Source organism: Alexandromys fortis, unplaced genomic scaffold, assembly GCF_014885135.2.
Source record: "Alexandromys fortis isolate MF-2015 unplaced genomic scaffold, M_Fortis_MF-2015_v1.1 scaffold_106, whole genome shotgun sequence".
Lineage (NCBI taxonomy): Eukaryota > Metazoa > Chordata > Mammalia > Rodentia > Cricetidae > Alexandromys > Alexandromys fortis.
The window spans coordinates 107,453-177,200 of record NW_026067980.1 but is presented as its reverse complement, the minus strand read 5'-3'; the positions used below and the strand labels follow the sequence as shown (position 1 = coordinate 177,200).

The 69,748-nt window shown below is 45.6% G+C and overlaps 3 protein-coding genes and 2 pseudogenes across 9 annotated transcripts; 1 reads left to right on the top strand and 4 right to left on the bottom strand.

Annotated features, from left to right (window-relative positions):
- Positions 1 to 11,611: 11,611 nt before the first annotated feature.
- Positions 11,612 to 17,158, bottom strand: Fcrlb (Fc receptor like B). Of its 5 annotated transcripts, none has more exons than XM_050158074.1 (7): positions 16,991 to 17,158; positions 16,313 to 16,479; positions 15,901 to 16,031; positions 15,423 to 15,645; positions 13,431 to 13,697; positions 12,661 to 12,939; positions 11,612 to 12,495 (listed from the first exon to the last, which is right to left on the bottom strand). In XM_050158074.1, exons 2-7 carry the CDS (start codon positions 16,341 to 16,343, stop codon positions 12,068 to 12,070), a joined length of 1,359 nt encoding a protein of 452 aa, XP_050014031.1. In that variant the 5' UTR covers positions 16,344 to 16,479; positions 16,991 to 17,158; the 3' UTR covers positions 11,612 to 12,067. The 5 variants fall into 5 exon arrangements, with proteins under 5 accessions (XP_050014031.1, XP_050014032.1, XP_050014034.1 ...); XM_050158075.1 differs by having other exon boundaries at positions 16,313 to 16,384; XM_050158077.1 differs by having other exon boundaries at positions 15,423 to 15,677; positions 16,011 to 16,031; positions 16,313 to 16,384; positions 16,991 to 17,156.
- A 5,243-nt stretch (positions 17,159 to 22,401) lies between these two features.
- On the bottom strand, positions 22,402 to 30,669 carry Fcrla (Fc receptor like A). Of its 2 annotated transcripts, none has more exons than XM_050158220.1 (5): positions 30,364 to 30,669; positions 25,893 to 26,054; positions 25,151 to 25,417; positions 24,488 to 24,772; positions 22,402 to 22,782 (listed from the first exon to the last, which is right to left on the bottom strand). In XM_050158220.1, the coding sequence occupies exons 1-5, from the start codon at positions 30,440 to 30,442 to the stop codon at positions 22,538 to 22,540; spliced, it is 1,038 nt and encodes a 345-aa protein (XP_050014177.1). In that variant the 5' UTR covers positions 30,443 to 30,669; the 3' UTR covers positions 22,402 to 22,537. The 2 variants fall into 2 exon arrangements, with proteins under 2 accessions (XP_050014177.1, XP_050014176.1); XM_050158219.1 differs by lacking the exon at positions 30,364 to 30,669 and adding an exon at positions 26,318 to 27,780.
- A 1,145-nt stretch (positions 30,670 to 31,814) lies between these two features.
- On the top strand, positions 31,815 to 36,158 carry LOC126511183 (40S ribosomal protein S24-like; annotated as a pseudogene).
- Positions 36,159 to 38,012: 1,854 nt separating this feature from the next.
- LOC126511182 (serine hydroxymethyltransferase, mitochondrial-like) lies at positions 38,013 to 40,184 on the bottom strand (annotated as a pseudogene).
- Positions 40,185 to 45,915: 5,731 nt separating this feature from the next.
- On the bottom strand, positions 45,916 to 62,493 carry Fcgr2b (Fc gamma receptor IIb). Of its 2 annotated transcripts, XM_050158090.1 has the most exons (8): positions 62,302 to 62,493; positions 57,010 to 57,030; positions 54,975 to 55,232; positions 53,463 to 53,717; positions 52,696 to 52,821; positions 50,429 to 50,569; positions 48,310 to 48,347; positions 45,916 to 48,212 (listed from the first exon to the last, which is right to left on the bottom strand). In XM_050158090.1, the coding sequence occupies exons 1-8, from the start codon at positions 62,402 to 62,404 to the stop codon at positions 48,126 to 48,128; spliced, it is 1,029 nt and encodes a 342-aa protein (XP_050014047.1). In that variant the 5' UTR covers positions 62,405 to 62,493; the 3' UTR covers positions 45,916 to 48,125. The 2 variants fall into 2 exon arrangements, with proteins under 2 accessions (XP_050014047.1, XP_050014046.1); XM_050158089.1 differs by lacking the exon at positions 50,429 to 50,569 and having other exon boundaries at positions 62,302 to 62,490.
- Between the last annotated feature and the right edge of the window lie 7,255 nt (positions 62,494 to 69,748).

Below are 69,748 nucleotides of genomic sequence, written 5' to 3'. Positions count from 1 at the left end.
GTCACAGTAATGAGAAAAATATACACTTATATATGTGCACTTATGTGTATATATACATATATGTGTATTCACACACAATCATGGGAGCAGAAGAGGGGCTATTTGAAGAGAGAGCTGGGGGAGGTAAAAGAGGTCAAGGAGAATAATGGGGTATGAATATTAACAGAGTATAATTATGATAAACATGGACGAAAATGTTATAATAAAATCCATTATTTTGTAGTCTGACTAAAAACAAGCTATAGTAACAAGAACAGAAAGAACAGTGTCCACTAGGTGCCAGCATCAGCTTGCTAACATCGTTCTTGCCTTGATGTCCGTTTTGTGTCTAGATAGGCAGAGTAGTGGAATGCTCACACACTGACCACTTCCCCCTTTCCAACAGTTTTGTAGACAAGGGCAAGAGAGAATTTTGAGCTGGGTTTTAGAACTATAGAGTAGACTGGTAATTTAGATACAATTGGTGTTTGTATCTAAAATGCAAGAAATGGCTCAATGGTAATGAACCAGTAAATTTCTTGTAAAGTAGAGCCCCACCCAAATGTCTTTTCTTTGGAGAGAAGAGGCTAGTTTGCTTGAGATAGGTTCTTGCTTTGTGGCTCAGGTTAGCCTTGGCTATATATAATGGATTCTAGGTCAGCCAGTATTAGAATGAGACCTTGTGTAACAGCTTGAATGAAAATGTTCCCGGTATGCCCAGTTGGTGGCGCTGTTAGGAAGTTCATTCTTGTTGGAGGAAGTACCTCACTGACAGCAGGTTTTGACTGTTTAAAGGATCCCACCATTTCTATTTTGTTTTTCTACTTGGTGCTGGACATTCAAGCTGTGAGAGCTCAGCTTGCTGCCCCAGTTGTCACGCCTGCTGCCTATGGCCATGTTGTCCTGGCCATCGTGAACTCTAACCCTCCGGAACAGGGAGCTCAAACAAACTCATTCATTCTTCCATAAGTTGCCTTGGTCATGGTGTTTTATCACGGCAACAGAAAGGCTGCTAATACACTTTGCCTCGTAAAAAAGAAGAGAAAAGGAGGAGAAGGAGGAGGAGGAGGAAAGGGGAGAAAGAAGGAATGAAGGAAGGAAAAAAAAGAAAGGAAGGAAAAAGGTTATAAGAGTGCACACATAGCCAGGTAGTGATGGCACAGGCCTTTAATCCCAGCACTCGGGAGGCAGAGTCAGGCGGATCTCTGTGAGTTCGAGACCAGCCTGGTCTACAAGAGCAAGTTCCAGGACAGGCTCCAAAGCTACAGAGAAGTGTTAAATGGTGGTTATGTCTGTAATTACCAAGGGAATAGGTGGGAAAGTGGTAACCAAAAGTAGAATTCAACATTTTTTCTACATGATTTTTTAAAACAAAGGCTGTATTAACTAATAATTTCTTTTTAATTATTACTGAGAATTGAACCTAGAACCTCATGCATTGGAGTCAAGGACTCTGCTACTGGGCTACAGCCTCAGCCTTTCATCAATGATATCTGTATTTAAAAAAAAAAAAATCAAAGCCAGGCGTGATGGTGCATTCCTTTAGTCCCAGCACTCAAGGAGGAAGAGGCAGGCAAATCTCCATGAGCTTGAGGCTAACCTGGTCTACATCGTGAATTCAAGGCTAGTTAAAGTTGGAACGTGAGAGCCTATGTTAAAACATTTTTTTCAAATGAAGTGAATAACTTGTATGTGGAAAACACAATTCATAGCATGATCAAAATACAGCTTTTTTGCCTTTAATGACCCATTTAAAATTCACTCGGTTTATTCTTCTTCTCTCATTACCTTCCTCAAAGCATCGTCCAAGACTCAGCATGACCAACACTTGTTATGCCCAGTTTGTGGAGTCTCCCAAAAACCAGCAAGGAGACCGAGTCCTGTATGTAAAAGCAAAGAGCCTTTATTCTTATTCAAGTTCCAGCTCGGACTCTCTGTGGGCCCACTGCATTGGCAGGAACCGAGAGCCTTGAGCTCAGGTGGGGTGGAGTTTTTATAATAGCAGAGGTTGGGTGAGGGGTTTCTGAGGTTCAGGACTCCTGATGGGCTGGCATTTGTCTAGGGGTGTCCTGGTGAATGTGTGCTGGCAGGAGATCCTGTCTACAATGGTTGGAATGTTAGGAATTTCCTTTGGATGGTCTGTTCCTGGGTGGTGCGTGGGTAGTCTCAGTTTGTGGTCTTTTTTGGAGCCAGGTATTGCCTCAGGGTTAACTGGTGAGACTCAGGCCTCTATTGAGCGTGTCATGACTGGGCACAAATGACAGGACCCAACCAGGGGTCCTGTTGGTTTTAAGGAGATCTTATTGGGACCTAAGAACCATTAGCTGACAGATTATTTCAGAACAGTGGCCAGCCTACCAGGCCCTGGAGCTCTGATCTTTGAGTACAATCTGATAGTAATTAAAATTCGGAATCTCCTCTTTGGTTCTGTGGTTCTGCATAAAGAACCAAGGTGTCTTGTTATTGTAGAGCCATTTTAGTTAATAAATCCATTAACTGACAACTCTGGTGTCGATTGCGTTGGGGTGGGTCACTCAGTCTAGGGGTTTGTAACCCACCCTGCAATCAGTTACTCCAGGGTCACGGAGGGGTACTATCTGGCAGAGAAATGGGCTAGGAAACAAGGAGAAGGCCATGCTAAGTTTGTCACAGCCTCCGTTTATTAGGGTCCTGGTTGCTGCTTATATAGCCCCTGGATGAGGGCTTGGGGGGCAGGGCATGGGATCTTACCGCGTGGTCCGGGTCGTGTAGGCCAGGAGGTTACGTTCGGTGGTCAGGTCACGTAGAAGTCAGGAGTTGACACACCTAGTTCCCTGGATAACTGGAATATGAGGCGGGTTCCGCTAACAGAAAGCTCTCCATTAACAGCTTAATTGGGTGTGGGGCAGGTTCTGTCAATAGAACGACTCTCAACATAATTATGGGTGTGGGGTTCTCTGCAGACTCCCCAAGGCGATGGTTCCTGTAATGATTTTTAGGAGTGAAATGGCTCCTCACACTCTAGGCCTTTTTTTTTTTTTTTTTTTGATATGTCAATGGACATTATAGGTAACTATTTTTTGTCCCCCATACCAGGGAGTTCCTCCTTGTCTCAGTGTTTCAACCTATTCTGGGCAGGGAGCATGGGACAATGTGTTTCTTTCTACAGCTACTTCAAGCTGACATTGGGGCCTTGTCATCAGGGCCCAAGAAGGCTGAAAGGCTAGCCAAAGGTAAGGAGGGAATTCAGGCCATGGGGCACTCATCAGAAGCACGTGGTCCACAGATTCTGTTGAAGAGACAGGGAGAATTCACATCAGCTGGACTGGTCCACATCAGCTCTCAGCAAGTCCAGGGCTCGCAGTCATTTGGAGCAAGTAGTAGTCAGCAATGATGTGTAAATGTACCTGCCAGTCAAGTGGAAATCCATTGAGATAAGTTTAAACTATAAACAGAAGTTAAAATTTATATACTTAAAGAATAATAATACAATTGAAACTTTCAGGCCCATATTGAAATCCATATTGTAGAAAAAAAGGCAGATAGCGGGTATCTGTTAAACAGCAGGAATAGACTCACACCTTTGAGTTCTTGCTGAAACTATAGATTTTGATTAGAAGTATGCATACTTTTTCTGCCGTACAGAGAGCTGAGTATGGATTGGACAGAGATATCTTTGGCTTGATGAGAAACACCTTTAAGTTCATATTTAGATGGCAACCAGAATAAATCTAAAATTTATTCTAAAATCTTGAGCTTGTGCCCCAAACAGTAAGTAGTCATGGCTCTATGAGCTTATTAGAACTCGTACCATAGAAAAGAAAAGAAATCAGAAACATTTTCCATATCTTAACCTGTATTTACATCTTACCTCATTTTTTAGACCCTCAAAGCTTATGAGTCTATATCCTCAGACAATATCTTAAAACATTTTTTAAATCAAGAGACCTAGTAGCTTTAGAAAAAGCAAGGATTGATTTCTCTATATATAAAATGAGCCAAGCTGGCTATAGCTTTGTGGAAGGGTCTGGATACCTGTTGCTGCTAAACTGACATTATAGCTGGCCTAGCCATTAATACTATCAGAGATCTCAGAATGATAAATAATTTATACCTGAGTACAGATCAAGCAGCTTCTGAAACTATAAAAAAAAAAAATGGCAAGGACCAGAGTCCATAAACAGTTAGCCATACGCAAGTCTCCATAGCATTGGAGGCAGAAGTATCCAGAACAGCAGTCTTACTGTCTAAGCCAGGCCTATGAGGTGAATCTTTTCCCCTGTGGAAGAGGGACATGGAAAAGACTGACCTTATTTTGTCTAGGCAAAAGTGGTGCAATCAATTCTCCAAGGTCCTGCTGCGTGTCCACAGTCTGGGCCGGGTCCTGGCAGCAGGTGCTGCACTGGGGCATCTTGCCCAGTGGTCAGCGTCGTCGTAATCCAGGTGGAGACATCATGGTGTCCCATAATCTTCTTTGGAGACCAAAGGTCACTGCTAGGATCTCGGAATCTCTGTCCAATATAATAAGCTTTTAAATCATTATTTTAAATGCCATATTCTGCAGATCTCTGAAGTATGAGGACTGCCTAGAAATATCTTATCGGACAAACTTTGTTTCTAGTTACTTGTTTTGTCTTTGAAAACATACACAGGGAAGCAAATAAGACTTATCCCTGTAATTACTTATATCAGTACTTTAAGGATGACTGACTAACTTGTATTTCCTAACAGTTTATAATAAGTTAGCAGCTTTTATAAGACTAAAACCTTACATTCTTTCAGGTTTAGCCTTTAAAAAAATAATGATTTTGAGTTGAAGCTAATAAGAGTCATTCTGAAGGTAAAAACAGAACAAGTTTATTCCCAGAGGTCAAGGCTGTCTCCAGCCAAGGTGAGGAAAAGGTCCCAGGGTGAAATAGGAACAGGAACAAGCCTAGGGGCTAGCATTGCCCTTGACAAATTCTAAGGCACCACAGTCCAGAGAAGGGCCACAAGTTCCTTTTGCCAGAGGTGAGGAGGGCAACACCCTTCTTCGGAAGTAAGAACTTTCTCCAAGCAACTGAGGAACTGGGAGCTCCAACAAAAGCCTGACCTTGGGGAAAGGACTTTGTAGGTCTGTCTCTGTGAAGAAGTACAAGCTTTAGAAAACACACGTGTTTTCAATTGAAGTTTCTTTTAGTATCAATATAAAAAATTTTATGTGTCGATTGCGTTGGGGTGGGTTACTCAGTCTAGAGGTTTGTAACCCACCCTGCAATCAGTTATTCCAGGGTCTCGGAGAGGCGCTACCTGGAAGGGAATGAGCTAGGACAGAAGAAGAAGGCCAAGCAGATTTGTCAAAGCCCCCTTTATTAGGATCATGGTTGCTGCTTATATAGCCCCTGAAGGGTAGGGAAACTGGACTCTTGCCGCGTGTTCCAGGTCACGTAGGCCAGGTTACAGTCGGACAGGTAGGCCAAGAAGTCACGAGTTGCCACACCTGGTTCCCTGGATAGCTGGAATGTGAGGCGCATTCTGCTAACAGATAAGTTAATTGGGTGTGAGGCAGGTTCTCTCAATAGAACATAATTATGGGTGTGGGGTTCTCTGCAGACTCCCCAGGGTGATGGTTCCTGTAATGATTTTTAGGGGGGAAATGGCTTGTGACATTTATGTGACTCAGTTTATCCAAATACCTTAAACTTAGCAGAATTAGCAAAGACAAGGAGGCCAAACATACACCCTTACTTCTGAGCAGACCTTGAGTAAATGGAGACATTTTCTAGGCCACTGATTCTCAAGTTTTTAAAGCTTTCCCCATGTTGTGCTGACCCCCATTACAAAATTTTTCCCATTGTTATTTTATAGCTGCAGTTTTGTCATTGTTATGAATCTTAATGCAAACATATAATGTGCAGGTTGTCCTAGGCTACCCCTGTAAAATAGGTTTTTTTAAACCACTAAAGTGTAGCGACTCAATGGACTGAGAAACTGTTTCAAGCCCTTTGCCAGACTGCTTAGGCCATTGTCTTGCTGCATTACAAAAAATGAACATCCCAGTTTCTGGTTAGCATTTTGTGCTTATGGCTGTGACCCTAATTTTTAGCTTTTTATTAAGTCCAAACATTAACAACATAAAGCGTTTTATAAGCACAGATGTCCCACCGCCTTATAAATTTAAGTATTTTAAACATGTTTTAAAAAATTAAAATCTCTTAAATGTCTTCCTGTAATATCGAAAATAAAGTACCTCCTTGGTCCCATCCTCGACGGCACATACATAGCCTGTCTTTTAGACCTCAGCCTGCTCCATTTCACTGTAGCTGGGGCTTCTGGTGGCGATCACCTGGCACTGGCATTTCGAAAACTATTAAGGTCCATCCATGTAACTGGACTCTCTTTAGGACTCTAGTCCTGCCATACATTTGAAAACCTCAGTTGTCTCCGATGATCTTTTTATGTCTTTATAACCATTATCACCTAGGTGACTCCTAAATTAACAAAGTCTAGCTGGCAGAGTAAGGTACATTTTTGAGTATAAAAACATTGAGGTGCAACTTTAATACATTAAATCATATATATATATATATCTTGTTTTTTTAGAATGGGACAAAAGTCATCATACACAAATCTATCCCAATTTAAACTATCTTGGGGATCTGCTGTTCCCTCCTAGCCTCCTAGTTAGGCCCACTCCACGTGGTCACCTGTACTCAAGAGGGTGGTGAAATTATGCAGCATTCTTTTTTTTTTAACTCTAGCAAAATGGCGATCCAAAATTTAAAATGGAGCTGTAGAACTTTAAGACAATTCTGAGGCCATTACTGAGCCCTCAGTCTTAGTGCCTTAGTTCTCCCCGCCCCCGGGGAATCTAACCACTATGCACGCAGGGACTGAAATGTTGGGAACTTTCCATCTCCCTATGTCCTCGTGGATGTTCTTCAAATAGAGCTCTGTTCCTAGAATTGGGACAAGATAACCCACAGATTCCACAGATGTTTTGACTCTGTCCCTGGAAAGGGGTCAGAATGACCCCCATCTGGCAACCGCGCTCCAGCCCTGGCTCAGACCACTTGTGATTAGAAGCCCCCCTGAATAAGCCAATCCTAATAGTTGGAAAACAACCCCCGAATTCCCTCCCTTGTTTCTATGGCTTTTTGCTTTAAAAATAGCTTGTAACAGGCATTCGGGGTCCTTGGCATTGAATGCTAAGTGACCCTGCCGTGGCAGAATTAAAATTCTCTTGCTATTACATCAACTGCGGTGTGAGAGTGAATTCTTGGGGTGATTCCTCCTCGGTAATTGGACTCTAGGGTCCAACAGAACCATGCCTTATGGTTTCATTAAAATTACCCATACATACATTTTAAGTTATCAGTTCCCAGTGTGTAGGAGAGACCCAGCCAATCACCTTACTTGTAGGGCGGGGTCCCCCGAGGATATTTTTTACTTATAAAGATTGAGGGCGCGCACCCAGCCACCCCTTCTGCTTTCCTGTTCTCTGCTGGAACCTCTGGTTCTGTAAGTCTATTTCCCAATTAAAGCTGTATATATTATTACAATTTCTGTCTGCATTCATTTACGCCAATACACTAGTGTTACTAATTTACTTTTAACTAGTTTTATTTTAATTCTAACAGATTTTTGACATATATAACAAAATAAACTTATAAACCTGAAGCTACAGAATGTCCACATAAACCAAGTATAATTTTTTTTACTGTTCTGCTTTGTGTTCTTCTCCTTGTCATTGTGTTGGGCTCAGACTGACAGAGTGACAGGGTAAACTTTTAAATGAACATTGATCTAACAAAGAAAGAACCGTAATCCAACTCTATAGCTAGTTTTTCAATTAAAAAAAAAACAGCATAAAACAGTTTTAACATTATCTATACCAAAAAGTCATCTGAATTTCTGCTAAGTCAAATCCAGTAACTAGAGCTCAGAGATAAATTCTGAAGTCAGGCACATAAATATGGCCACAGCAGTGATGGGTGGCAGAGACAGCAAAAATATCCAAACTATTTCTGTCTCAGCTCCATGCTTGAAAGAAAACTTACATAGACAAACTTTCCAACAAAATAAGTATTGTCAGTTATTTGCAGGTATGAGAAACCACAGAAAACACAGTTCACAGCCTCTCCTGGCCTTCCATAACTTTCATATCCCTTTAATCCATTTTTCCTCTCTTCATTCTTTCAATCTCTTGCTTTCTTTCTCGCTTTCCAGTCTTTTTTGCTTTTTATCAAAGTCTTTCTCGGTTTTCAGACAAAATAAAAACTCTTACCAAAGCCTTTCAGTAGTTTATAATACATTGTATGGCTACAATATTTTAAACAAAACCAGAAACATGCATTAACAAAAATAACTTTAAATTTATGTCACATACAATCCTGTATGAGCATGAAACATCTGGGACTAATAGTAGTTAGTCTCATACCCTAGCCAATAGTAATTTGTAACCAGCCTCTCTAAATGGTGACAGATATTTATAACCTATTGGATCTGAATGACCAAAGGAGGAGGGAGGGAGGCAGAGAAGAGGATGGGCAAAAGAATGGTAGGATTTTTATTGTTCTATTTGGATGGGTGACTTCCTGCTCTCTGAGCTTGGTACATGGGACTGTTCCTAGGGACCCTTTCATGGATGTTTTGGCAAGTTTTCCTTCTGGTAAATACTTTGTTAATGTATTAAGGTGGGTGCATATGTCTTCCGGTTGTTTGTTTGCATATCTTCCCTCAGCCCTTAAAGATCAAGATGGAAATCCAAGTTTTGGTGCCTTTTTTGCCTGTCCCAGGGCTTTATTGCATAAGAATCAAAGCATATGTTTTCTCTCTGCAGTGATCCCAGGGCTCCAGGATGCTCCATGATGTGGGCTGATTCCCAACGAGGTTTTTCAGTCCTACATAGCTTACTTCAGCTTCCTCGATCCTAAATCAGATTCATTCCCCCACTACACCTCCTGACTTCAAGGGCCTTATTTCAGACTTGTGTGGCTGACCCCATGAACTCTTTCATTAGGCTCGAGGAGCAGACTACCCATTTCCCATCCTTCCTCGATGTGAGGAGGGAGAACTGCGGCACGGGCAAAAAAAAAAAAACCAAAACAAAACCCTTCAGAAATCCTCTCTTCTCCTGTATCCCACCCCTGCCCTGTGTCCTCGTGGTTTCAAACCATTTCCTTTGTAGATGCTGAAACGATGAGCTAGCAGCAGTGCAGTATCACTGTTTACATCCCGTCACAAGTGTAGTTGCTTAATTGTAAAAACTAAAAATAAAATTTTGCTCGCATATTTTGTTTGTCTCAGACTCGGCCATCTGACGGGTGTTTGCCAGTTGTAGGTACCACATTTTCAGTCAAATGCGGGTTAACTGGGGTCACGGCTCTGGGCCGACAGGATGGAGAAGAGTCAGAAAGAGTTGAAACTCTGACAAACAGTTGGTAGGGAAAGAAGGAAACCTTTCTTGAAGGAAAGCTAGTCATGAGCCTAAGCACTGTTGTTATGTGAGGGGTTCCTTTGAGACTGTCTTTTTGCTTCCCCTTCCCTTTGAGCCCTTCTGAAGCGTAGGGACCCATTCATTCTCTTAGCTGACTCTACTTTATCACTTTAACCTAGTCTCTCTTTGGGTCATTTCTCCTTCCAAGTTTGTTTCAAATTCCAGAAACAGAAAAGGTCTGTAGGCAAATTCCCTACGGCATAGGTAATAAGCAGGCTTGGTGGTGGGAGACCTGTAATCCCAACACCGAGGAGGCAGGGACAGGAGGGTGAGGGAGTTATCGCTCCAGAAAGTGATTTCAGGGGCTCCTGAGCACCGAAGCGTCACTAGCTTAGCACCTCTGATCATTAGAGAAGCCATTTATCTGTCTGCTCCTTTAGATTACTATTATTGCCCTTGTTTTCAGAATGAAGAAACTCAGAAGCCGTGTAGCCTCCCGTATAGGATGAGGCAAAAGTCTACCCAAAGGATGAGCACATAAAAGATGGCAGCGTGTTGGGAGAACGACAAGGGGCGGATGCTTGTGCCTCAACCTAGAGGATCACGTTCAAGCTCTTACAAACAAGACACACATGTCACATATGGTGAGGATTAATGGATTTCTATAAAGATGAGAAGCACTGAGGATGGGCAGAAGCACGAAGTAAGGCTGAGAGCTGAGATGATGACAGAATCCTTTTTGTCATCAAATAGAGCACGTTTGGGTTCCACGCCTACTGCTATCTGATAGGGGAAGGGGCAGGTTCAGAGTCTGAGTCAGACAACCAGAGAGAAAGCCGCTCCCTCCACAGGTAACCGCAGCAACCTGCCAGCTCTCCACCGGGGAATGGGCCCCAGGATGCCCTCTGGACAGCCGGGGATAGCTGACTTCTCTTTCCCAGAATGAGTGCTAAAACCAAAACAAAGGCAGGATGCAGCTGCTGCGGTCATTTCCTTGGTGCAGGCTCTCCTGAGAGATCCCAGCGGACACCAGAGGGGGTGGTCTCAGGCCTTCCCTCCCGTGTGAGAGTGTGGGCAAAGGACTCAAAGGTTCTGAACAGGGCATAGAGTTTCCTCTTCCTCACAGGGTAAGATAGGCTGTGAGCGATTTTAATTTCTGTCCAAAAGTTCTCCATCCTCCTCACTGTCCCCTCCACCACTAGCTCTAATGGAGGCAGATGGCGAGATGGGAAGACAACGTCGAGGTTGCCAACAAAGATGACTGAAGGAGCAGCTGGCACGCTGGCTGGCATTTGATCAACTCATTTAATTTTGTTGTTATAGTGGGTTTTTTTCTTTCTTTTTCTCTTTTCTTTTTCTTTTTTGTTTGTTTTGTTTTTGAGAGAGGGTCTTACAATGTAACTCTGGCCTCAAACTCACTATGTAGACCAGGCTGGTCTTGAACTCACTGAGTTCTGTCTGCTTCTGCCTCTCTGGGATTTAAGGCATGCACTTCCACACCCCGAATAATAATAATAATTATTATTATTACTACTACTTCTATTATTGAATGGCCTTTTATACTTTGATTACTAAGCCTCTTGGCACTGATGGTAGCTGTTTCTTGTCTAGATCTGGATGGCAAACACCTTGGGGGAACAAGATCAGAAGAGAGAAAGAGCCTGGGTACTGGAAAGGCTGTCCCAGAGAAGCCTGCATTAAAAAGTTGGGACATTTGTAGCTCAGGTATCCAACCCAGGGTTTTGAACATCCCTTCTCAGAATTAGGCAAGTGTCCTTTGACTTCCACAATGGAACCACCGTGAGTACTCTTGTGCAAGTATACACATACACACACACATATTAAATAGTAATCCATAAGAACAGAAAAGCATGTCAGTTGTGGTTAATAAACTCAGAAGGAAATGAGAACTTGCATGTTACTGAATGTCTTTGGAGCAGAATGAAGATGGGAGGGTAGAGTTATATTGGTTCTCAGCCTTTGCCGTGAAGCTTAAGTGAGGAGGGTGTGATCCTGAAATGGAGTAAGGTTAGCTCTGGTGCAGTTAGTATGGCCTGCCACTCAGATGCTCCAGAGTGGCTCTGTCTGGCTACATGGGGACAAGGGGTGTCTCTGGGTGAGTCTGGCACAGAATCTCTGACCTTTATAGCAAGAAACAAGAAACTCACACTAAAACCTCTCCCTAAGTTGAAATCATAGTCAGGATTTTGAAGATATTAAACTCAGTAGTTAATAGAATTTTGAAAGTCGTTTTAATATTAGAGAATAAATTCATTATGAATGATTACAACTTGACTCTAAAATTTAGTTCTAAAGCACTCACTAACTTCAATGAATTCAATTACAAACAAAACACCCACATACGCTGGGATGAGTACTTAATTTCTGTGCAGTCTAAATTCACTTCCGGAGAGAGTGTAAACTGACAAACAGGCAGCAGCAACAGTCTGCTTCTCTGCTGAATTATGGAAGAAAGGACACACCAGAGAACTTGCTTTTGTTTACAAACTACTGTGCAAACTTGCAATCGCTTACGAGCTGTCTAGCAAAATGGAAGTCCACAGCACCACACTTGAGGGGCGTTTCTTTAAAAACCACAGAAGCACGAGGGGACACCAACAGATGTGTCTCAGGTTTGTCAATGAGCTGAAGAAGGAAAGATCCAGGAGGAACCATCCTGGAGAGCAGACACTAGCTGCCCACCCCACCCTCCACGACAGTGGTCTCTGGGGTTCCGGGGCTCACAGAAACGTGAAAATTGGGTGTCTTGGGGGTCTCTGTAAGATCGCGGAGGGCCTGTGGATCCTTTAATCCCAAAACCACGCGGCTCAGAAGGCCTTTGAGTAGCTGCATCTCGCGAAGCAGGAGGTCCACTTTGGGCTGCAGAGCTTCGCGGGACTGTTCTACTGAAGTGGACAGAGGCGCGCAGACCTGTGGCCCGGCAGTGGGGACTTGGCCCGCAGCCAACTGCAGCCCCGCAAAGGTGCTGTTCGGGTCGGAAGTGACTGAGGGGACAGATCTGGACACCGGGGTCTTCCGGAAGGAAAGCGGCTTATCTCCGGGGGCTAAGGCTGCAGCCGGGACCGGAGCAGTGGTAGACGCCAGATCCAGGGCAGCGCCTGCAAGGCAACACGCCTGGTCACCGGTGACTGAAATCGTTGCCCCTAGTGTGGTGGGGGTAGGGATGGAGGTGTGTGGAGGACTGAGATGGGAAGGTGGGAATACTGCGGGAGGACTACGAGGCTCAGGAGGCAGGGCACCCGCAGTGCTCAGCTGTCACTCACCCCTCCCGGGGAGCTGCAGCCAGGGGCTGCGTTTCCGGACACTTCGAGTAGTGGTGGCGGCCTCGCACCAGTACGATTCGAGCTCCTCGACCTCGGGCTCAGGAACCATGTAGTCGGCGCCCCAGTCGAAGCGGCGGACTGGCCGGCTGTACTTGTAGAAAGCAAACTGCAGTGGCGTGTCCCGCTTCTGCGGGTGCAGGCGCGTCTCGCAGCGCAGCACCACGCGACCGCGCGCCTCCTGCGGGCTCAGCGTCCTGAGCACGGGTGTCTGGAACAGTTCTGCGGGGAGGGCGGCCCGGAGGCCAGGATGATCATTGAGTACGTGCAAGGAGTGATACCCAACCAGGGCCAGCCTGTCCACCGTCCTGGATCCCACTCTTTGCCTTCTCCAAGAGGTCTCCTCGCCGACCCAGAAAACAAGAAAGGATGGGAGAAAGAGAAGGGACAGAGAGACTGAGGCCATGGGGGTAGGCGGGGGGTGGGTGGGTGGGTGGGGGTGATGGGGACAATTTGAACGTAGGCAGGATGCTGACAGATGCTACAAGTTACATCCTAGCTGGTAATCAGCTGGCATTCTCTATATTTAAACGGGACAGCTGCGGTCCCTCTTCGTAGTAATATAGTACACCCTCAGACAAGTAAGAACTCAGCACTCCTACCTGATGTACGTCATAGGGAAGGAACACCTGCCTACACAACAGGCTGCAGAGGGCAGCCTACTACCCCTCCCCTTTCCAGCCCCAGAATTTTCCAGTGGTCGTCTCTCCCACCTTGCACAGTGACAGCCACCTTGGAGGAGAACATGGGCGCACTCTCCACTGGGATGCGCATGGTGCCGGAGCACTGGTAGTGACCGCTGTCACTAGCTCGTGCCTGTAACACCGTGTAGTTGGTACTAGAATGGAAGTATCTCACAGCCTGGCCATCATGGTAGTAGTGAAGTTTGTAGACGACTTTGTCGTACCAGCCACGGCAGCGCATCACCAGAGGCTCTCCCTCGAACACAGCAGCATAAGGTACTTGCAGAATTAGCCAGTCTGCAACAAACCCCACAGACACTGCTTACTCATCAGAAAAACCAGCCCTGTAGGGTATGGTGGAACACGCCTTTAGTCCCAGCACTCAGACAGGCAGAGGCAGGAGGATCTCTGTGAGTTCGAGGTCTTACAAAGTTCCAGGTTAGCCAGAGTGGTTACACAGCTGGCCTCCAACCCAAACAAGAAAACCCAGCAGGTCTCCCATTCTCAGCTTCCCTTAACCACTTCCCACCTCCCCTGCCCCCACATTCCCCCACCCCCACCCTGTTTGCACTCCCAAACCCCTTTCCTGTTTCCTGGTCTGGTGACTAGCACCTGGAATCCCCACGGTGCAGAAAGCTGAACAGGAGGAAGGAAAATGGTACCAGACAAGCAAAGATACCTCAGATTGGTTCCGGTCTCAGAGAGCCTGCTTTTACAATCAAGCTTAGTCCCTACAGTATGGCGTCAAGGCCTTCCTGACCGAGACCTGATAGCCTTTCCTGTTTCTCTTTTATCCACCTCACCACTTCCCAGCCACACTGAACTGCTCAGAAAATTAGCTCTGTACAGAGCCCAGGGCCCTTGTAAGCGGTTTCATCAATTCAAAAGACCCTGCTTCTTGGCGTAAATTGAGGCCTACTTGCCCTGCATGCCTGTGTTTAGGCCTTATCTTCCAAAGAAAAGGTCTCTAAGAACAGCCTTAGGTATCTCCTACAGCACCCTGTATGTACCCATTCGTCACTGTCACCACCACTGCAACCATCACAGCCACCGCCTCCACCACCACCACCTCCACCGCCTCCACCTCCACCTCCACCGCCTCTACCACCACCAATGCCACTGCCACCACCACCTCCACCACCATCACTGAAGTCAGCAGTTACTATCCTAGATGCCATTTTAGGTTTTATACATTTTAAAATTATTTATTTATTCTTTCATTCATTTGTTTGGAATTGCGTGTCATGCCTCTGTCTGTATGGCTATGTGTTCTTGAGTGCAGATGCCAGAGGAGGCCAGAAGAGGGAGTCATATCCGCTGGATCTGAAGTTACAGGTGGTTGTGGCCTAATTCGGGTGCCGGGAACTCAACTCCAGTTCTCTGCAAGAGTATTTATTATGTATACTTAACCACTGAGCCATCTCTCCAGGCCCTGCTTTAGGTATTATACACTGAAAAAAGAATCCTGCAGGCCAGGTAGACCTGTAATTCGAGCACTTGGAAAGCTGAAGCAGGATTAAAAGCCAAGGCATGCCTGGGCTTCAGATGGAAATTCTGTCCCCCAAATCTTTGCAAGGCACAGTCATAGATTCTGTGGCGTTCTCAATCTGTCTGTGGCCACTGTCTGTGGGCATCCCGGCTTCCACATGGGCTCAGACAGGAAACCTCTAGAAGTGTTAAATGATAATTTGAACATTAATCAGTGTTCTTTAGATGCTTAATAAAAATCACTGCCTGCAAAGGTAAGATCATCTGTCTTCCATACGAAGCAACTAATCGTGTATCTTAATGAGTACATTTTTATCCTGGTTTATTTGCTTCCTGCTTCATCAGGAAGACAAGGGGTCTTTTGGGGCTAGGAAAACTTTACTGCAGTTCTCCGTCTACTCCAAAGACTCAAAGTGGCACCGTGTGACCTTTTTCTTGTCCTTTAGCATAGCCTGGTGTCTGCCCAGCCAGGAGGGCCAGTATCACTAGGAACAACACTGTGTCTTCTCCTCCTCCCGTGTTTAGATCACTCACCATTAGACACAGAGAGGTGGATGGGGTCACTGACGGGAGCTCCCCGTGTTTGACATCGATACACCCCTGGCGTCTGCACCTCAATGCTCTTCTGGTGGGAAGGCAGGAGGACATGGCCCAAATACCAGAGAGTGCTAATGGGTCGGAGCTCGAGCAGAAGGGGGTGGTACCCGTCACAGCGCAGCGTTACTCTCTCGCCCTTGAAGATTGTAGTCCAAGGTGGCTGTAGAGACAATATGGGCTTCTCCAGAGTAGCTGGGGGTGTGGGGCATGGGGCGGGATGAGGAAGAAAAGGAGAGTGAGGTGCCTACCCAAAACTGAAGCCTGAGGTTGGGAATTCTTAGAAAACACCCGTTTCTGGGACCCAGTCCACATCTGAACCCACCCTGGCGAGAAGGGAGACCACAGTCATGGGACTCCAAACAAGGATTCTATTAATCAGAGCCGTTTCTGTCTATGCACAAGAAGACTTAGTCACCAAGATTGAGCAAGACTGGGGAGAAAGCACCATCTCAGGACAGCCGGGAACTGGGGCGTTTGCCCTACTGGAACTTATCAAAACTTGGATGAGAGATGTAGACGACTCACCAGCTTGCCCACTGCTTGGAGCTGCAAAAGCAAGCAAGAAAGAAGAAGGTAAAGAATGTTCTCTACGATAGGAAAGACTCTTGATCCCAGGAAAGACTGAATTGTCTCAAAGCCTGTTTTCCTTTGTCCAGGCCAAATCACCCAGCTCTGAGAGAGCTACCCCAGTTTCATCCTTCCAAAGCAGATGCTGAGCCATCCGAAACCAGAGATATGCAGAGCCAGATCTCTTATCCCACACACCCTGCCCTGCCCTACCCCGTTCCCCAAATCCTACTTATGCTACCGCAGCATCACCAGCTCACCTAGAAGCAGGAGGGCTGCAAGGGTCCACATGATGAGTCTGCCTGCAGCAGCTGTAGAAGATCGAGGATACGCTGGCACGGAAGAGGGACAGAGGGGGGAATATGGCAGCTAGGAGCTGATACTGAGACCTAGGAGACGCTGTTGCTTCGTCTGTCCATTCCGACTTCTTGAAGATGGTGGAGTAGAGAAAGCAGGACATCACCTGAATGCGCCACTCACTTATCCCTAGCACCAGGCACTGTCCCAGTGGCTGCCTCTGGAGCCATGTCCCAGCTCAGTGCAGCCTGGACTTCTACAGGGAGGGCCTATAGAGCAAGCTGTGCCTTCTCTAGCACACGAGAACCCCATAGAACCCCAGGCCCCAACAGGTGCCTTCCGTATCTCATTCTCACTCTCGTCCTTTCCCTGCCCAGCAGTCCTGTTGATGTCCACAAAGCCCACCTTGTTTCTGCCTGATTCCTGAGAGGTCAATGCTGAGTTCCCTGAAGCAGAGCTCACATCCTCCCGCAGAATGAGTAAACAGAAAGGAATGATTCAACCCTCCTGCCATGCCCCTGCTGATCTGTTGTTCCCCAGTCAGAACTAGAAGTGTAATGTATTTTCTCCTCTTTCTTTCCTGGAATCCGAAACCCTCAGAAATCAGAAAAGCCTTCTCTTCTAGTTCACAATGATCTCACCTTATAGCACCTCCATTCCCTTGTGCCTGTCTTCTCTCCTTCCCCCAGGCCCTAAAACCCCTCCCCAGCCGCCTCTTAGTCCTCAGGGCTTGTGACCTGGAAGAAGAGTCACTACCTCAGCCCCTCAAAGGCGGCTCAGATCAGACCTCTGTGCTCTGGTTCTCCTGCACTCTGAGCCACGTGACCACACCTGAGCAATGGGGAGCCTGAATTTTCATGTAAATATTTGATGAAGTTTCCAGCCCGATAGCATGTCTCCCTGAGCTCTATCCTGCCCACACTTGCTGCTGTTTAGAACCAGGACACCTGCTTTGCTTGGAACTCTAGCAGGAAGGAGATGGGGGATCAGATCACCAAGATCGCATCCCCCAATTTTGCTCATGCACCAGGCGTTCCTCTGAGAATTCCCTGATATTTTAGGTGCAGCATGCTTTCTCCTGTGAAAATGCAAATGTCTCTGAGGATAATACGGCCAGTTGTTTAAAGTATGCTGATGCTTTTGGATCTTGCTTTGGGAGCAGGGTTTGATGGCGAGGTGGGGGTGGGGGGAGTGGCAGATAAGTAGGTCTGAAAAGTAGGAAACTATCTGATAAGGTGAGCAAGAGTTGGAGACAGAGCTGGATACAGAGAGCAGAGATGAATGCTCCCTTTAGGCAATGCTCTTATGCGTCCTGAACCCTGCCTGCTTCCTCATCTGCCTCCTCCTTTGGGATCAGTGTGGAACTCTGTCGTGGTATATTAAATAGGCAAAGATGTGTTACTTTTGTTTATGCTGAATTTATTTAATGATGTAAAGATGTGTTGTTGTTTCACCTTGCCTGCCTAAGGCACCTGATTGGTCTAAAAAAGAGCTGAACAGGCAATATAGATAGGCAGAGAAAGGATAGGTGGGGCTTGCAGGCAAAGAGAATAAATAGGAGGAGAAATCTAGGCTTGAGAGAGAAGAGCGAGGAGAAGAGAAGGGCTACACCCAGGGCAAGAAGCCAGGCGACTGCTGGCCAGTCAGACAGAGAGACAGTAAGAAAGCAAGAAAAGCTCTGAGGGGAAAAGTAGATAAAGAGAAATAGGTTTATTTAAGTTGAAAGAGCTAGCCAGAAACAAGCCTAAACAAGGCCGAGCATTCATAATTAATAAGACGTCTCTGTGTCATGATTTGGGAGCTGGTTGGTGACCCAAGGAAAAAGCCTGGTACAGGATTCATCATGTCAGCCACAGCTGGTCTCCATGGTCTGACTTCTTTCTGCAAGGCCTCCACCTCTACGACAAGAGTGCCATACACCTGACAGCTGTCCTTACTGCACATACAAGCGGACTCTGTTTTGGCTTCTCGTAAGCCAGAACAAAGATCTCAGCTCCTTTACCATATTTCAGAAGAAGTCTGATCAAACCATAAATTCATTCGCTATGTAGTCCTGTGAACTCACAGGAATCAATCACAGAGCCCTTTAACCACACAGATAATGCCCAGAGTTTGACCTGAAAACAACCCGACCAGCACTTGTTTATTCTATGCTTTCCTCCGAATTTCTCCCAAGTCGGTCTTCTTCCTTTGCACATTGCCAAGTCCTTTAGTATGCAAACAAATTTGGAAATTTTTGTTGTTAGGGTTTTGTTTTTCCCCTTTAAGGGCCTTGTCATACTGCCTGGCTTCGTCTCAAGCTCTAAAGTGAGCTCCAATGTTCCTCTTTTCCTCAGCCCTCTACGCGGTGGGACAACCAGCGTGCATCACCACACTGGGCTTGAGTAATTCTTTGACTTCTTTGAAGTCTGTCCCAGCAAAATTTCCTGGCAAGATATGTCACGATTTGGTAAGGACTGTGGTAAGTAGACTGCTCTCAGAGACGACGTGGGGTAAGGAGAAGAGCTCACATGTAGGGAGTGCACCAGTGTGTGACCGGTACCATGTTCATACTTCACACGTATGGAAAATTACTTCATTCACTCCTCACGGGGGTCCTCAAGGGAGGGATTATTACTAGTTCTGTTTTACAAATGAGGAAACTGAGGTGACAGAAAACAGGGATGCTTGGGGAGAAGCACACTCCAAAATCTGTTCTTAAGTCCATCTATGGTTAGGGGTCCACGGTGCTGAGCAGGGAAGGCTGTTGGTCTTCAGCCTTTGTAAGTTTCCTCTCTCGGGTCCTTCTTTTCTTACTGTTGTCTTAACCATCGAGCCATCTCTCCATCCCCTATATGTTTATATATTGAATCTTAGGAAATATTTAGCATTAGTAATTTACATAAATGGTGTATTCTGAATGTTTTTCTTTATTTAAAACTAATTCCATGTAAACTTCATCCTTGCTGCTCTGTGTGCATTACATTTATTGCTTCATGCTTCCACCAAGTGGTCCTGTCCACTCCCTAATGCCCTGGCTGCCTCCCAATTCTCCACTGTTATAAATACTACAGTGAACTCCTTTGGTGCATACTGTGAGGGCTGAAGGGAAGAACTAGAACTTAGAAGCCTTAAAAATAAACCAGCACATAGTTCTTGTGCCTTCTACACTCAGATCCTTCCTGGAACTCTCCTCATAGACTCACCCAGTAGCAGGGCTCTTAACTGATTCAATATCTAATCGAGTTGACAATCAAGATGAATCATCACACCCTTGAAGATGCTAGGCAGCACCATAAAATTCATTTTGCCATCCGTGTGATCCTATTTCTTTGTTTCTTTGTAGTATATCAAAAGTGATCGTGTATGTGTTTGTTGTAAATTATTACAGGCTACATTGTAAAAAATCAAGAGCACAACAGGAGCACAGTGGGGAAAACAACTCCACGTAATGCAGGATAACGTGGTAGAATATGCATCCGCTAAGGCCTTAGTAACGTGATGTTTTTAATTCATCAACCAAAGGTCGCAGTAACCAAGGTTACTGCATCATTTGCAGGCTAGCGCTCATCATTTGAGAATGAACAATAGTAGAGCATGCATAGAACAAAGGAGTGTGACTACGAAAGTCGCAGGAAAGTGAATGTCAGAAAAATAGCTGTCATCCTTGCAGAGATTAGCATCACTAACGAGAAGGCAAACACATTGCGGTGAGATAGTAGAAAAGATGCTGGAGGGAGAGAGAGCTCCAAGTGCCCGAAGAAAAAGGACCTGAATAGAAAGAAGTTCCTGGGGACCCTGCTGGCAAAGGACTGTGTAGGAAAGTGTTATTGTAGACTGAATCACCCACTGTGATCATGATAAAAAGACAGCCTGACTACCTCCCAGCAGAACTTCATGCTGTCTACACGGTGCTGGCTTTGCAGGCATGCAGTGACAGGGGTCATGAAGGATTGCATTGAGTTTCCAGATAGAAGTCTGTGAAACAAGGCAATGTGTACCATGCATGGTCAGATTTCCTGTAGACAGCCCCTAAGCAAGCAATGGGGGATGCCGTGTAGGTGAAGCCGAATTGTACTGGAGACCTCAGGATGCTGGAGATACCAGATGTGGAACATCTGCCAGGAAAAGCTACAGGCACTGAGTGGAACTGGCCAAAGAGAGAGCCCATGTGTGCTGTAGGTATCAGGGCCACAGGGGTAGGGTTGCCCAAGCCCACTGAGGGTCACATTATGCCTCTGGACGCTGGGCATGGAGTGTGGTGGTTTAAATGAGATGTTCTCCACAGTCTGGGCATTTGAATACTTGGTCCCTAATGGGTGGCTGTTTAAGAAGACTTGGGAGGTGTGGCCTTGCTGGAGGAAGTACGTCACCAGGGCAGGCTTTGATATTCAAAAGGGTCATGACCTATTGAGTTCCCTTTCTCTTTCCTGCTCGTGCTCTCAGCCATCCCTGCCACTATGGCTGTGCTCACTGCCGTGGTTTCCTGCAATGATGGTGGTGGATTCGTATTCCTCTAGAACCGTATAAATAAATAAACCCTTTATTCCCGAGGTTGCCTTGGTCATGGTGTTTTATCACAGAAAAGTAACTGAGACCTGGAGCTATAGGACCTAGCGTTTTCCCCGCTGGGTTTCAGTCATTCTTTGGTCCAGTCCTTCCTTGCTTCCTCATTTTGGAATGGGAATGTTTTTCATGTGTCACCATCTATTGGGGACATGTTTTTCAGGGGTTCACAGCTAAGTTTTTGCTTTGAGTCTCAAAGGAGACTTGAGACTTTTGAATAACGTCAGGACTATTAGAACTATAGAGACTTTTGACATTAGACTGAATACTCTTTGTATTATGAGGTGGCCATAAGCCTTTGGGGCCAGGGATGAAATGCTAGGACTTGACGTCACAGGCTTATGTTTGGAATGTTCAGTGCTTGCATTTGGCACAGTTTTGCAGGCTGTGGAACCTCTTAAGCAGAGGAGCCTTCCTGGCAGTATTAAATAACATGGGGGTAGGCTTTAAAGGCTATACTTGCCCCTGTTTCTGACCATTTTTTTTTCTTGCCTGCCAAGATGTGAACATATACCCTTTCCCACCAGGGACTGAATCAGGCTACTGTGCTCCCCTGTTGTGATCGATAGCAGCCCTCTGAAGCTGTGAGCCAAGCTAAACCTTCCCTCCTTAACTTGTTTCTGCCATTCATTTCGGTCAAAGTGTACAAAAGCAGCTTCTTCAGTAGCTTTGGGGCTTTCTTCCGTAGAGATGCTGACCCTAATCATGAGGACTGTCCTTACTACCTAATCACCTCCCCAAGGCTCCACTTGCTCACACCGTTGCCTTAGGGATTACTATTTCAACATGGAGGGGGCAGCGCTAGGAGACAGCTCACAGCTGAGAGTGCTGGCTATTCTCTCAGAGGACGGGGTTCAGTTCCCAGCGCTCATCTCGAGCAGCTCATAACTGCCGGGAACCACAGCTCCAGGGAATCTGATGCCCTCTTCTGGCCTCCACGGGACTTCTACACATGTTGTATATACACACACAGACACATTAAAAAATTAAGATTTTAGCATAGATTTTTTAGAGGAGGAGGCACATAAAAATTCAGATCATAGGGCCAATTAAACACTAGTAATAGTCGTTGAAGGAGAGTAATTAGAAGAGATAAAGTGATTAACACCTAGCTTTTATTAGCCCTGCATTTATAGCTTTATCACTAATAAAATTTAGGGACAGGAAGTCTTTTATTGGCTGTTCTGTGCATTATAGGATGGTCAGCAGCCTCCTTGACGTGTAAATATCTTAACTTATTAAATTCTAGTAGCATATCTATCCTTTCCACCATGTGTAAAGCCCAAACATCTAGGGGATATTGCTTAATGTTTTCTGTGGGAATATAGGGAGGAAAAACTGCCCTCCCCCATTTGATATTGCAGTATTAAATCCACCGCCACTGCTTCTCTTTAAATTCTGTTCTAGGAAACAGAAAGAAATTCTTGGTCTAAGGTACAGAATAACCTTGTCATGGCAAAAGAAAATATACAGCTATAGGCACATTCTGGGTACCACCTTGTACGTGTTTATTTTCTCTCAAACAGCTCCATTATCCTAACAAAGTACCAAAGCAGCTCGCAGAACCATTTTTGCACGCACACAGTCCAGAAACAGCTGGAATTGCTTCATCGGTTGAGCATCACCGATGAATTAGTTTGCGTTCATTTGTCAGCAGCCTTCGTGACACCAGGCTTCAGGTAGACAGTCAAGTCCCTCAACTCCATGACCAGATGACCAAGGAGAACTTTTACGTCCTGCATTTGTTTGAGAAGAAGGCGCATCTGGTGATGGAAGTGGGGGTCGAAGGAAGAGAATCCCAGGTGTTCTGCAGAAGGAGTGGGTGGTGGAGGCAGAGGACCAGGGGGCTCCGTAGGAGGAGTCTCTGAAGCAGTTGGTTTCTGAAGAGCTGGATTCAAGATGGGAGGAAGCAGCAGGATTTAAGGGACCTGAATTATTATGGGCAGGAAGCATATACAAGTAAAGCCTGGCTGGGCATGATGGTGCGGACCTGTAATCTCAGTGCTCAGGAGGCTGAAGCCAAAGAAGCATTGCAAATGAAAGGCCAGCCTGACCTACACAGTGAGCTGTAGGTCAGCCAGGAATACAAAGGAAGACCTTATCTTAAAATAAATAAATAAATGAATAAATAGATAAAACCTATATAGGGATGATGTCTAACTCCGGCCCTGTCCTCACACTGTTAGCTACTTAGTGAGTCAGACACCTTCAGGGTCAAACTCCTATATGAATGTGTCTTCCAAGTGTTCTTTCTTTCACCTCCCCTAAAACTCTAGAATGAAACTCAGTATGCCCAGGGGTGTCCCCATCTATCACCTTAATCTTCCAAGCATGCGCTTCATTTTAGTGAGGCATGCCCCCAAATGTGCCCAATATCTTTTCTTAACACATGAGTTTAAACTGACCATGCTCAGAATACACCGCTTAATATCATTAAGAATGGGCCAACCCTTTCATGAGTAAAAATGTCTAATGAACCACCCCCCATGATTTCTTTGTTTGAGGAGGGCCTTGCTTTGGAAACAACGCCTGTCCTCTCCTCACCCGACGCTGGTTAACAAACCCTTCCCCACTCTCGTATGCTTCATCTATGCCTGTTTTGGTATTGAACTCAACAAGATGCGAACCCACTGTGCTTGGTCACAGACTCAACCTTCCCTCTTTTCTGAACGTGGCTGTGGTACCCACTGGCAGCCAGGGCTTGAGGACTCTTAGGTCCTTCCTAAGGCAAATTTTAGTCTCTGCTTGAGAAGCGTTAGCGAGGGAGCCCGCTATTAGACAGCCCGTCAATTCTCTCTCAAGCCAGAATTTAACTTCTGCAAGCTGGCCCTGGGCTCAGCCTTGTCTTGTGTGTGCCATCGGTCTAACTCTTCATCTTTGCTTCGGTCCTCTCTGAGCGGGTCCCCGAGACACCCGCTCTTCAGGATGATTATCATGAGTCCCTGCCATGTTTCACTTGGCACATTGTCAAGCTTTCTCATCAGCCTAGGCAGCTCCTTTTAGGTATGTCAGGTCAAATACGGTCTTCTTTTTTTTTTTTAAAAAAAAAAAAAACAAAAGCAAACAAACAAACAAACAAAAAAAAAAAAAAACCAGGGTTTATCTGTAGCTTTGGAGCCTGTCCTGGAACTAGTTCTTATAGACCAGGCTGGCCTCAAACTCAGACCTGCCTCTGCCTCTCAAGTACTGGGGTTCAAGGCATGCACCACCACTGCCTGGCTCAAATACAGTCTTCCTAATGGTAACTTGCAGAACCTGATAGACACTCTTCCTAGAGGTTGTTTGTTTGAGATGAGGTCTCACTGTGCCGTCCTGGCTGACCCTTTCTAGATATTATCTGCATTCTAGCTATGATGCTCCCATAAATGTTCATATTACATAGAATCCTGATCTCTATAGGGAGACACCAGGGCCAGCCCAGGTCTTGAATGGGTTTATTCCATGGTCTGAGGGAGACAGTCTCTTTCTGTGCCCCTTTCCATCACCAAGGACTTTGGATTACTGCCCCGTCTCTCCTGCATGCCCTCTTCATCTTCCTCCTCTGGGGTCTTGTTTCATATACACCCCACGGGCAAACATACACACTAACTCACCCTGCACCCGGATCTCCAGCTGAGAGCTCTGCTTCCACACTTGCCTGTCCTCAGTAGCTGCCTCGCACCAGTAGGAGCCGGAGTGCTCTTCTGAAGCTTTGGAGATCTGGAGTTCTGAAGAGACGTTCTCCATACTCAGTGACCGTCCATCCTTGTAGAAGGAGAAGAGGAGGCGGGAAGATGACCTCTGCAGGGACAGCTTTGTCTGACAGCTCAGGATCACTGAGCCTCCTTCGTGGAGCTCATTAGAAGGCGAGGCTTTGAGAACTGGGGCTGGGAACAATTCTAGGGAAAAGACGAGCAGTGAAGAAAAGTTTAGCCATCCTGTGCTCAGCAGACCCATAACTCCCCCACCTATTATTCTTTCCTCTGGTTCCATTAGGTAAGGGTTCTTTTCGAAAGGTCCCATTTGAACTTTTCAGCTTCTACCCCCTCCTCCTCTTCTTTTGTTCCCTTTTTATTTCTTTCCTCCCTCCTCTTTCTCTCCCTCCTCCCTTCTTTTCCTAATTCCCTCCCTTCCAGGCAGGACTAGAAAAGATCCATAAATGAGCAAATCTACAACAGCCTAGGTTCTGGCTCTGTGAGTACCAGGAAGCATAGATTTGGACGGTTCTGGTCTCCCTACTCCTTATCTACCACAGCAACACTCCTTCCAGCTCTCACCTTGGACTGTGATAGCCACAGGGGAGGCGGTCTCTCGGCCCCCAGGGCCAGGACTTCTGAAGATGCCACTGCAGTGGTAGAGTCCGCTGTCTGACATTTGCACCACATCGATAGAGAATTCTTTTTTAGGTCCAGGAGGACCCAGGGCTGAGCCCTCTCGGTAGAAGATGACCTGAGTCAGTGGCCAGTCTTGCCAGGCACGACAGTGCAGAACCAGTGGGTCTCCTTCAAATATGGCTGTAGCTGGACTTTGGAGGATCAGCCAGTCTGTAGCCCAGAGGAAGAGCGGAGTGTCATCCAGGTCCCTCAGGAGGTCCAAAGTAATTCTCTTAACAGATCCCCTAAACTTTCCAGGGCACTCTCAGCTCTGACTGGCCCACCTTAATGTTCCCTGTCCCCTTGAACTTAACTAACAGTGGCAAAGCCTTTTTTTTCTCTCTGCCCTCCCCCTCTAGTCCCAAAGTATGCTGGTAACTGGGGCACAGCTTTTGCTTAGAGATTGGACTTAGAGTTATGGATGGCTCACCACACCTCCTCACCCTGTCCTGCGCCTTCACGATTGACCCAATGTCGAGGGAAGAACAACTCTAGGGGCTAGGACTGAGGACATTCTGTCTCCTGGAAGCTGAGGATGGGAAACTGAGTACTTCCACCTATGCCCGGCTCCCGAAGGGTCATTTCCTGACTAGGCCGGCGATCAGGAGTAGTTTGAGACACTGCTCAGAGCTTCTTGGGACCTCACCATAGGAAACGATGAGATGGAAGGGTTTGCTGAACTTGTAGCCCTTGACCTGGAAGTCAGCGTCGCCGGGATGGATCACATCCTCCTCTTCCTCATCAGTGTGGCAGCTGCTATGGTCAGGGCTGACAGGTCCTTCACACTTCAGAGTCTCTGAACTGGCAGCTGAGGAGGGATGGCCCAGGAAGAGCCAGAAAATGATGCTGCAACTTGGAGAGAGGCTAGGAATGGCCCTCCACAAGGACTCCTCTTCTGACCCAGGGAATGAACCGTCTGGTCAGGAGAAGAGGAAGGTATCCAAACCCTTCTAAGAGACTCCTTCGGCCAAGTGGCCGTGATCTTGGCTCACTGATGTTCAGGCCTCCCAGTAAAAGGACTGTGGTTTAAGGAAGTGGGGGGCCGTGGGAATGAAAGAAGAGCGAACTCACCAGCACAACATCCAGCTGTTGGGTGAGGAAACCAACGGACAATGACAGCCATGACCCCACAGCAGGTAGTAGAAGGGAAGATGTACATCAGAGTATAGCATCCGCCGGGTGCTAACCGCGTGCCACACACTGCCGTCGCCTGCAGGCTCTATTTAATCCCCAAGAGCCTCTCAGGTAGTGACCCCGCCATCCTTGGACCATTTTTGCCCTTGCTGATGTTTTATGCAGTGTGCGGCACAGGCTGACCTTGAACCTGCAACTGTACTCCTGCCTCAGCCTCTTAAAGTACTAGATTATAGGTGTAAACTACAATGCCTGGCTTTCCATCCCATAAACTTTAGAGAAGCAGGCCTACAAAATCAAATTTAAAAGAGTGTAAAGAAAGACTTGGGGTGGGGGTTCACTGGGGAGATAGCTCAGTTGGAAAAATTGCTTAACTTGTATCTAGGAGGATCAAACATAGCCTTGTAAGTCCCAGTGCCGGGAGTTAAAGACAGGAGATGCCCAGTGGTTGCTGGCCAGCCTGCCAGCTATCCTGGGCCACTAGGTGATGACTAGGCCAATGAAAGACCTTGTCTAAAAATAAATAAATAAAATGGAAGAAAACACCTCTGGAATGACGTTTGAAGTTGTTCCCTGAGCTACACTAACACATGTATATATATGGATGTACACCCACACACATACAAACATGCATCCCACACATACATGCATGTAAATTAAAAAGGAATGAAGGAAGGGAGGGGAATAGGGAGGAGGGAAGACAGGTAGGCAAGCCTGGTGGGAGAATATCTGCCTAGCCTGCTTGAGGCCCTGGGTTTGATTCTCAGCAACAGCACCACCCCAAGAGTCAAGAATGGAGCAAGAATGTCAGATTTAAGTTCAAAAGGACTTAAATTTTACTTCAGTGCCCAAACATAGCTTATTTCAGTCCTTTGACCTTCCTTGGGACATCCGGCCCCCATTCTCTTTTTCCCTAAACTTACTTGACTCTTTAGCCTTGGAATATGTTGTCTACACACGTTTTCTACATATGCCCCTCTTCCTTCCTTGCTTCCCCTTTCAACTCTTCGTTTTTCTTTTCTTTTTCTTTCTCTTTATTTTTCAAGACAGTGTTTCTCTGTATAGCCCTGGATGTTCTGGAACCTTCTATGTAGACCAGGCTGGCCTTAAACTCAGAGAACTTCCTGCCTCTGCCTCTGGAGTACGCCACCATCACCTGGCCAAACCTTTGTTTTTTTTCTGTTATCTCTTACCTAAATGTCCTCTACCCTTGAACTTCCCCAGCAATGGCAACGCTTTCTCCATCCTCCTCTCTCCAGCTAAGTATTTATAGTTAGGCTGTACTGGTAACCTTGGAACAATTCTTTGTCTCCAGGGTGAATCCTGAGAGTCCTCCCCACATCAGTCTCCCTCTTAGGGCGATGACTGACCTGGGATAGATAAGTGTCCTTTCTCCCAGCTCTGACCGCTCTTGTCCCCTTAGCCCTTCTCTTCCTCTCCCCGCCCCATACTCCTGTGCGCCACTCCACTCTCTCCTGCCCCAGGCACCTCTGTTCTCCTCTGCTCCCAGTGGACTTCCCCATCAAGTCTACTTCCTAGTTCTCAGCGTTTCAGTACCCAGTGTTTCCTTTGCGCCTCTCACCCTCTTCTGTTGTGCTACCTTTTTTCAGTTCCTTCACTGTCATAAGACTACACTCAGCCTTCTCTTGTTTTGTTTCTCTAAAACAAAAGAAAACTCCAGGGCTGAAGAGTTGGGTCAGCTGTTACAAATACTTGCTGCTCTTGCAGAGGACCCAAGCTCGATTCCTGGCATCCACATGGTGGCACACAACCATCTACAACTACAGTTGCAGGGGATCCGACTTCCGTTTCTGACCTCTGCAGGCATCAGGCGTACACGTGGAACATAGATACACACAGATGAAACAGTCACACTTAATGTTAATTGATTTAAAAAACGTTAAAGCCTTGTTAGCATAGCTGGCATTGCCACTCAATAAACCTTATGTGGTCCTATCAAAGGTATTATCATTCTCTCTTTTTTAATTTAATTTTATTTTATTTTTTCAAGACAGAGTTTCTCTGTAGCTTTGGAAAATGTCCTGGAACTAGCTCTTGTAGACCAGGCTGGTCTCAAACACACAAAGATCCGCCTGCCTCTGCTTCCCAAGTGCTGGGATTAAAGGCGTGCGCCACCACCGCCCCGTCTATCATTCTCATTTTTACAACAGAGAAAAGGGAATTTAGATATATTAAAAGTGATTTTTGTTTGAACAGGATTTTGCATCCTGACCATCCCTGGAAGGTCTGGCATTTTCAGTATAACCCGGGCTGACCTGAACTGGGGGCAATCTTCCTGCCTCAGGTTCCCTAGTCCTGAGATTACAGGCACACACTACTTTGTTCTACCGCAAGTGACTTTTTCAAAGTGATACATAACTAGTAACTAGAAAGGGGGCTTGAAATTAGAGTATGTGATTCTAAGACCATATATAGTTCTTGCTACAAAACTCAAATCCCCGAGCCTCCCACAAATAGCTCTCGGTTTGGTGGAAGAAAAAACACGTGAAAGGATCATTGCAGGGTGTGGATGCAAGCAATAAGAACAAAGTGTCTCAGGCAGACACTGGGGCAGAAAGGGGGTCCCACAGGGTTTCTTGGGGAAAATGCTACCAAGGTGGTATAATTACCTAGAAGTTTAAAAAAAGAAGGGAACTGGGGAGCCATGGCAGAGTTCATTGCAGATGGAGCTAAAAATACATACACAAAGCCTTGGGAGCAGATAAGAACCTGGGTTGTGAGTAGAAATATGGGTTGGTTGAACCTTTGTCAGAGTAGCAGTGGGAAGGCTCTGGGGATGGTGGAAGAAGGGGCTGAAGAGGTTTAGTAGATGCCAGGTTTGGGACTTCATGTGCCATGACAAATGCTTGAATTTTAGAAGTCACTCTGGGTGCAGAATGAAAATTCGTTTCAAAGAGACAAGGCTGAGACACGATTAGTAAGGAAGTCATTGCACAACTTCAGTCACAGATGATCGAGGCTTGTCCCAAGAAAAGTATTTGTAGTGGTTCAGGGAAGGAACTGGTTGTGAAAGCAATTTAGAAGGTGAAATTTGCCAAAGTCGAGCCTTCAGAGTACGTTAAAGAAGGAGTTCAGAATGCCTCTTGGGTTTCTAGCTGAGATCCCAGGGGAGTCCCAGTGCAAGGGACTGAGATCAGATAAAGCAAAAGATGAATTAAAAAAAGTGAGGGTCTGGAGGACAGATGAATTCATCTCTGGTCACGCTGTGTTGGTACCTGTGACACGCACAGGTCCAAATGTCTTGTGTAAGGCTTAATACTCAAACACAAAAGTCAAAAGCGTGCTTAGAGCTGGGAGCGTGTCCTGGGGCTCTAAAACAGACAGCTGCTGCAGCAAAGCCATACAGACACACTTCTGCAGTCTCCCTAGGAGACTGTGCAAGAAAGAAGAGGGGGAGGGGGAGGGGGAGGGGGAGGTCAAAGTGTGGAGAACTCTGGAGCTCACAGGAGGGAAAGAAATCTACTGACGGACCACAAGACAGCCGAACAGCATACAGAGAAAAATGGACCGGAGTCGGGAAAACAGAGGCTGCAAGAGAGACTAAGCCGTCAAAGAAATCCATCCGGGTAAAATCTGAAAAGCTTGCAACAGCCTCATCAGTGCAGAGGCCCCGGACGCGGTGGAAGTCACGCTGCAAGCACTGAGACGTGAGGGAGAGACAGCAAGCCCACGCAACGCTTCCAAGGAAGTTGTACTACAAAAACAAGAGATAAGATTTGCGGCTGGCAAAGGATTCATAGTCAGAAGGGACTTTCAGGATGGAAAATATCTGAATTTTTCTATTTAAAAAGAGAGCCATTCTGTCCCGCACACCAGACTTGTCTTCTATCTGTCCTTGTCCCACCTAAACAGGGATTCTTTGAAAAGCCAAAGTCAGTCCATTTTCTAACCTTTGAGGGCTTTTCTTCCCCCTCAACATTAGGCCTGTCTCATTTCCACACCAACACTCACACATTCCTTACCTGGGAACATCTGGGTTGCCAGGAGCACTGCAGGACAAACATAAAGAGCCCATGCCCCCAGGACACAGCTCAGCTTCATGGTGATGGTGTTTGTATCTCCCACAACCCCAACATACTGATTTTCTTCTACACGAAACCTCTCAAATTAGAAAAGAGGAAATAAATGTAACTGTCTTGTCTCCACACACCTGGGGCCTAGTCTGAGATTGGCTCTTCTTACTCAGGTTGGACCAGGTTGGTTCTGATGTCATCTTCACTCTCCCGGTTGTAGATGAAATGCTGGGTCTCTCAACTGTTACAGAGAAATTTTTCTTTTCTTGTTGAGCTCAGGGACCTTTCGAAATGTGTTATTGATTGATGGTCAACTGGCCTTCATATCACATCTGGAAAAGGTCCTCATGACAGCTCGCTGGAGACAGGAAGTGGAAAATTAATGGAAGAAAACCACTGGGCCATGAGAGATGTGATATGGAAGTGTCCTGCTCCGAGCTTTACTTGTGTCCAGGAATTAAAATATGGCAGGAGACCTGCCGGGCGGTGGTGGCACATGCCTTTAATCCCGGCACTCGGGAGGCAGAGGCAGGAGGATCTCTGTGAGTTCGAGACCAGCCTGGTCTAGAAAAGCTAGTTCCAGGACAGGCTCCAAAGCCACAGAGAAACCCTGTCTCAAAAAACAAAAACAAACAAACAAAATAAAATATGGCAGGAGAGAGAAGAGGACTGATTGATAAGGGCAGAGGACAGATAAGTCTCTTCTGGGCTCAGCCCATCTAAAACCCAATAAAATTGTACCCAAATTTCTCCTGATCCGTGGCTTCGCTTTGTTTCTACAGCATAATGTAGGCTGTTTAGTCTCCGGGGAAATCTGAGTACAAGGCAGAGTTATTACCCTGGGAAAGAGCATAAAGAAAAAGAAAATCCGTTCCCAGAGGCCCCAGCGGCAAGCCTAGCACTTGGGTTCCCTGGCAAAGCTCAAAGCACTGATTCCAAGGAACCTGAAGACAAGAAGTACACAGCCCTTGAGCAACGGGATGAGACCGGGAAATGTGAGTGATGCAGAGACCACGGCATCTCTCTTCATCTCCATGTGGACTTACGGGAATCACTGCCCCTGACATCAACTGTTTGCTCAGTGGTAGAACCTGTGCCTCTTTGCACAGTGACCGCACTCCTCTACCCTCACTTGACACACTACTCACACCCAGGTCCAGATAGATTTGAAAGTGGGGTGTGCCATCAGAAATGTGGGGTTTGAAGGCAGAGGGCGGACTGATGGCCAGTCAGATAGAACAGATCACGGTAGAACAGATCAGGGCAGGCCAGTTAGCAATGCAAGCATGGGCGAGTACAGCTTTTCCCCTTCTAGTAGAAGCAGTTAGAATAAATTTTCCATTATGTAATAAGTATTTTTTTTTTGCAGATGGCCCCAGGGAATGCAGAGCTGGTCGAATATGGGCGTGGGGGAAGGCAGTGAGGCAGTAAGTTTTGCAGCTGATGTGGTGGATGTAACAGCCTCAGAAGAGGAAGAACAATCTAGCCAGCTCTATGAGAAGTCAAGCAAATAAACCATGTTTAGATGGACTTTCACCCTAAGACTGCATACCAGATCTTCTCATTAGACAGGACAAATGGATTTTGAAAAACTATGCAACCTCTTGTACATGGGTTCCCTTACAACCCATGTCATCTGCACTGGTCTTGACAGAACCCCATCCCAATGCAGAAAGCAAGGAGGCCTCTGAAGGTATCACTTGAAGATCATATTCTTTCCACTTGATTATCCACTTAGCCATGGAGAGGTTCACACAGTTGAAGCTCTATCAATGAACTGTCCTGAATAAATGTGGAACACCCATGTCAAAGAAACTCAAAGAAGCAAGATAGTTGTCCTAGGAAACAAATAGTTCATGGAGTTAGTTCTGCTACCTCAGATCACCTCAGACTACTCACAAGGACACGGGACAAACCCAACTCATGGCCAATTAGTACTTTGCGGCCTTCCTGGGTCGTTCTTGGCTGGTCACCAGTGGGCCCATTTATCTATTTTAACAAAATTCTTTGTTTACTTATATTTATGTATGTGTGTGTATACCTGCTTGTCTATACAGGTACCAAGTGCAAAAATTATTAACCAATAAAAGCAACACATATACAGAAGGACTTCCCATACCAGGTGTCCTTGAAGGCATTGAATCTTCTGGAACCAGAGTTGTAAGTGGTTGTGAACATGCCATGTGGGTGCTGGAAATTGTACTCTTGTCTTCTTCAGGAGCAAGTGCTCTTAACTGCTCAGTCATTTCTCCAGCCCATTTACTTTAGTGTGTGTGCACACATGTTTGCATACTCCAGGAGCATAACACAGGGGAACAACTTGTGGGAGTTGCCTCTTTCCTTCTTCCACGTCCTGCAGTTTTAAATCAGGTTGTCAGACTTGGCAACAGGTCCTTTACCCACTGAACCACTTCATCAGCCCAGGAATCTATAGCTGCTTTAAATGTGAATTGTTTATCAATTGGATGTACTATAAATGCTTTTCAGTATGTGATTGGCCTCTTCACCTTTTGTCTTCCTTTTTATTTGGGGAGTATATGGAGGGGTAACATGCTCATGTATTAAGGGGTGCTAGTGTATACCAGATGCCAACCTTGGCTGTCATTCCTCAGGAGCCAACTACCTTGCTTTTTGAGACAGGTCTCTCTCTTGGACCTGGGGCTTACCAATTAAGTTGGGCTGTCTGGCCAGAGCGTCCACCACCTGACTCCACCTCCTCAGCATGTGCCACCATGCCCAGTTTTTTTACGTGGGTACTGGAGGTCAACCTCAGGTCAATATGCTTGTGGGACAGGGACTCACACACTGAACTAGCACCCTGGCCCCACATCATGTGTTTTGAGACCACTTTATTGAGCTATGAAGACATATATCCAAATACACATATTTAAACAGTAGACTTTGATGAATTTGGGTAAAGTATGCACCACATGTGAAGCTGTTGCCAGACTAAGATCAACAAAGGGGTGGCTCCTGAAATGTTTTTATGTCCTTCTGTGAGCACTTTCCGCCTATCTTTTTTTTTGAAAAAACCACTAATTGATTTAATGTCATTATGACCTTTGGCACATTTTCTGTAATTGTATATAAATTGAATTATATAGCACATCCTTTTTGTCTGGGGTTCTTTCACTCAGTATAACTGCTTTCAGATACATTTTTGTTGCATCTGTCAATAGCTCTTTTCATTTGTCATATGGCTGTACCACACTCGGCTCATCCACTGACATACTGGTTAACCAGTGGATGGTTTCTATTTAAGGCTATGCTAAGCAAAGCTATTGTGTGTTCAGGTACATGTTATTACATGGACACAAGCTTTCATTTATGTTGAGCACCTAAGAGCAGACTGACTGGATCTATACAGGTATGTTTTTAGGTATGTATATACGTTAACTTTTTAATTTTTTTTTTTACTTTGTACATTTATTTCTGCGTTTTTGAGACAGGATCTCTCTATGTGGCCCTAATTATCCTGAAATTCACTGTGTAGAACTAACTGGGCTCAAACTCACAGAAACCAGTCTAAATTCTTCCCCCCAAGTGTTGTTTTTTTCTTTTTGCTTTTTTTTTTTTTAAACCTTTATGTGTGTTGGTGTTTTGCCTGCCTGACTGGCTGTGCACCTACAGAAACCAGAAGGAGGAGTTAGAGATAGTTGTGAGCCACCGTGTGGTTGCTGAGAATCAAATCCACATCCTCTGGAATAGCATCTGTTCTCTTAACTGCAGGGTCATTCCTCTAGTCCCCTCCCCCTTTTACTTTTAACAGTTTGACATGGGTTCTTATGATGTAGATCACACTGGCTTGGGACTCACTCTCTAGCCCGGGCTGACTTTAAATTTACAACAACCCTCCTGCCTCAGCCTCTTAGGATGCTATACAGGCATGAACCTCCACGTCTTGGCTTTATTTTTAAACTTAAAGGAGAATGCTAAACATTTTTTTCCAGATTATTTCCATCAGAGCTCTCCATGAAAAATAAAACTAATGTAAACAAGTGAGGAATTTATTCCAGGTTTTGGCCCATGTGCTTATAAAACACAGCAATTCCCACCTGTTTTCTGCAAGCTGAAGAACTAGGAAAGCGTGCTGTGTACTTCAAGTCCAGAGACCTGGCTGTCAGGGAAGTCTGTGGTTTCTCAAGATGAATCTAAAGAAGAAGTGAGAAGCAAGAGTGCTGATATCCGTGGGCGGGAAAAGATAGACAGCTCAGCTCAAACAGAGAAACCAGGTGCCCCTTCCTCTGCCTCCTGCTCTTTTCAGGTCCTGAATGGAATGGGTGTGGACCACCCACAGGGGATGAGGGCAGATCCTCTTTCCTCAAACTACTGACTGAATGTTATTAATGTTAATTTCTTCCATGGATCCCTTCACAGACACAGCCAGAAATATTGTCCTGCCTGCTCGCTGGGCCTCCCTTAGCCCAGGCATGTTGACACATTAAACTAGCCCTCCCAGTGGCTGATGCCTGTACAATGCCAGCAGCAGTACAGGAAAACTCCAATTATTAGGTAGGGTTTGTTGATGCCCTGCATTACCCCATACGGTGTAAAACAACACTTTCACAGGCTAAGCCTTGCTCTGAGAGACTATCTTATAAACAAACACAGAAGTAGGGTGACTCTATGCCTTGGGGGGCATGTAAATGACACCATCATTCCAACACCACCCACGGGGCACAAACTGATAAGCCCTAAAAATAGAAAAAGTGATACCCTATAAATTTATCAAAAATAAACTGGAACTGTAGGAACGTGGGTATATGAAGATCATATCAAGAGAGCCAGGCCCAAGAACGTATTAGACACGTCAAACTGAGGAAAGGGTACTTCACTCCTTCATCTGGAGCCCATAAAAGAGAAGGCACTGAACTCTGCAGTGCCATTGGCACATACCTAGTGTGTATGTCAAAGGACTAATGGCCAGAGAACTCTTGACTGTTCCTGGAGTTTCTGCTCAGCGTGATCCTGCTGTCGGCACAGACCGCTTGAATTGTCATCCATCTGTTTGGCTTCTCATCCATCTGAATGGCTGTCTCTCTATCTGCCTGTTCTTTCCTCTGAACCAGTCCTTCTCTTTCCTTTTAGGGCCTCTATGGTCCGACACCTTCCTTGTTCTGGACTCTCTGTCCTTACATTCTGACTCTACAGCAGTAGTAGGCCTGGTGTTTCCAGCAGGCCCGCAGCTTTATTCCTGAAGAGGCTCTACATCCCTATCAATTTCCCAGTTTCAGCCTCTCAAGGTTGCTTGGAAGTTTCTTGAACTCTATAGAATTCTCTTAACTCTTTGTAGCCATCCTGTGACCTACAGACTTGGTTTATACTTAGGAAGCACATGCCATGGTTAATCTGCATTGTCAACTCAACTGAATTTGCAGCCACCATCTGCTTCAGAAAAAACAAATGGTCACTGATGTCCTTCACCCTGGGAAGACAACAGTACCAAAGACAGAAGTTTGGGGAAAGCTAGCCCAAATCTGCAAGACCACACCAGAGATCATCTCTGTATTTGGACTCAAAAGTTATTTTGATGGTGGAATGACAACTGACTTCAGCATGATCTATGACTCTGTGGATTGTGTAGAGAAGAATGAGCCTAAACACAGACCTGCAAAACATGACTTTGATGAGAATAAAAAAACCTCCAGAAAATAGCAAAAGGAACTCGAGAAGATAATGAGGAAAATCAGACTGCAAAGGCCAGGGTCAGAGCTGGCAAAAAGCAAAAGAAGCCGAGCTTCTGAAGTGTTCAGAGGATCCTGCCCACTCTTCTGTATTCCACAGGTACCCGCACTCCTGTGTACATATGCCCACACATAGAGCTGCACATATATACAAAAGTAAAAATAAAATAAATCTTTTGTAGTGGTTTTAAAAAATGGCCCCCAAAGGGAGTGGCACTATCAGGAGGTGTGGTTTTGTTGGAGTAGGTGTGGCCTTATTGGAGGAAATGTGTCACTGTGGGGAAAGAGTTTGAGTTCTCCTATACTCAAGGTACCGCCCAATGTGACAGACCACTTCCTGTTGCTTGCAGGATGTAGGACTCTCAGCTACTTCTCCAATACTACATCTGCCTGCTATGATCATGATAACAGATTGAACTGTTGACCTAATTGTAAGTGAGCTACACCAATTAAATGTTGTCCTTTATAAGAGTTGCCATGGTCACGGTGTCTCTTCACAGCTATAGAAACCCTAACGCACCTTTAAAATTCTCGCTGGGTAGGTGGTAGCAGCTCACTGGTGGCCCACACCTTTAATTCTAGCACTCCAGAGGCAGAGGTAGGTGGATCTCTGTGGGTTCTAGACAAGTCTGGTCTAAAGAGTGAGTTCCAAGACAGCCACAACTATTTTCCAGAGAAATCTTACCTTGAAAAATAAAACAAAATAAACAATTTTTTTCTCAAGTAAGAAATGATCATGAGGGAGAAAGGTTAAGAAGTTGATGTCTAGGGGCTGGAGAGATGGCTCAGTGGTTAAGAGCACTGGCTGCTCTTCTGGAAGATCTGGGTTCAATTCCCAGCACCCACATGGCAGCTCACAACTGTGTGTAACTCCAGTTCCAGGGGATCTGAGACCTTCGCACAGACACACATGCATCCAAAACATCAATGCACATAAAATAAAAATAAATTTAAAAAAAATTGAGGTCTAGATGACCTAGCTTAATTTCAACCCTGTTTTAATTCTCAGTTACTCCTGAAGACAGTGAGTTTGTGGACCAGAAGCTCCCCTCCGAGCATACAAGCTGGCTGGATCAAAAATGGCCACCAGAGTAAGCATAGAGTCCCCTCTAACTTCATTATAATCCGCTCTCCATGCTAAGTATGTAGTCTCTGGTGCTGACAGTTACGTAGAAATCACCAGAAAGAACCATAAAAGGAGAGAGAAGAGGTGGAGCCCAAATTCTCAGAGGAAGTCGACCCAGTCGCAGAAAAGGTCTGAATATTTCTCTCTCTTGTGAACCGACCCTTTGGCCCTCACTTCTCCCAGCTATCTCTAGAAACTCCTACTTCAAAGGGTTGAGGTTTGCCAGGCCCTGTTCACTTCTCCTATTCTTGACCAAGAATGAAAGTGTCCCTCACTGCTCAGTGCTTGCTCTTCCTAAACAGCGTCACAGTTTGGACGCTGTTGGAAAGAGACACAGTTTGGGGACAGAGGAAACAAAACAAACAAACAAAACTAGTAGCAAATTGTGTTCTAGACTCTTCAGATTGGAAAGGAGAGGTCTTGAAGGGAGTGGTGCACACACCTTTAGTCCCAGTACCCAGAAGGAGGGTTTCTATGAGTCCTTCCAGAAGGAAAGAAGGAAGGAAAGAAGGAAGGAAGGAAGGAAGGAAGGAAGGAAGGAAGGAAGGAAGGAAGGAAGGAAGGAAGGAAGGAAAATTTAAGTTTTTTGGTTACAGACAAATTTTAAATAGGTGTCTTTTTTTTTTTTTTGGCAGGTTAGCATTTTATTAGATAAAAACAGGAAAGAGGGTGTTTGCCCACCCCTTCCTCTGGCTCAGCATGCAGCTCTCCCTCCCCAAGAAAGAGCAAGAGTCTAACACTGAGCTATGGCAGAGGGCTGGGGCAGACTCCTGAGGGGGAAGTTGGGTGTGATGGTGTATACCTACAACCCCAGCACTTGGGAAGTGGAGGTAGGAAGGTCAGTTCAAGGCCAGCCTCAGCTAAGTGAGACCCTGTCTCAAAAACAATCTGGGTGTGTGTTGGGGGCTTCTTCTAGAAATGGCTACAAAACAGAAATCTCAGCTACAAATTTCAGGAAGGGGCTTATGCCCGGCTCTTGCCCTAAATAGAAGGCCTTCCTCCCTCTACCGAAACCCAGAAAGATCAGTGATGTCTCTTTTGTGGTCCAGGTAGGCAGAAAGAAAGGTTGTGTGGGCCTTGATGCCCAGGTCCTCAACATTAATCAAATCCAGGCATTGGGAAGGCCCTGGCAAACCGTTCCACCTGTTGCCTGAGACTGGCCAAACGCTGACTTGTCTCTGGGTCTATGAGCAGGAAGGATTTGAAATCCTGGAGTTTGGCAGTCTTGTGCTTCACCTCCAAGCCAATGTCGACTCCTTCATCCATGAAATCAACAACCCTAAGATCTGCCGAGAAGTCAATGCTGGGGCGCTGAGCCTCAGGCCCCCCGGGGGGAATGGCACTCCCGTCTCCAGGACAGATGTTCTTGTTGGCAGTGATGGACACAAGTTCCAACATTCGCTCAGCTGGAGCTCCATCCAGGCCCTTGGGTCGCAGGTCCACCAGCACCAGATGGGTGTCAGTGCCACCAGACACCATCAGCCATGGCCTGAGTGTTCCTCAGCACCTATAAGGAGTACTCCCGGAACATGGGGGTGTGGGCCTGCTTGAGGGCCACAGCCACTGCAGCAATGGCATGATTGTGCCCCCCCCCCATAAGGATGGGAACACAGCAAAGTTGATTTGGTCCTCAAAAGTGTAAGGGATCTCTCGGCCAGTCTTGGGGTCTACAGTCCGCACTCCCTTCTGGTAAAAGATGAGCCGTGACCTGGCCCCTCGAAGAGTCTTGTGAGTGGTGATGGTGATGATATCCACATACTTGAAAGGTGAAGGGATGACCTTGGCAGCCACGAGGCCACTGATGTGAGGGCCCTGTCTGCCAGCAGGTGTGCCTTGACCTCATCGCAAACCTGGGCAGGTAGAGAGACGTGCCTCAGTCTGGGGAAGCCGTCCTTCCCTGTAGGGACTGCCTGCTCTCCAGCCCCTCCAAATATGTGTTGTTTTGTCTTAGTTTCTAGATCAGTTGCTTGTCCTGTGGGTTAGATAAAAGGTTTATTAGGAATCAGAGTTTGAGGAACCAGAGTTTCTAGTCCATCAGAGCAGGAAAGTAGTGGGGAACAGGAGCTTGAGACAACGGTTCCCGTTGCATCTACAGTCGGGAAGCAGAGAAAGATGACAGCCCTTGATCAACTAGCTTTCCCTATTTTGTTACAGTTCTGGACCTCAGACCATGATGATGCTGTCCACCTCAGGTGGATCTTCCTGTCTCATTTAAACTAACTAGACAGTCCTTCTTGAGCGTGCGCAGAGGCTTGTCTCCTAGATGGCTCCCACCCGGCTGACAATCAGCATGAACTGCCACAGTCTCTTCAGGATGACCGATGACTGCAGATCTGTTCAGCAAAGCAGCTCCTTGACTGGTTATTCTGCCTGGTGCGTCACAGAGACAGGCAGGCTCTGGCTGGGGCTCGACACGAACGTTTGTCTTTCCGTTCTTTGTAGCTTTGCTTTTAAGTTTGTCAGCATAGAATCTAGCCGTTAATTCTCAGTCACTACTGATTGGCTCAGTTAACGTATTAATCGAGATAACTGTTGAAACAAAATGTCGAGCAGAAATGAAATAGACTAGAAGATGTGGAATACAAGCAGGGGCCGGGTATGGTGGCTCACATGTGAGAGCCAAAGTTACATTTTCGGTTTCAATTACTATGCCTTAGAGAGCCATGAAACAAAAAAACGCCTCTGATCTGAAAGCCCCTTGCCCAGAGACGGTCAGTTCCTGAAAGGCTGGAAGCTGTTGTTTATGCGTGCTAACAAGCCACGTGTTTTCCACTCCTCTAAACAAGTTTGTTTGACCCATCTGCGCTGGATGTGCTTGACTGGTCACACATGGGCAAGAGGTTCACAGGCAGGAAAAACATCAGTATGTGTGCTTGCCTTGATTGGATGTAAGCTGGAGGTACGTCAGGATATACACTTACCCCTGATTGGATGTAAGCTGGAGGTACGTCAGGATGCATGCTTGCCCAATTGGACTTGATGAGAAATGCAATGAATTATGGATTTTCCTTCTTAAGCAGCTACAAATCATTTCTGGGGCTGGGGTGATGGCTAAGTGGGTAAATCACTTGCTGCAAGAGTCTAGAGTTCAGATCCCCAGAACCTACATACAGGACAGTCACCATAGCACAAACATCTCTAATCCCAGGGCACCCCTACCAGAGGTAGGAATTGCTGAAAGGTTGGTGGCCTGCTAGTTGGAAGTACACAGCAATAAACAACACGAGACCTTGTCTCAAACCAGGTGCAAGATGAGGACCAATACCTGAGGATATTCTCTAACATCCACATGGCACATGTGCACACACACACACACACACACACACACACACACGAAGTCATTTCTGCTGAAACTAATAAACATCTTTAACACAGTTCCTGTCAGAATACTAGCAAGATTTTTGTAAAGATTTTATTTATTTATTAAGTATACAACATTCTGCCTCCATGTATGCCTGCACGCCAGAGGAGGGCGCCAGATCTCATTACAGATGGTTGTCAGCCACCATGTGGTTGCTGGGAATCGAACTCAGGACCTCTGGAAGAGCAGCCAGTGCTCTTAACCACTGAGCCATCTCTCCAGCCTCCTAGCAAGATTTTTTTTAAGTGTATACAATATTATCCTAAAATGTATATGGAAAGGCAAAAGGACTAGAATAAATAAACCACCATTTACACACAAAGATGATAGGAGAAATAAATATCAAAATTATATATACTGGGCATAATGGTCTTTGCCTATAATCCCAGCACTCAGGAAGTTAAAGCAGGAGGATTATCCAAATGTTCAAGGCCAGCCTGGGCTACAGAGTGAGTCCTTGCCTAAAATATACAGGTTTGTTAATGCATATACATAGTTCCCGATACCTGGAAGGTAGTGACAGGAGGACCCCCTGAGACCCTTGTCAGAGGCTTCAGTGTCTGTCTATACAGAGCACTGGTCATGGGACCATACCCACTCTACTGTAGCTACTATACTGTTCTGGGCAAAATAGCAAAACCCTGGCTCTTTAAAAAAATTAGAAATAAGAATAGGAATATCATTCAAGACTAAGTATTCAAATATAGGAGATAGAAAACAAACAAAGGAAATACAACAACAAAACTCCAAAGCAACCAGACGTGGTGGCACTCACCAGACTTGAGAGGCTAAAGCAGGATGATTATTATGCCTTTGAGGACCGCCTGGTTTACACAGTGAGTTCTAGTGTAGCCTGGCTACAATATGAAACCTCGTCTCCTGGAAGGCAGCTGCGGAGAGGAGGGAGCTGCAAAGCCTGTATAGGACTTTAACTTCAGAGCGACTGTTTATAGGTGGCCAATGTTCCCTGCCATAGTTTAATTCTTAGTAAAATGTGAGCCAGCCAGCAGGTGCAGATGAACTCGGGTATGCTGCACAACTGGGAAGCAGGCATCAATGGTATCTGTTAGACTCCCCATACACCCTTCCCTACGATGCCCCTGGAAAACACACTTTAGCCAAACAAGACTATAAGCCAAAATAGGAAACAAGATTTGGAATAAAAGGGATTAGGTGCAGAAGGCCAGTATAAGCCATCCCAGGAGCACAGCTGAGCAAGAGCCCTAGAGATGAGCCATCCAAATTAGTGTTGAGGAGGGACATTGTGTTGAAGGAAAAAAGTGATCAAGGGCTCCGTGCATTTTACTGTATGGAAAACAATGTTAAGTCGCTTTTCAGGGTTTCTTTTTCAGTATTAGGAAAAGCTAACAATAGACACACATTCAACTAAGAAAATGACAAAAATGAAGCCTTGTTATCTCTGCAAGGGAAGAAGATTGTTCAAGAAAGGAAGTGTAATCAGACAAACGTCTCCCGGATAAATGGTGACAATCAAATTGCGACAAGGTTATACGAGAGTATTTGATGGGAAAGTGGGAAGAAGGAAGCACAGTGGGACAAGAGCAGTCCCTGAGTTCTACGTCAGGAAATCGTGGATGAGATTGATATTGAAAGCCCAAACAAGGAGCAGGAACCCAGTATATTGTCTGGAAATATGGAAGTAAATTCTCACAAGACACGGTTAAAAGAGTTGAAGATGGTTCCATATGGGGCGCAGGACTTAGGGGATGTGGGGAAAGAGGGAAGGCAGAGTTGTCTTGTGATATGCCTGCCCCATGATGCAACTCAAATTAAGTGGAAGCGTTGCAAAATGTGACTTCTTTTCCAAATAAGAGCATTGCTTCACACAGGCACTTACGGCAATTCATTCAGAAAAATCAGACAGGCCATGTTTGCTGGCTGTTGTGTGATAAAAATAGACAATAAGAAAGATAGTGCTCAACATAAACACAACAGACACTTCAAATTCCACTTTTGGCTAAGAAAGAAGTAAAGGGGCTGGAGAGATGATTAAACTTCTATAAACACATGATGCTCTTTCAGAGGACCTGAGTTCATGGCAACTTAGCACCTCCTGTAACTCCAGCTTCAAACACACACACACACACACACACACACTCACAGTCTTGGTTTTCTTTCTATAGGCATGAGTAAACACCATGACTAAAAGCAACTTAAGAAGAAAAGAATTTATTACAGTTGACAGTCCCGCATGAAGAGGAACTCGAGGCAGGAACTGAAGCAGAGGCCATGGAGGAATGCTATTTCCTGCTTGTTCCCTATGCCTTGCTCAGCCTGCTTCTATGTACAGCCCAGCACCACCTGCCTAGGGAGCAGAAGGCGGGGGGGGGGGGGGGCACTGCCCACAGTGTGCTGGGCCTTCCCATATCAACACTAATCAAGAAAATGCCAACAAGCAATCTGGTGGAAGCATTTTCTCTGTTCCCTCTTCCCAGATGACCCTGGCTTGTGTCAAGCTGACAACAATTCCACACTCAAATTAATAAAAATAAATCTCAAAAAAGAAAATGAAGCTAAAATTACAAACCGTTTCGAAAGAACATTGACAGACAAGCATATTGAAGTTGAAGAGTTCAGGAATAGAATATAGAAATAAAGGGTCAGGTCTAGAAACATGGAAATATAAAGTTGTAAGCCCAAACACATTTTGGGGAAAAAATAAATAAAGCTAACCTTTAACAAACACTTTCTGCCTTGAGAACAGACATCCTGACAGCCATGTGGACAGAGGTAAACTTTTAACAATGGTCTCCTGCCTCCCAGCTTCTCAGCTAGGCAGGTACTGTGGACAAAGAGTAGCTTCTAACTGTTGCCTCTATGGGACCCTCTGCTTGTATTCTCTTAATTTTTAACTGTCTCCCTATGTGACTCTACTCTCTGCGCTGCATTCTGTCAGGGACAGTGAAAAGCAACTGTGTCAGCCACAGGCTTTCGAAAACATCCTGAGTTAACATCCTAACGTTCTATAACCCAAAGTTGTAAAACTTAAAATGTAATATGACTTTAAGCCTGACCTGAAGGTTGTAAAAGCTCTTTGACCCACACCTGATGCTTGATTTTACTATAAAAGGAGGCCCAAAACCAGCCACCCAGGCCACAGCTACAGAAGCCTGATCTCTGGTCACAGCTATGGCTGATAAGCTTTGCGTGTCCCATGGTGATTTTTCCCCTCGTTTTCTAAAATAAAGCTTGCTTCTGGTTTAATAGATTTTGGTAGTCTGGCCCCCCCATTGTTGTGCGACCCTGAACCCAGCAAAGTAAAAAGCTTATGACCAAAACAGCAGTAGAGGAAAGGTTACCATCTTTTATTATTTGTTTGAAAACAAAAAATCCAAAAATAAGTAATATATGAATCTAAATAAAGTAGAAAATAGCATGTTTGAAAGCAAACAAAAGGCAAAATACTTGATTAATAGGTTAAAGCTATTATAAGACAAACAGGCAGGCAAACCATTAATGAGGCTTCTAGGATGGACAAAGACAGAGAGGTCAAGGGTTTCAGTCTCAATAATCATTCTGGTTTGAAAGCAGTAGCGAGGTATGCTACGGTCATCTTAGTCTTCTCTGTAATCTATGCTTTCAGCATGGTCTGTTCTAATCAATACACTATGACAGAAGCATTACCAAGGACTTCTGAGAATATTTTCCTTGTTCTCAAGGGACACATCAAAAATGTAATTAGTCTCTTTCTTCTTCTAGATACCAGGATATGACATTTAGAATGACTGTGTATTCCTGCCAGTCCAAGAGCATTACCCAGAGAATTGCAGAAAAAAAGGACTCAGAATCCTGATGCAAGGAGACATTCTGTCTCCAAACTTTTTGTTATGGGAAATAATAGATTTCCTTATTGTTCAAGCCAGTTTGAACCATGAGTTCCTGTTATTCTCAACTAAAGTCACCCTGATAAAAGAGCTCAAAGCTAAGAGTGGGGGAGGGGGTCAGTGGGGGTTCCTTGAGACCCTGACAAAGAAAGCAAGAGAAGAGAGAGAGAGAGAGAGACAGAGAGAGAGGGAAAGACAGAGAGAGAGAGAGAGAGAGAGACAGAGAGAGAGAGAGAGAGAGAGAGAGAGAGAGAGGGAGAGACAGAGAGAGAGAGAGAGAGAGAGAGAGAGAGAGAGAGAGAGAGAGAGAGAGAGAGAGAGAGAGAGAGAGAGAAGAAAGAGAAGCATTTTGCTGCATACCAATTAATAAAATGTATGATTTTCTGGGGAAAAACACACATTTTCAAAATTGACTTTAAAAAGTCTAGAAAATTCTAGAGAGTAACAGTGATATAGAGGGGAAAGGTTGTCTAAACTTTAGTCCAAAAAAAGGCCATATGTTATTAGAGAAGTCTACATTCTAAACAAACCAGAAGCCGCCATTTGGGGTGTAACACAGATGTCAAACCTTACCCAAGCATAGGAACAGTGTAATTCTTACAAAATGCACGGACACTGTAATTCTCCGAGCACCCTGCAGTATGAGGAATTTTAAAGTCTACCTGGAAGAGAGACAGCACAATAATGGGCAAGAAAATCTCGAAACAAAAAAATAAGAGAAAACTGGACTTTCTACATATGAAAATATGCTATAAAGCTAAAATAAATGAGTGTGTGTTATTGAGGCAGAAAAAAAAACAAGCAAAAGGAATAAGGCAACAGAGAGGGACTGCTGTAGGCCTGTGTGTGGGAGCTGATAATGAACTGTAGCATATCCAGTCATTTTTTTCAAGGAATGACATGGCCATAACGGACCTCAACACGGGTGAAAATTAGGTTGGATCCTTACCTTATGCCAAATTCAAAAAATGATTTCCAAGCATATTTAAATTCAGATCCTTTCTAAAATATTTAAGAATTTTTTTAATTTAGTAAGGTTTCAAGGAAAGGTAACAAGTAGACTTTTATTAAACTCTTGAGATTCAGAAAGCCTTCTCTGAGTTGCTATGACAAAATCCCACAGACTTGGGTAATTCCTTATTAGCATGTGGTTCTGGAGGCTGAGAAGTTCAAACCTGGGGGACCAGAATTCTTGCTGTGTCATTCTATGGTCTAAGGAGGGGGAGAGTGGGGAAGGAAGGGAAGAAGGACAGAGCCGAAACGGCACCAGATTCACCTCTTTATAAGGACTCCACACGGGGTAATCACCTTCGATCAGATACCACCTCCCAACCTTGTTGCATTGGTGGGTATGTTTCCAATACATGATTCCAAGGGGAATTATTAAGTATTATACAGTATTAAAGAACATCAAATAACTCCTGGGGCGGTAGCTCAATGGTAGAGCAATTAACCAGCATGTAAGAATATCAAATAACCCAGAAATTATGAGAAGAAAGATTTATTAATGAATTGATTCAACCATCTGTTTCATTGTCTTAGTCTCTGGAGCGCACTAGTGAATAATGAAAACAGGACTGTATTAAGCTTACATTTTAGTGTACATGAGAATATATAAACAAGAAGATACCTAGTTACCCCCACTGTACCACGGAGAAAGTAAAAACAAAGTAATAGCAGTGGTTAGGAGAGGCCTTGCTAAAGAGGATGTGAAAAAGAACTCACTAGATTCATGGGGCATGCAAGGCTTTACTTAATGGTGCAAATTAGGAATACAAGAGCTTCTCGGTGCATTCTCCCTGGTGTCAAATGACCTTATTTGTTTCATGAGTTTGGACTGAACCACTGAGATCCACGTAAGGTGTCTTTGTTATCAGGGATTTCAAAGCAGAAATTATGGAGAGAGTTTCAGTTTCTCTGTGTAGCCCTGGCTGTCCTGGAAGTCTATGAACCAGGCTGGTGTCAAACTCACAGAGATCTACCTGTCTTTGCCTCCAGAGTGCTGGGATTAAAGATGTTCACCACTGTCCAAGAGAGGGTTGTTATTATTATTATGTGTGTCTGTTGGATGCACACACATGGGAGTGTGACTATGGGTGGTGTGCAGAGGTCCAAGGAAACCATCAGACATTCTATTCTCTCTCTTTCTCTCTCTGCTTAGTCCTGTGAGACAGGGTCTTTCAGTGAGCCTAGAGCCAGGCTGACATCCAAGCAAGCCCCAGCCATTCTTCTTGTTAAACAAAATAATTCAACAACATAATCATGTGTAAAGTGCGGTCCCATACATAGGCTTTCTAAAACTCTAATATGTTAAATATACATACAAAAAATTAAGATGTGCATAAAACCTGTAACAGTGGTTACTCGTGATTGAAGAGAGATAGAACAAGAACAAATTTAAGGGGAATGAGGACAACAGAGAACTTCTGCTTTTTTCTTTTCTACCTCTGTGCTCTGAACTTACGTGGTTACAGCATGCTTAAATTTCTACCTGCATGATCTTGTGAACATACAAAAACATACAACATGATCCAATTTTTAAAATACATATACCAGCTCTGGGTGGTGGCACATGCCTATAATCCCAGCAGTTAGGAGGTAGAAGCAGGAGGATCAGGAGTTCAAGATCATCCTCCAGTGCCCACTGGCATTCATTTGAGGTTTAACTTCCGGAGGACTTGTGTTACATAACAGAGTGATTACTCTGCTCATCACAGTCACCGGAAGAGAGAAACGCTGAGCCTCTGCTCCTGTTCCCTCCCATCCATTGCTACCAGGCCAGGCGCGTGGGTGGTGGGTGGTGAACGCCTGCTTGTCTTTGTGGAGCTCTGAAGACAGCAGGAGGATGACAGTTTGAGGAAGATCAACTAACTGAAGGGGGCAGGGCACCATCTGTGCAACTGGGAAGAAGTTGTCATCTGTGCTAAGACCGCTGTTTTAAGGTCACCCACACCCCTGCAAGGAACCACCCACACCCCTCTAAGGAACTCCTCACCAATGTTCCCATAGGTAAGCCCAATAAACTCATTGGCGCACCAAACTAGACTTGGGTATAATCATTACTTTGGTTTGTCATGGGTGCCCTTATGCTGAGATGCTTTACAGATCCCCAGGAGAAGCTAACCCCTCTCCCCACGATTATTCTCACAGAAGACCAACAAACCCCAGAGATCTCAGTCTACACTCCAATCACCTCAACCTTGAAAAAGTAAATAGGATGTTATTTTTACAGTATTTTAGTATAAAAGTACATGTGATCTTTATAGAAAAATAAGGAAGAAGATTAAAATCCCTTATAATCCCACCATTCTGAAGCATGACTTTTGATATGTTGGTACAACCCAGTTATATCATTGCTGAGATCATGTATCCTAATGTAAGTGTTCTCGTGTAGCCTGTAGTATAAGCAGTTCCCATGTTGTAGCAGTCTGTTAATGACAGTAATTTGACTAATTTTATTGACCATGTGAATCTATGGCAGAAGAGTCTTGAGTTGGGAAGCAGTAATTCATAGAAGTTATTAGTACAATCAACCACTGGGGACCAGTACCATAGTGTCTGTTGGTTTCAGGACTCACACAGGTGACTGCACATAGCCTCCTTAATATCTCCAGTATCCTCTTGACCAGGAGATACTAGATCCTGGCCTTTCCGGAAGGTTTGCTTTTTCCAATCCCAAGTCAAGACAAGGGATATTAAATGTGTTTCTGGTAATCAGGTTCTGCATCTTCATCCGGAACTTCAGGATGCTTGAGAAGTGAATAGGTGATCGTATTCTCAACCTAGAGAAAGCAGAAATGAGTCCTGAGAGCTGCAGAGGGGTCTTGGGGAAAGCAGAGGAGCTGGGAGAGGGGAAAGGACACGCCCGGGCTCACTCACCTCAGTTTTGGCGACTTCTCCGAGATCAGGCATATTGTCTGTGGGCAAAAACAAGTGATCAGCCGGAGCACTGCTGGAAAGGGGGGGGGGGGGGCTGATACGCTGCTATTGAGGCTGCAAAACCAAAGCTCAAAGCAGAGCCAAGACAAGGCTTGCCAACGCCAACCCAGGCCTTCAGACTATGCAGTGTGGCAGTATATCCCTGGACCATCTTGGAGTCCAGCCTTCCCCGTTGGCCATGCTGGCAAAGGGAAACAAACAAGCGCCACATTCTTTTCAGACAATTGCTGGACGTTCCCAGCTGCAAACCAGAAGCTTTGGAGCTTTGGGAGGTTGGAGAGTGGGAAATATTCAGATCTGAGTGAAATCGAGTCCAGATTAGAAAGGAATGGCTTTTTCTCTACCGGACAAATGTAGTTCATTCTTGTGGAAGTGTTGAAGAACAAGTACTCTAACATTAAAAAGAATGAAAAAAAAATAGAGGAGGAGAAATAAAAGAAAGAAGAGAGAAAGGGAAGCAGGGAGAGAGGGAAGATGGGAAAGAGAAAGATAGAAAAAGGCAATATTTCTCTGAAAAATATCCCAAACACCACATTCTCTTATGCTTTTGCCCTAAGTTCCCTTTGCCAGTATGAAATGCAGCGCCAGTGTCCGTGAATCACCATTTTGGGAAGTGGGGGAAAAGGCAGAGACAATGCCTCCAGTCTCTTCCCCCAGCCCCTGCACACAAAGAGCCCTGTTTGCCATGCTCCAAATTCTGCCCCCACAACACGTTCAGAATTCCCCCTTTTAATACACTTCTTAGCAACGGCAGCAGCTAACGATGCCTTTAGGGGAAACCACCAGCTCCAGTACCAGGCTGCATAAACGCAGTAGGAAATGTGTTTACAGCAGAGTAGACAAAGCCAGGAGGGGGTAAACCCAGTCACGCTTAGCTTTTTTTTTTTTTTTTTTAGACCTAGTTTGATCCTAGATGCGGATCCGCACACGGGGCTGAAGGACACAGACCCTGCCAAAGCGAAGCTAAGGAAGGCTCTTTTGCTCAAGCTCTCATATCCGTTGGCTCTGCTCTGAGTCATGCGCCAGTCCCCTGAAGTGGACTCTCCAAGAAAGTCTTTCTCCTGCCTATTGCTGCTGTCATGGAAGCCCCTAGAGAAAACTTCACTTGCCTGTGTGCTTTGTCTTTCACTACCGTCAAAAATCGCCTGAAATACTCCCGCTCCTTCTTCATGCTTCCCCCTGTTCAGGGGCTGAAGGGTCACAATGGCTTTCTCTTCTCAGACCTATGACGGTTCCGGGGTCATCTAAACCGCTCACCCACCCAGCCGCTTCTTCATGGGGAGCGATCTACTTCAGATTCAGTTGTATGATGGTGAAAGGGTCAGGCCAGTGTTTATTTATTTATTTATTTATTTATTTATTTATTTATTTATTTATTTATTCGGGACAGGGTTTCTCTGTGGCTTTGGAGCCTGTCCTGGAACTAGCTCTGTAGACCAGGCTGGTCTCAAACTCACAGAGATCCGCCTGCCTCTGCCTCCCGAGTGCTGGGATTAAAGGCGTGCGCCACCATCGCCCGGCTCAGGCCAGTGCTTAATAAACCATAATGAGCGGGCATCAGAGTCAAGGTGTGCCCACGGAGCGTAACCTATGGGTACTGCTAATCCCCCAGAATTTCCTCAACTCAAATCTCCTCTCAATATGCTACTAAAAGTTGAGCCGTACCAAGCCTCCCCTTACTCCTCCACAGGGAAACACACTGGAAAATTCTCCAGGGTTACCTCAGACCTCTTCCTTTCCTCTAAGGGGTCTCCCTTCTTAATCTCATTGGCCGCCATCATACAACCGTTAAGCCTATCCTTTACCAGGTCTGCCACATCTCCCTGGAAAGATCCAAATGCCTCTGAAGTCCTGCTCTGGAAATGTCTCCAGACTCCTTGTTGGTCAGAAGTTTAGTCACAATCCACCGTCTTTCTCTCCCCCGAACCAAAGTTCCTTTTCTCATCTCTAGTGAGAGCCTCCCTAGGGCCAAGAGCTAGACTCAGAGCTGACCAAGGGATTTGAGTCCCAGCTGTGCTCCCCCTGCTCCTCCCTCTCCTGGACTCCCACTGAAACTCACAATAGCTGTTGCTTGCTGGCTCCAGTCCACATGGAGGCCCTGGGCTGCCCGGCACTGAACCCTCACAGGGCATGCTGTACTCACCTAGTTCCTTGGGAAGGGTATCTCCCATTTCCCTGTGATCAGGGTTTCCTGGGAGAGCTAGGAGGGGCATGTAGGAAGTTAGTAACATTATGGGATGAGTCCTGGATCAAGGAGCAGGGTCAGAACTGAGTTAAAAGCAACATAGACCTTTCCCTCTGGTGGTCGTCCACGCTCCTCTCGGCTTCCCAGTTCCCCTGCCCAGGAGCCTCTCCAGTTTATGGTGACTAACCCAAGAGAACACCAAGGGATGTCACAAAAACCACTCCACTGCATCTTTCTCAGGTGTGCCTGGCCATTTTAGAAGCTTAATCTTGTGGTTGGGTATAGTAGCCCTGGTTTTTAAAGTACAATCTTTTGGCTGGACGTATGCCTTTAATTCCAGCATTTGGGAGACAGAGAAAAGAGGATCTCTGTGAGTTTGAGGCAAGCCTGGTCTACACAGTGAGTTCCAGAGCAGCTAAGACTACAAAGTGAGACCTTTCCTAGAATAAAAAGTGTAATCTTTCTCTCTGCATCTCTCAATATTTACTTATCACCTGGAACTGAATTCCTATGAATTGCAACTGCAAAGCATGTTACAAGGTATTAGATATTAGTTAGTGGTAGCATTTTCTCCTTCTCAGTGACTTCCATTGACCTATCCACAACATTCCCCATCTCTACAGGTCCTAGAATGTTCTTCCACTTCGCCTAGCTAAAGGCTACCCCCAGACTTCACCCTTCTCCACTGTGGCTAACAGCTCACACTTTTACGTGCTCTTTACTGTCTGTTAGGCACCGGTACAAAGGGTTCAGATTCACTCACTGTCATAACACTCCTGTAAGGTGGGTCCCACAGTGGTCTTCATTTTTCAGACTAGTAAACTGAGCATAGAGGTTGAGTAATGTACTCAACGTTGAATATTTGCTGAGCTGTGAGCTGAGATTTGAACCACAGCAATCTGGTCCCACTGTGTGTATTTCAATCGCCACACTATCCGGGCTCCTCAAGGAAGCCTTCTCCAACTGCCCCAGCCAGGCGGCCTGCCACAGTTCGTTAAACTGTGTTTAATGTGTCTTAAACACATTAAAATCTCATGTGTTAAATGCTTGGTCACCAGGTGGAATAACTGGGAGGAAGCGGAAGCCTTGAAATCATGTATAGAGTGGGAAGTCTTTAGGTCATCAGGGACATGCTCTTGAAGACTGTGGCATCTCCCATCTCTTCCTTGGTCACTTTGCTTACTGGCCATAAGGCGAGCAGCTTTGCCCCACTGTGCACTTCCTCTATGACAATCTAGCTTGTCATAGGTCCAAAGCAATCAGGCCAATATGCACTGAGTCCCTACAAAAGTGTGTTAAAAATAAACCTTTTTGTTTATTGACTGACTTGCTTAAATATTTTGAGATAGGATTTTGAACTTGCCATCCTCCTTGGCCTCCTGAATGCTGACATGTATTTACCATTGTGCCCAGGAACTATTTCTCTTCATGGGTGGATTATCTGCAGGACATTGTCACAGTGACAGAAAGCTGATAAACACATGGGGTTATGAAATCTTCCCTTTGTAAAAGTTTACACAGGATCTTGCTGTGTAGCACAGGCTGGCTTCAGACTCATCCTTCAGCCCAGGCTGGCTCCAGAGACTTTAAAAAAAAAATCTTTATTTCTTGTTGTATGTGGTATACACTCTAGCACATCCATGATGGTCAGAGGACACCTTTTTGGGATCAGTTTCTCTCTTCCCACCTTAACTTGGGTACCATAGACTGACTGAACTAAGATCACAGGGCTTGTATTGCAAGCACCTGTACTGACCGAGCCATCTCACTAGGTGTGGCTTCAGCCTCTCCTCCCTTCTATCTTACCATCCTGGGGTCACGGAATGTGCTGCGACCTCCAGCGCCTCATCACAGCGCTATCATCTCATCGCTCTAACCCCCTCTTGTATGCATCCCCTTGCACCTCTGTCTGCTTCACGATGCTGAGAACTAGCGGAGGGCAGAAAGGGAACTGAACACCTCCATTGTCCAGCACAAGGTGGTGGTAAATCACCAAGCTTGTTCAAGTCTGGTTTAACAAATGAATTTCTAAGTAGACGAATGAACATGACGGCACTATATCAAAAGCAAATAAGTCTCTAAGCCCTAGCTAGCCCCAGCTAAGTAGGAACTGATAAGAGGGTTCAGAGAAAGCCACTCACCTGGAGCCTGTTTTTGCTTGATGTAGATCAAGGATACCAGGATAATAACAAGAGTTGCTACAGCAATCCCAGTGACAGCGGCTACAATTGTCAAGACCGGTACAGAGCTGCTGCTGGATCTGGGCTCTGGAAAAGACAGAGGGGGTGAAGGTAGTAAGTTCTCTCTGTGTATTCGCCCTTCCTCCAACGCTATGCCCAACGTCTGTCACCTAGAGTTGCTGTGTCCGGGTCACCTCAGAGGTGTAACACATCACCCTGAAACCTCATCTGCATAGGTTTCTGTGCACAGAGTTGTGCCGCCCCAATAACCGAGTGCTTCTACCAAACTAATGAGGGCACACCGGCGAAGATGTAGGAGCAGAGGGGACAGCCCAGACGCAGTGGGGAGGGGGGATCTGAAGCCTCCCACAGTTGGCGGCACCACCACTGTCTAGAACATGTCGGGCCTTCGAGAATGAATGACTATTAAATGAGATGCAAGAAGTTACACTTCAGCTCTTAGGGATGTCTAGGGACGCAGAGAACCCATGCACCCATGACAGGGCTCTGTTTCTCTGCTGCCCCGCAGTCCTGCCACCCGCCACCCGCAAGAGAGGAGCTCTGGGCTGGGCCCACTTGCCCTCACCTGGCAGGGCCTTCACTGCTCTCCTCTTTGCCTCCCAGCCCAGTTTTGCTGCTGTGACATTCCTAAAGCTCCATGTGGGACTTTAGCCTTTGTCTGTCGTCTCCTCCTCTCCCTTTCCAACATCCTGACAGAGGCCCCGTACCTTGGACAGTGATGGTCACAGACCTCGACTTGTGTTGTCCCCTTCCTAGGTATCCTGTGCAGTGGTAATCACCGCTGTGGCTGTGATTTGCTTTGGAGATGGAGAAGTTACCGTTGGACTGACGATATTTTATAGGTTTTCCATTCTGGTATAATGTGATCTTGTTCAGGGGTTTGCTCCTCCAGCTATGGCACCTCAAGATGATGGTTTCCCCTTCCTCAAACACGAGTTGAGGGGTCTGGAGCAGCAGCCAGTCTGAGCGACACAGAAAGACCATCGGACTCAGAGGGCCTGGGCTCAGTCCTGAGACACAGGTTACCCTTCCTGGCAGGATATGATCTGCTAAGGGCGAGAGAGCTTTACTTTGACATCAGACAATCTTGATCTCTGATACTAGCTTCGCTCATTCACAAGCTCATTAGTCTTGGGCAAGTCAGTGAATTCTTCTGGGCCTCAATTTCCTCATCTGTGAAATGGGCATTGTCAGATTTTGCAGCTACACTAGTTCTTGGTGTACAATAGTCTCCTTCCTTTTTTGAGAGAAGGCAGCTATGGCCCTGTCCTGTCAGGGAGAATACAAGAGATGGAGATACAGGAAAGGGGAAGGAATCCAGCCTCATGGGTGTGAAAAGAATACGACAGAGCCTTCCCTTTGGAAACTTCTGAAGCAAATAGAAACAGGTGTGGACCTACGGTTCAGCATGGCCAGAGGAAAGTCGTCAGCTTGCTGAGCACATACTGGTGAGAGGAAGGCACTAAGAGTGATAGCTAGCGACAGTAGTCGACAATGCAGTCTCGCGGTGGCCTTTCAGTGGAGAAAATCTGAGTCTTATAAAATCGTTGATCTGCCCAGAAAAGAATTGATAAGCCCTGCCCTGTTCTGGATACTGCAAACATGGAAAAGGACGAGACACGGCTTTTCACCTCATGTGTCCGCAAGCTGGTGGAAGAAAAAGAAAGACAAGGACACCCAGGACTGTGAAGGAAAGAGATCAGGAAAATACCCACGCTCTCCAGAACCTCAGGGAGGAGACATTAGCCTTCTCGGCTAAGCAGAGGAGAAAGCTGAACTCAAAGTTAAATAAATAACCGTATTTGTATAGACGACTCTTTCCACAGCCTGGGTTCACTTGTGGGCTAATGGCATTTTTCTGAGTGTCGTGTAACAGCAGGGTTTCTATGAAATAGGGACTTCCTTTTTCTGTCTTATTCAGCTGTCTGTCTTTGTCCATGAACCTCTGTTGCTGAATCAGGACTACCACAAAAAAAAAAAAAAAAAAAAAAAACCAGCTCTTCACACATGCTGAGGAATTTCTCAGGAAGTCGCAAGCCCTCCACGTGCCTGCGGCGGACCAAGCACAAGGGAGGGTTAACAGGGAAACAGTAGACAAAAGTCCCCCAAGCAACTCTTAGTGATGCTTCCCAGAAACCAGGCCACCCCTTTTCCTGCGCCACTCCATCCCACCCCCAACTTCCTGGTATCCCAGCTCCTTCCTGGGCCCGTCTACTAACCGGCAATCACTTGCAGTTGTACGGGGTCGCTGAGGATGTTCTCCTCCAGTCTGCACCGGTATTCTCCACTGTCATTGACTGTGGCTTTAAACGTGTAGTTGGGCCGGACCTGGCTCCGGAGAGAGCTCCCATTGTGGAGCCACTGGGTCGAATAGTTCCCAGGGTTGTGGGTCCCTTCGCACGTCAATGTCACACTGTCTTCCTTGAGCACCTGGATCCATGGGGGCTCAAGTTTCACCACGGCCTTCGGGAGATCCGCTGAATTTCGGGGAGAGAGAAGGCAACATGAGGCAAGGGAGCCCCAAGAGCCTAAGCGGGCTCCGAGTCTCCGGTGAAAAGGCACCCGTATTCCTACGGAGTGCACCAAGGGTGGAATCCGGTACAGAAAACTTCTTCCTCGAAATTCATCTACTCATTCCGTCCCACAAGCCCAGAGAACTCATAAGGAATGTAATTGACTCTCAGCAGGGTGGAGCAAGGGAGAAGGCTGGAGAGGGCCTTCTTAACTTTCAAACCAGACAATGTGGGTGCCTATTTAACACATTAAAGCATACCTGCCTGCCAGGGTTTCCTGGTATCCCTCAATCCCTACCTAATATAGGATGGGATAAGGCTGCCATATCTGGCTCCCTCCCTGAACTCTCCAACCCAAGTCCTGGGCTGCCCTTCCCCCAGAGGGTCTTCCCTGTATAATAAGACACATGGGACAGTCTAGACAGATAGTAGTTTTCTATGTGCTTGAATCTTATTCGGGGGTGGGGGGGGGTTGGCGGCTTGCTTTCTTTTCCTTCCTTCCTTCCTTCCTTCCTTCCTTCCTTCCTTCCTTCCTTCCTTTCTTTCTTCCTTTCTTTCTTTCTTGTTTTGTTTTGCTTTGTTTTTGCAACAGGGTTTCTCTGTGTAGCCCTGGCTGTCCTGGAACTTGCTCTGTAGACTAGAATGGTCTAGTCCTCAGAGATCTACCTATGTCTACCTCCAGAACACTAGGATTAAAGGCATGCACTGCCATACACAACTGTTTTTGTGTGCGATTTTGTTTGATTTTAAAAAGTCTTTGATACATATAACTATTTATTAATGTATGGTGCTTCAGTACATGCACACAATGTGTAATGGGCAGAGTTATTTGGATAGCTATCACCTCACACGTTGAATGTTCAAATCCTCTATTCTAGCTACTGTGAAATTTACAATTAATTGTCAACCATAATTACTCTTCGTGGTGCTTTGAGTGAAAATAGCCTTCATGCATAGGAATGGCACTATTAGGAGGTGTGGCCTTGTTGGAATAGGTGTGGCCTTATTAGAGGAAGTGTGTCACTGGGGGTGGGCTTTGAGGTTTCAGATGCTCAAGCCAGGCCCCGCTGTCTTTCTCTCTTCCTGCTGCCTGCTAATTCAGAAGTAGAACTCTCTGCTACCTCTCAGGTACTGTGTCTGCCTGCTTGCTACCATGTTTCCCACCATGATGATAATCTGAACTATAAGCCAGCTCCAATCAAATATTTTCCTTTATAAGAGTTTCCGTGGTTATGGTGTCTCTTCACAGCCACGGGAACCCTAACTAAGACAACCTTCTTTATAGCACATTAGAACTTGCTCCTCATATCTAACTCTACCTCTGTATCCATTAACCATCTTGTCTCCATCCTTACCCTCTCCTCCACCCTTCCCAGGCTCTGGTCATTTACTCTCTGCTTCTTTGAGATCAACCTTTCAGACTCTCGATTTGACTTAGAGAGTAGAAGGCAGTTGAGGACAAGGACAGACCTCTCATTGTTTGAGATAATTGGTCACTTCTCACTATAACAGAACCAGAAGAATTGCTATACTAGCCAGCCATGCTTTCTGACCACTCGCCTCCCCTGACAGAGGGGAGGAGGAGAAGGGCAGGAAGTCTTCTGGGAACAATAGCCTTTTCCTGGTCCTGACCCAGTCCTGAGCTTGGTTGCTGGCACATTCTGAGCACTTCCGGGCAGATCTTTGGGGGAAGAGGGAGGTGACACATAGGACAGTGATAAGGTATGAAAAGAGGACTCACCATGTGTCCCAGCAACAAGATCTGTAAGAAAGGAAGCAAACATCAACCAGGGTCTGGACTTCCACACTGAGACATGCCTACCCAGACCCAGAGGCCCCTCACCCCCATAGCCCAACCTTCACGTCAATACCTTCCCCTGGGATTGCCTAAATGAAATACACTTTCAGAAATATTTGAATTCTGTCCCCAATAACATCTGTGCTGTGACGCTTTCACTAGGCCGAACACTTTGACTGTCAAAATTTACATGTGATTTGTATTTCAGTAGACTTTGCCAAGATCCAGCCTGAGAGCAGGGATTTTCTTTTGTGGGGAGGGTCTACAGATCACACAGGTAGTCCATAATCCTTAGGGGAAAGAGAAAATACGCATGACAAACCATTATCACCTTAGCACTTGTGTCCTTAGAATGCCCCATGAACATATATGTAAGTGTGTGTGTGTGTGTGTGTGTGTGTGTGTGTGTGTGTGTAATGTTTGCGAACAGATGAACATCAAATGAGACCATACCAGAAAAGTGTTCTCCGGCCTGGTCTTTCACTAAGCAATACAAGATCTAGTAGCTGAGTCTGTTCTATGTTGTCATTTTTAACACCTGTGCCCTATCCTACGATTTGATTTTCCTGTATTTTATCTCACATCCCTATTGCTTAACATTTGGTCTTCCAGTTTTTGCTGAAAGGCAAATTTGATAGGAGGAAGAAACAACAGAGGGACACCATGGGGCCAGAGAGATGGCTCAGCATTTAAGAATACAGGCTGCCTTCCCAGAGGACCTGGGTTTGATTCCTAGCACCCATATGGTGGCTCACAACCATCCAACTCCAGTTCCAGGGGCTCTGGCATCCTCTTCTGGTCTCCCTGGGCATCAAGCACATGTGTGGTGCACAGACATACATGTAGCAAAATACTCATTCACAAAAATTAAACTAAAAGAAAAGAACACTAGATTTGTAGCTTCCTTTGGGGGCAGATGGAATGACCCATGGAGACAGAAATGGCTTCCCAAGTAGAAGCCGAGCATGGAACGGGAATGCTGAATGGGAGGATGGAGCTCTATGCACGGCTGTTGGGTATAATAGCCAAGCAGGTCCTGTGATAACTAGAGCCCAAAGTGTGTGCTGTGTATGGGTACATTTATGCATCCGTCCATGGTGGGAGCTTTCGCTTGCACTTGTGCTGAAAACGTCACGAGCCTCCCAAGTCTGAATCCTTTCAGGGATAAAAGTGTGAAAATGAGTGCCGAGGAAGGGATGCTGCAAGGGGAGTGATGCTCTGGCAGCCCAGAAAATGGGATTCTGACCCCCGTGCCACCGCATCTCAGTATGTACACACAACCAATCCATCCTTTTGTAATCCCGGAAAGTGCACTGACTATCTCCTGCCCTGCCGTTCATCCTGAGTGCCCCTAAAGGAAAAGATATAAGTCCCGGATCCCCACTGAAGCCAGCCAACAGTCTGATGATAAGACTAAGCATGTGTGCAACCTAATACTTAAAAGACTTTTTGGTTTTGACACAATCTCATTATGTAACCCTGACTGACCTAGAACGTGCTATGTAGACTAGTCTATTCTTGTACCCACAGAGATCTATCTACCCAGTTCTGCTTTCCTAGTGCTACCCACCGCATCCTATGAAATAGATGCTCTCAATGCCTTTAGAAGAATATAGACAAATGTTATGGAGCTTCAGAGGAGGGAGAGAGTCTAGGACCTTGATTTTGGCTGGATTTTGTCTAGGTGGGAATGAGAGAGAGTGGTGTTCGACAAGAAGCTGCAAGTAGTCTGTAACTGTGACAGACAGAAAGGGAATATTCCCTAAGAAAGATGTTGAGATATTTGTCAACATGCTCAGGAAGTTGCAGACTGGTTGTTGCTTTGGTCTGTTTAGGACACCCTCAGTAATGAGAGTCAAAGCTGAAGATAGAGGTAGACGTCACATTCCGGAGAACCGTTGTTGCCAAATGAAGTGAGTGGCAGCGAGTCAGAGAATCATGCTATGACTTTATCATGGTGGTGGTTAGTCTTCATGGTCAACTTGACTAGATTTAGAATCACCATGGAGACATCTTTAATTGTGTCAAAAAGGGTGTTTCTGGAAAGGTTTAACATAAGTGCTAAAACCCACCCTAAATGTAGGTGTGGTTTAGTAGGTCCAGTAGACTGTGTTCCCAGCCTGAATGAACAAGAGGAGCAAGCCAGCTGTGTACTAACGCTCATCTTTCTCCTGACTGCTTCCTGGCTGCGGGTGTGAGGTGGCCAGCCCAGGCTCCTGTCACCTTCCCACCACAATGTCCTTGAATTCTATGCCAAAATAAACCCTTCCTTAAGTTGCTTTTGCCTGGTGTTTTGTCAAAGTAATGAGAAAAGTAATTAAAAAGTGTTAAAGTAATGCACAATGGCCTTGCAGAGGTAACTTTACTTCTCTCTACTTCGATCCACTTGCTTATAAATGGAAACTTATAAATTTATGGCAATGCCCATGCCATAAACTGTTGTAAGGATTGGGTGATAATGCAGATACCGCATCTGTGCGTTGCCAAAGGCGCCATTTGAGACCCTTTTAAATGATCATGAACAAACTTTCAAAGTTTGATGTTTAGTTCAGTAAACAATAAGAAGTTCACATTGGGGCTGAAAGTGTTGTGTCAGACTAATTGGGACAGAGGAAGTGCAAGAGATTAGCAAGAAGAAGACGGTGATCTAGAATGCATGTTCATGGCTTCTTCATCCCTTGTCTTTCTCATCTGCAGTGACCCTGCTCTCATATAGATTAGCCACACAGACCCATGTTACACCTCAAGGAAGGCCTTGTGATTATCACTCCCAGCCACACCAACTTCAAAACCACAAAATCAAATGTTCCAGGCTTCAGTCACAACAATGAACCTCCTTCTTTTTCCTCCCATTTGCCCAAGTACAGCCTCTATAGTCGCCCGACCACAACTTTTATCTCACCACTATCTACCTCTAAGTCCACCCCCCCCACACACCTCTAGCTTAGAGTCCGTGTTACATCATTACCTCACCCCATTGCAAATCCCTTTATCTTCTTGTTGCTGTTGTTGTTGGAGCCCAAGCTGGCTTCACACTTGTCAGGTAGCCCATGTTGGTCTTGACCTCCAGTCCTTCCTGCTTCTACTTCCCAAATACCATGAATGGATCCCCTTATTTACCCTTTTGACTCTATCAAACGCATCAATAGTCCCCCATGACTTTGCTTCCTCATCTGCAATTGACAATAGGGAGTAAAGAAGCCCCACATGTGAGAAAAACATAAGGGGCAAGACTGAGAAAAATTAGCATTTAATTAAAGCATGAAGTTGATAAATGTGCATGAGCAGGGGAGAGGTGCTATTTCTCATGCAATTAGAAATATTAGAAAGATAAGAAAACTTGTAAGGAGATGATGCTGTTAGATTTTGAATATAGTGTTGTTTCTAAGCTGACAAATCTACTTATAGATGTCTCATCAACAGGCAGGTAAATTAAAGTCTACAAAGGAAGGACAAATAAGTGACATAGAAGTAATAACTGAAAATCTGAGTGTGTGAGATTAGCAAGGAGGCTGGCACAGTGCATGAAAAGGAGAAAAAAACAGATACGTGGAAGGGAGAAACCATCATTTATATGTTCATTCTATATTCAACATACATGAGAACTATGCTCTTGTCCAATGCAGTCAATAGAAGGAAGACGAATACCTTGTACTTTAGGTCAGAAAAACTGCCTGTTCTGTTCTCTGACACGTCTCCAAATCTAGTCTCTGGCACAAAGAACTTAGAAGAATCAACTGAAGCACAGGTAGGAAAAGGCAAGCGTAGTGTCCACACTGCTGGCGGAGGAAGATCCCTTGTGGATGAAAGGGGAGCATGACGAGCAGGTACTGGAGCTTTATCTGGAGTCAAAGGGCCAGCCCTGAAGACACTTAGAAAGCACCAAGCATTCCCATAGCTGTCCTGGAAGATTCCAGAGCTACACAGGGTCAAAGGCGGGACCAAGCAAGACACAGTCAAAGGGTGTTATAGTATTAAATCAAGGGATGAAATCCTAAGTGTGTTTTCCCAGAAAACCATGGGAAAAAATAGAGATTCAGCGAAAGAAAATGGAAGAAAATGCCATTCTTGGGAGCCTTCACCATGCCAAGCTTGGGAGTCTTCACCAGTTGATTGATGGCTGTGCAGCACAAATAGAAAGGCATATGCATCTCTAGGACTGAGCCTTCCCATGTGAAAACCCAGCTATCTGGTGTCACTCTAATATACCTACTTGTGGGCAAATAGTCTCTCTTCCATACCGCTCTCCCTGGTAGCCAAGTCCTACCCAGCACTGACAGCTGAGGTCCCTCAGGGCTGACCAGATTTCACTATGAGTCATAGCATGTAACATAGCATGGGGCAGGGGGTAGGGCGGCTGTATGCTCTCCTCTCAGAGGTGTGGGTAGAAACCCCAGAACTGAGCTTTGAAGACGATCCCTCAACAGGACTCCGTTACTGTACTTCACCCAGACTCTTCTATTCAACCAGCCCCCATTGCTTTCTGCCCTCTGGCCCACAGGAGAGACCAGGACCAGGAATCTTCCTCTGTCTCAGTCTAAGACCCCCAACCCTGACTTTCTTACTATGCAGAAGCCAAGACCAAGCCCCATGGTCTATGCAGTGAAGGAGGCAGGAGATATTTCTCTGGCCCCATAACTCCAACTTGCCCAGATTTGTGATGATCTGAACCTAAAATCCCAGGACAGCCCGGACCTTCTTGTGCCTGCCCTTATATATAAAGGGGGGAGGGGTCCTTCTGGTGGATAGAGTGGCTTCATAGGCACAGAGAACATCCATTGTCACCCCCTCAGATGCATCTTAGTGCCCTCTCCCAACTCTTGTTGGGAGCAGCACTAGACACCTTGCCTAGATTTGGTCCTACGTGAATCACAAATTCAATGGGAAACTGGCTGATTGATAAATTTATCACTCAAGTCTAGGGCACTAGATTTCCCTTAGAGAAGGTGCTGGTGGGGAGGGTGGTAGTACATCAGGGACCAGAGTACCAAGTGACAGTAGGTTCTAATGAGAAAGGGTTAGTGCAACAGGGACCTGGGTACCAAAAGACAGGAAAACAAGCAACAACAAAAACTCCTGCCAGCTTTGATTTTCAAAGCCCAGCCAGGCTGTTACAGCCTAGTTCTTAGCCTGCTACCTACCGACATGCTTCCTGTGCTATGTCCATCCCTGCACAAGTCCAACCCCAGCCCAGGTGTCCTTGCCCCTGCTTCCCTTCTGGAGGTTCTGACTTACTTAGCACAGCTGCCCACAGTAGCACTTGGCACCAAGTCTGGGAGAGTATGCAGGCAGCCCAGTTGCTCTCCGGGGGGAGAGGTAAGAATGATGGGATTCGCATCGTTCCTGGAGCGAGTCAGCTGCAGGCACAGGCTTCTCTCCAGCCCTGGCAGACTGTAGCCAGAGAACAAATTCTGGAGTCCAAATGAGGAAGTAGAAAGAAACGGTCTGTTTAATCATTGGCTCCTCCCCTTCCACCCTCTTTCCTTTCTTCTTTACTAGAAGAGTCAGGACTGACGGAGTGAACTTGGTTCGGCTCAAGTCACAAAACATTGAGAAACTGAGACCCAGCTCCCTGCTTGTTCTGCTGGAGCCACAGCCGACCTGGGACTCAGACGGGAGATGGCCACCCAAACTCAGCTCAGACATCATTTGCCTCAGTCTCTCTGTTCCTCAAGAAAGGGGACGAAGTATGGTAGACAAGAATCTTCTGGAACTTCTGTAGACGAAAAGCAAGAACAGATATGAGACGAGCAATAGGAGAGCATTCATCCCCCAATCTCCCTCTGCTCACCCCACCAGTGAGCACCAGTTTGTGCCCTGGTTCTTAACCCTGGTCCATTTTCCCCATCACTGGTCTCACCACTGTGGCTTTAGTGAAAGATCATAGGTTTCCAAGCTGTGAGACCGAGTCTGAGTATCAGGGAGCTCCTGAGAGCTCCTGGCTCCTGGGCTGTAAAATGAAGATCGTCATTTCTACCCACTCAAAGTTTCTCAGCTTCTGCGGCACCCATACTTTCAGCAGAAAAAAAAAAATTAAGCAAGTTGTTATGTAACCCAGGATGGCCTGGAACTGGCTGTGCTGCCCAAGGTAGCCTCAAGCTTAAGCTCCTGCTGCCTCAGCCTCCAGGATACTAGGATTGCAGGGATGTAGGAAGTGGGGGGCTAGGGATGGGTCACCCCACATTAGTTGTCACATAACTCTCCTGAGGCATTGTGGGGTGTTTAGCAATACACCCTGCTGCTGCCCAGCAAGCAGCAGTGATATTGCTCAGCTGTGAAAGAAAAGGGTCCCAAGGCTTTGAATAAGGTGGGCAAAACTGTCACTGTTGAAGAACCACTTGTATTCAAGGTTACTAGAAAATAAAAAGAACATGAAGGTATCATGAGTGGATGCTGTTTTTGTTTTTCTTACCTCCTTGTCCTCAGATCATGAGATGTTCTGGGATCAATTTTAGGGCCCTCTTCTGGGGCCTCTTTCCCAAATTCCCTTTCAGGAAGCAAGCTGTAATACTCAAGGAAATGACATAAAACCATCTTACATTCTGAGGTCTTCAGAAACCTTCAACAGTTCCACCCTATCTACCATATGACTTTACTACTATCTTACCTCCCTGCCAGCTTTTATCTGACTGTTAACCTGTGGGAAAGAGCAACGGTATGACATCAGTTTAAATATCATTAGAAACTAAAACATAAGACCAGAATGTAGTTAACATAGCAAGAAACAAACTCGATAATTATTGTGTAAACACAGGAATGCTAACCAACTATAGAGGACGCACTAGACTTGCCTGATTTAATGCAACAAGAAAGGATTACTATCCTCCATTAGCGCGTGTAGATCCTATGGGGCAGAGTCAGAACACAAAGCCGGGTGTGCTCGTTATTAAAGGTTCCGGTCTTACTGCAGCATTCAAGCAGCTTTCCAATCTCTCCAGGAACTGCCTTTGGGCCTGTGTGCATTAACTTTTGCACTAAGCCTTTGTCTTAGGGTTTCTATTGCTGCAATGAAACACCATGGCCAAAAAGCAAGTTGGAGAAGAAAGGGTTTATTAAGGAAGTCAGGGCAAGAACCTGGAGGCAAAAACGGATGCAGAGGCTGTGGAGGAGTGCTGTTTACTGACTTGCTGTCCATGGAGTGTTCAGCCTACTTTCGTAGAGAATGCAGAACCACCAGCCACAGGATGGCACCACCCATAACAGTCTGGGCCCTCTCCTATCAATCCCCAATTAAGAAAATGCCTTACAGCTGGATCTTACGGCGGCGGCATTGTCTCTATCGCCGTTCCCCCCTTTCAGGTAACTCTAACTTGTGTCCAGTTTATGTGACCCTAACCAGGACAACCACTGAGTGTCCCTCAGGCTTGAGAATGGCTGGATGACACAGTGGTGCCAGCTGAGAGGAGCCTCATTTGTTTGCATGACGTGTGTGGTTTTCTCTGGGTACCCAGATGTGAATATGTCCGGAAAGCGTGGCACGCCGCACATGTTACTCTTTTGAATTTTCTCAGGCCCAGCCATCTCACCGAGCTGGAAGAAGATAAAATCCTCTGGATGACCTATTAAGTGAGACCCTCACAAAGCCATCCCTGGCAAGTCCAGGATCGCTACACTGAAACAAAACTTGGAGTTTCTTTCCCATCACACCTGGGCAAGGACTACAGAGGAGACATGTCTAAAAGGAAATGGTTACAAACACAGGGATACACACCTGAAAACTGGAATAAGCCAACCAAAGAGGAAGAGTCCTCAAAAGGGCCGCATGACAGGAAGCGTTTTTCTAGTCCTGGAAAAGGTCAAAGTGGCAGAAAAATCATGGAAGTCCATTGGTAAAGAACAAGATGGCCAGGCGTGCCAGCATTTACCTGCAATCTCAACCATCAGGAGACTGAGGCAGGAGGATGGTGATCTCAGTGGAAACTTGGATTGACATAATGATCCAAGGCTTGGGGAGAGGAAGGGAGGGGAGCAGAGAAAAACATAGCTCAATAAAATCAATTTTTAAAAATTGATGAAAAAAATGATCCAAGGCTACTACCCTGGGCTACATAGAAAGATCCTATCTCAAAAGATTAAAACCAACAAGAATGACAGCCAGAGATCACAGGTTTCAGAGACAGGCCAGACCAAAGCCTGGTCCTCTCACAGACATACAGTCCTGAATATATTTGCCATTGTTTCCAAGCTCTGTGAAATGGAGATTTTCTTAGTGTTGAAGCACAGCCTGCACCTTTAAGCCCCAAACAAAGCCTGACTCGGGCTGTGCCTCTTCACAACTCTCTCAGCTTTCAATTGAGGCTCCTCCACATTTTGTCACACGCACTATGGTGAACTACACCATGTCATATGAAATTTCCCGCCACCTTCGAAAGTTTACAAAAGTCAGCCTTTCCTTTGTTCGGGGGATCGCTCTGAGACTCCCCATGGGGATCTGGTCCAGAGGTGATTGAAGGCTGCTGCTCTCTGAAAAGGATTCCCTCGCTTACCCCACCATCCCTCTTGTGATGCTTCCCACCCCACCCCGCCCCGGTCTCTCTCTTATTCCACTATTACTGAATGTCTGCTCTGAGCTTTAAAAAGAAACTCCTTTAAAGACCTACCATGTTTGTAACTCCATATATTACACGGTTTCTGCTTGGTGCTCTCCCTCCCACCTCGGGGCTGATCATGGCCTTGAGGCCCTCTCATAATAACTCATTGAAGGGAATTCTGTAGCAGCTTCCACCACAGCCTTTGCTTTACCTTTTTTTTTAACAGTATTTATGATGCTGTAAAGATTAATGCAAAATACACAAGCAAAGGTTCACTTAAAGGTTGACATAAATTCTCTCTAGAAGTACTGTCATTAAAGACTAGAAAAGTTCAGTTTGCTGCTTCCAGCTTCCAGGAGCAAGGGTCTTTATTGCTCCAGATTGCGGAAGGTAGTAAGTGCTGTAAGCCTAAAGGGTTCCAATTCTAGACTTTCTCAGATCCTGCATCTTCTCTGAGTGTTCTTTCTTCTTGGTTGAGTTTTGTTTCTCTTCCTCTTAGTATCCTGACCACCATGTCAGTGTATGCCTGTGATATGACTTTATCAGTCCCCTCTAGGGTTTCCTGGTTACCACCACTTCCCTATGAACTGAGTGTCCCTCAACAATAGAAGCAGATGCCAACTCCAGGGAAGTGCAGGCTTGTGAGGGATAGCAACCACAAAGAGGGAATCAAGGACAACGGTTGAGTTGGAGAGACACTGGTTGGAGACATCTCAGCTAGATCCGATCACCAGCGTCACCCACCAAGGGAATCAGGTCATCGTCCAAACACAACCCATCTCCAATAACCTTTTCAAGATGCAAATGTTCCAGGCTTTGTGGATCGTTAGCTCCAGAATGTAAAGTTGTTCACAGTTACTTTTCTTCAGAGCAGCAACAGGCTGAAGAGGTCTAATAAGGGGATGGGGGATGAAGTAACAGACAGCTACGTCTAAGGAAGCCAAGACCGTTGACACAGTGAAGACCCAAACTACAAGGAAAATTTATCTCTAATCACCTACGTGGTAGGAGTCAAGGGGAGTGGGGAGACAGAGGAAACTTGATTTTTTTTGCCCAACACTAAAACCACATAATCTTGAGAAAAGTACCACTTCTCTGAACTCTAGGAAGTGATGGGGATGTGCCATAGGACAATGGTCTTTCATCCTGTCACTTGTATTATTTTAATAAAACGCTGATTAGCCAGCAGCCAGGCAGGAAGTAGAGGTGGAGCAACGAGAATTCTGGGAAGAGGGAAGTTTCATTCTGCAGTCATGACCAAGCCACAGAGGAAGCAAGATGTGACTGCCTTGCCAAAAAAAAAAAAAAAAAAAAAAAGGTACCAAGCCACGCAGCTAACATAGACAAGAATTATAGGCTAATATAAGAGTTAATAAGAAGCCTGAGCTAATGGGCCAATCAGTTTTATAATTAATGTAGACCTCTGTGTGATTTCTTTGGGACTTGACGACTGCAGGAACAGGGCAGGGCAGAAACCTCAGTCTACAAGGACAGAGTGTGCATTTTTTGTAAGCTAGTATGAGGACCTGACTTTGCAAACTCCATTTCAAAGAAGGGGCTCCATCTTAAGTCATATAATGGGCTGGGGGGGGTGTGTCTCAGCTCCAGAAATGTACTGCCACAGCAGAAATTTAAAGATACCCTAAAAATGGTCAATTAAAAAGATAGGGAGCAGGGCCATAACATTTAATGAGGTCCAGATGTTTTTGGGAGGCATCCTGTCCTTGAAGACACCTTGTCAGCAATGCATGGCTCTTTGTTAGATTTTCATGCCCAAAAACTAACCAATGGTTTCAGAAACCAACTACCTTATCCTATGTACTCCTCACCCAGTCCCGAAACAACAGGACATGAGCTCCCTGATTATGGCAGTGTTTACCCTTTAAAAGTTCTACCCTCCCAGGGTTCCCTGTCACACTTTCTGCACCCACCATTCTGGGGTGCTGGAAAGGTGTTGGTCCAAACTTAAGTTAGAATAATATTAAAAACCTTCATGTAATTTGCATCGGAAATCTGGCTCCATGAATTCATTTGGGGGGCAGAAACTTGGGCATAACACTTGCGGACTCGTCTGGAATCCCCAAGATTCCACGGACCCCCAGAATCCGGAGGGTTTTGCCGGCCATAGTGTTTTCTGTTCTGTCTTCTCTGATTCTTCACGCTGAATCTGAATCGGTGTCTGGGGACAGCTGGAAGACGTGCTAGTAGGCAGGGTCACAGGGTTCCAGAGGATGTTCTCAACACCATCAAGAAGGTGGAATCCCCCTCCATATCTGTTTGGGGAGGGTTGTGGAATCCTCCGCAGTTTGTTTGATCAAAGGAGAGCCACGAGTCCGGACTGTTTCTGGCATGGTTGAGAGCCAAAGGGTGGCTCTTACCAAGCTCTCGCTGTTTTCAAAGCTTTGTTGGTCTTTCGTGATGTCTGTGTTTATCTGTATTCTGTTTCTAACTGACTATGGGACAGATAATTTTCTCCACCCACTACCCGGCCAGAGCTTGAATGTGGGGAAGGGAGAGAGAGGGCGCAGTGAGAGGCTCACGAGTCCAGAGAGAGATTTTATACAGCACAGACCTAGGGCGCAGCTGGACCACACTACCCGGGAGCCACCTGGGACATGAGCATTTTCTCCACGCCCTCTGTAGGCCTTGTCTCTGTCTCTAGAAGGTCTCCACCACATTGTGCAGGGGAAGGGACCCATGCACAGGAGGCAGGGAATTGAAGGTCTCTTCTGCTGACAAGCAGTTTCCCATCTTAGCCCTTTTCTATCTTGATACTGCTTATAAGAAATGTTAAATTATACCAACCTGTATACTTTGAAAAGCATTGATTTAAAGTAAAAGTCAAAGATATATTATGTTTGAGGAAAAATTATGCTTTTGTTTCCACAGGGGAAAAATATATGGGTTTTAGTCATTTAGATCCAATGGGTTACAAATACTTATCACTGTTTTAAAAAATTGGGTACAAATTATTAATAATTAAGATATATATATATTTCTGCCTTTGTTTTAAATGTTATATCTATACGATGTTCTTGACTGCTAAAAAAAAAAAGTCATAAAAAAGACTGATAAAAACTTGCAGGTTGTCTGAAAAATGAGAGGAAAGCCAAGTGTGTGATGGAGGTTTTTATGTTGTTTTCTGGAAAGCAAGAGAAGGCAGGAGACTGAAACAGTAAAGAGAAGAAAAAGAAAGAGGAGCTTGTCTACAGAGAGATCCAGACCTAAACATTGTAAAAGATATATAAAAGTCATAAAAGGTATATAAAAAGCTTTTAAAATGCTAGAGGATATAAAATATGTTTGCTATGGTTTCTCGTACCTGCAAATACTAAATTTTTAAAAAACTGAGTCATATTTTATTTTAATACTAAAAGGATTTTTAAAACTAAAACCTGACAAACATGAAACATAAAGTTCTAGTCTTCGGAAAGCTACTAACTTATTGTAGACAATTAGAAAACACAAGTTAATATTCAGATTTCCTCAAGGTACTGATATAATTAATTGCAGGGATAAGCCTTACTTAGTTCCCGGTATAGGTTTTTAAAATCAAGCTTAAAACAAGTAATTAATAACAAAATTTGTCTAATCAGTCCTAAAATACTTCAGAGATCTGTGGAATATGACATCTAAAATGACAAAGAAAAAGTTTATATCAGACAGAGACTCCCAAATCCTACCAGTGACCCAAGGTCTCCAAGGAAGATTAAGGGACCCCACGATGTCTCCACCTGGATAATCATGATGCTGACCGCTGGGTGAGATGCCCCAGTGCTACAACCTGCTGCCTGGACCTAACCCAAACTGTGGACAGTGGAGAATTGATTGCACAACTTTTGCTTAGACAAAATAAGGTCAGTCTTTTCCATGTCCCTCTTCCTCAGGAACCTCTCACCTTACGAGCCTGGCAAAGCCTGCTGTTCTGACACTTGTGCCTCCAAAGCTACGGAGACCCGGGTATGACTGTATGGACTGGTCCCTGTCATTGCTTTTATAGATTCAGGAACTGTTTGGTCTGTACTTAAATATGATTTATTTATCCTTCTGAGATCTCTGACAGTATTGATGGCTAGGCTAGCTATAGCTTTGTTACCTTGGCAGCATGAGAAAAATGTTCTAAGATATATAAAGGTCTGGAGATATAAAAA

Excerpts from the sequence above, each read along its gene's own strand:
- Fcgr2b (XM_050158090.1), bottom strand. The coding sequence starts at position 62,404 with ATGCGAATCCCATCATTCTTACCTCTCCCCCCGGAGAGCAACTGGGCT. Across the intron at positions 53,718-54,974 it reads ACAACTGCAAGTGATTGCCG|ACTGGCTGCTGCTCCAGACC; the intron begins GTTAGTAGACGG and ends TGTGTCGCTCAG. Across the intron at positions 50,570-52,695 it reads CAAGCAAAAACAGGCTCCAG|CTCTCCCAGGAAACCCTGAT; the intron begins GTGAGTGGCTTT and ends TGCCCCTCCTAG.
- Fcrlb (XM_050158074.1), bottom strand. The coding sequence starts at position 16,343 with ATGTGGACCCTTGCAGCCCTCCTGCTTCTAG. Across the intron at positions 13,698-15,422 it reads CCACCTCTCTGTGTCTAATG|ACTGGCTAATTCTGCAAGTA; the intron begins GTGAGTGATCTA and ends GGTTTGTTGCAG. Across the intron at positions 12,940-13,430 it reads GGTGGCTGTCACTGTGCAAG|AACTGTTCCAGACACCCGTG; the intron begins GTGGGAGAGACG and ends CCCTCCCCGCAG.
- Fcrla (XM_050158219.1), bottom strand. The coding sequence starts at position 26,405 with ATGTACATCTTCCCTTCTACTACCTGCTGTGGGGTCATGGCTGTCATT. Across the intron at positions 24,773-25,150 it reads TGTGGCTATCACAGTCCAAG|AATTGTTCCCAGCCCCAGTT; the intron begins GTGAGAGCTGGA and ends TCTTTTCCCTAG. Across the intron at positions 22,783-24,487 it reads GCTGGAGATCCGGGTGCAGG|CTCTTCAGAAACCAACTGCT; the intron begins GTGAGTTAGTGT and ends TCTTGAATCCAG.